The sequence below is a fragment of the Ictidomys tridecemlineatus genome, chromosome 9 (assembly GCF_052094955.1).
Source record: "Ictidomys tridecemlineatus isolate mIctTri1 chromosome 9, mIctTri1.hap1, whole genome shotgun sequence".
NCBI lineage: Eukaryota > Metazoa > Chordata > Mammalia > Rodentia > Sciuridae > Ictidomys > Ictidomys tridecemlineatus.
In genome coordinates this window covers 27,780,511-27,852,599 of record NC_135485.1, presented here as the reverse complement: position 1 = coordinate 27,852,599, position 72,089 = coordinate 27,780,511, and positions in this window count along the sequence as shown.

The following is a 72,089-nucleotide window of genomic DNA, read 5'->3' as shown; positions in this document are numbered from 1 at the left end:
TTACAGTTTATTGGGAAAAAAGAAATCATTTGGAGACATTCTGCTCAGTGAAGTCTTCAATGACAGTAAATCAGCTTGACTCCCTTGCCTAACTTGATAATTGAATCTGTCAAAATAAACAATTTGTCAAAACTTAAAATATTCATGTAAATGAAAATATTCAGTTAAAGATGAAGAGAGCAGGACAGCCACCCATTAACTTATGCTGCGGCTGTGCTGCATTCTTGTTTCATGATGTTTGAGTGTGTGTGAGATGCACATGTATTTACTATTTAGGCAGGAAGTCTCTGAGAACTCTTTGGAATATGACTTAGAAGTACAGTGCCTTGAAGTTGCAAGGATAAAAAGGACTTCATATTGGCTTTTTCCATATTTTTCCTGTCAGCTAGATGGTAAATGCTCCCTTTAACTCTATTGTTATTATTCCCAATTATCAATTCACATATGACCTCTATCTTGCTACCTATTGCAGTCTCTAACTAGATTCATTTTATATTAACAGTTGCATTTTCACAGTGAGACATGACATTTATTGGCTTCAAAACACTGAGTAAATCGAATGGACCTCTGATATGTGTAAAGAAATGTACAATAGAAGGAAGGCATGATCTGAATAAATAAGAAATTACAAAGGTCAGTCAGAATGATAGTCAGCATTGGTAAATAATAACAGAAGAATGCCCAGAAATACAATGAACAGAAATGAAGATGATAACAATTTCTAATCCAAATAAAAGTAGCAAGAAATATGCAATCTGGAGGTTTTCGAGGGGAAGAATTAGGAACAAAATCTTGATGTGGATCAAACTAATTTTTGAAATAAGTTAATGCAATTTAATACTAAATGAATGCAAGAGGAAGAATATTACTCTATTGTCAAGTTCATGAGAAATGACTGGGAAAAAAGTAGATTTTTATTGTCATAACAGTTATAATTCTGTTCTTTTGGTCCTTAAAAATATGAAGGATGAATAATGTTGGATAAACTCATCTATAAAACTAGGCAGCTATAATAAAGTATGCATGTAAAATGATCTGGAAAAGTAACCCCTCCCCCCAAATAAGATAGATTAAGAAAATTGTTTTAAAAAGGTGAACTCAAACATTTGCCCTATATTATAAACTTGAAAAGAAAATAAAGTTAAAAAGGGAGGGGCATTCAAAAGGATGTGCAGAGAAGGATACTAAATAAACATCAGGACTTAAAGGATTTAAGAGCAACCATAAACATCAAAGAGAAGTGCAATTATACAGCAATGTAAAAGAACATTAAGAACAAAAATCTTAGGTGAAGGATGCTTCCATGTTTTAAGCAAAATGTCAATGTTCACAAAACAGTGACATATTTGAATTTACAAATAAACTAGCTTGCTTTGTTTTGTTTAACCAAATGTCCAGTTTTCCACTGTCATCTCATTTGACCAGACATAGAGCTAGACTATATGGGTCTCTTGCTCCTCTCTAAGATGGTTTATTATATGGCTTCTGAGACCACAGCCCCTTTGCTTTTCTCCTTGCTTCCAGTTTGCTCCTTTCTGGTCCATCTTCCTCCATGCTGACCTGTGAATGACATGTTTCCCAGGTCTCAGGTTTGGTTCATACACTGGCTTCCTTGGTGGTCTCAGCCAGGCCAGTAGTTTTCAATACTGTCTAGATGCTGATCAACCCCAAGTTCAAATCTCCAGCCTGGACTTTTCACTTGAAGTCCAGACTCATATACCCACCTGCCCAGCATTTCTGCTTCGAATGCATCCCAAACAAACTTAAGATCCCCAAATGAACTCCTGATCTTCTTCTTTTCATGTCCTACACCCAGTTTTTCTCATCCTAATTAAAGATATTCTATCCTTTGAGTTGCTCAGGCCAAGACCACTTTTGCTTCACCTTTTTTTCTCATACTCCTTATTCAATCTGTCAAAAAGGTTGTTTGCTTCAAACTGAATCCATATTTGACCACTTTTAAGCACCTCTCCACCATTTCCACCCTGAACTGAGCTACCATCAGCTGCTACATGATTACTTCAACAGTAATTGAAATCTGATGGCACTGTTTCTCTGCTCAGGCCTCTTGCTACCTATGGCAGTAAGATGACTCCTGATGGTACTCAGTAAATGCTGAAGTTCTTACAGTCATTCTGCGCTGGGCTCTGTGCCATCTACCCCCCTCCCCCATTACCTTTTAACTCTTGCCTACTTCCCTTACCCCAGAAAGCCACATTTACCCCTTGCTCTTCCTAAAACACATCTCATGTTAGGATTTCTCTTTGGTCTACGTGCTGGCTCTGCTTAGAATGTTCTCTCTCAGGCCAACTCTTCAGACTCTCATCCTTTCCAATGCTGCAACTTCACAACAGCTCATATCCCTATCATTAAAAATTGCCCCTTATTTTGTTCTACATTTTCATTTGATTTATAGCAGTTATCATTTTAATATGCTACATAATTTTTACCTTTTATTTATTGGATATCTCCCCTACTAGGATATAAGATCCATGACATGATTTTTTTTAACTGTTTTTCACCCTAACATACTCATGCATTGAATTGCTCATTGAAATGTATTATTAACTTATCTTTGTGTAATCAATTTACAAGATTATGACCTTTGTCTACTTCATTTTTTGTACCATTTGGGATACCTCAACTCATCCCCCAAATAATATATGCATTCAGTATGGGTGCAGGGTTTATCAATGTTATTATTTAAGAGTTATTTGGTGCTAAGTTCTAATGAAAAGATAGCCATTTATGTATGCCATTAAATTTATAATTATATGTTAAGTATCAATAGATACCAAGCTCTGCAGCATGAGTAATGAAATAATATGAAAACATAGTCTCCCAAAATGTACTACTTTAGTGGGGGAAGGATAACATATTTGGGTTAAAAATATATTCTTCTTTTCTAAATCTCGAGAATTGCAGTAAATGAAATGTCTAGTTATTTGGTTTAACTCTTCTCTGGAATAAATAGGACCACAAATTGATTTAATTCAAACTTTAAGAAATTTGCTGGAGGCCAAACCAGCATGCTGAGTTAAACTAATAGGATTTCAGCACCAAGATCTAGTTACACTTTTTTTTTTTCCTAATGCAATTGGGGCCACAAAATGGCTTAAAGGAGATAAAATATTACCATTACATTAACATGTGACATTGCATAGTGCTGGAGCAAATTTTTAAAAAATATTACATGATATTTTAAACAAAGTGATAAAGTACACAATTTGTCTTTGGTTAGTACAACTGAAAATAAATCAATGGAAATGGAACACAGTGACCATGGATATTAGTCTATCTGCATTTTCACAAAGAAGTACAAAATGAAAATCTTGATTACAACAATGTATTTTCAAAATTTTTATCTAACACTATTAGTGGGTAACTTCTGTCTTAAAATACAGACAAAAGTTATTTTTCCTAATATTTGGATGTCAATATCTTATCCTTTTCAATTTTAGAATTGGGAGAATTTTGGCACTGGTCAGGAATTTATGTAATGTTCCATGCATATATTAGATGATTCAATTTAAACAGCAAGGTATGTCCCTATTAGCAAAATACTGCTCATTACTGTTTACCAATCTAAAGATTGACTTTATTTTGTTATGATGTTTTGAATTTGATAAGGACATAGATTTCTCTTGTGTGAGTGTGTGTTGCTGTGGATTGAACCCAGGGACTTGAACATGCTAGGCACACACTCTACAACAGAGCTACATTTTAATTTTTTATTTTGAACCAGGGCCTCACAAAGTTGCTCATACTGGTCTCACATTTATAATCCTCCCGCCTCAGCCTCCCAAGTAGCTGGGATTATCACAGGTGTGAGAGGAATATACCTTTCTTAAAGCTGACTTTAGAATGTCATTTTCTGAAGGTATTCTCTGATCCTACTAGCTGTGGTCAGGTACCTTTCAAAAGAGAATTTTATTTGGGGAAAAACATAGGGCGGAGAGGAGGCCTATATATTATGGTGACCCACTTTATACCTTGTCTACACCTGTACCTGTACCTCTATCTATACATATACCTATATCTATGTGCATCTATAGCTTAATCTGCATCTATTTGAATGATGCACAATTAAAAACTATAAACTTTTATGAGACATTTTTCCCATTAAAGGTAACATAATGACTTATTTTATGGGATATACGAATGTCAATGATTTTATTTTATTTATTTATTTTTTTGGTATTGGGGATTGAACTCAGGGGTGGTTAACATTGATCCACATCTTAAGTCCTTTTTAAATTTTTAAAATTGGAGACAGGGTCTTTCTACGTTGGTTAGGACCTTGCTGAGTGGCTGAGACTGGCTTTGATCCTGTGATCCTCTTGCTGCAGCCTCCCAAGTAGCTGGGATTACAGTTGTGTGCCTCTGTACCTGGCCCAAAGATATTTGATATTGTTTTTAGCATTTACACATTGGCATCTTTGGGGCACATTTAAGAAGCCATCAGGAACAGCTGTTTTATCTTTCAATCTTATTCTAGCTTTATAACAGAGTAGGCAGATGAAATCACTTGATATGAGATTTGACTGGAAAGCATCATGGGTGCTCAGAGAGTGTGTGAGAAGGCTCTAGAAACTTGAAGACAAGAGAACAAGAGGGAGGCTGAGGAACTACAAAGACTGCTCTTAACTATTTTATCATATTTCCAGAGTTCAAGTTTAAGACATCACAATATTCCTCTTGTTTTAATATATAGTCTTGATTTCAACCCTTTCCCCTTATAGAAATCCCTAGATACTTGGTTCATAATATATAACTATATATGGAATGGAAATTTTTCTAAGAAACAGATGTATTTTACTCATCTTTAAAAAGAAAATTACAAAACTTACCACTAAGTTTTCATCTGAACAATCATACATAGAAATAAGTTTTACTGTGATTTTTTTTTTTACCTAAGACAACTAGAAAGTGGAACATTTTACCTTCAGAGTTGTGTCATATCTGGGAAAAAGCTAGAAGGTAGGTAACCATGGTTATGGTTTGTTAAAACTATTACACTTGTGATTTATTGTTTATATTGTAATGAGTCTTAACATTTAAACTAAATTATAATAATGGTCATTTCTCTTGACAGATTATTTAAAACTATTTGCAAATAATTCTCTTGTTGTAGAAGAAAACCTATTTGTGATTAAAGAAGATGTTTCATAATCAACATTTTAACAATCACAATATTCTAATTGCTAGCAAAAATGTAAGATATGTATTGCTATCGACTGTCTCTGGTGTCTTGGTGCTTTGTAAAATGCAAATGACTAAATGTGGAAAATATGTGGCCCAGAAAGTACTTTTGTTTTTAAATGACAAAAAATGTATTCATACAGTTTATAAATATGGACAAAGGTAGAGCTATAGGTGTACATAAAGTTATTTCTATATCTCACTTATGCTAACTTTATAGTTATATAGACACAGGTCACTATTATCCTATAACATAACTAAGACAGATCATGCTTTACACATGATCTGAATATAACTGAATATATTTCAGATAACTTTTACCTTCCCTTATAAGTTGAAGTCTGAAACCTCAAAAATCTGTAGCTTATTTTGTCTAAATCTATTAATGTTCATTTATTTCTTCACCAACCATATGATGAGCTCCCACTTTTGCAAGACATTGTATCAGGTACCAGGCATCAATAAATAAAAGACTCCTCCATCCTTGTTTATTAGCTGGTAGAGGAAATGCACACCAGTAAACAATTAAAACACAATATGATACAAGCAAGGCAGGAAAACAAGTACTTTGCCCTGCCTGATTTTTACAAAGAGGCTCAAGTCTACCAAATGGTAGGTGCTTTTTGGTATAAAGTTGGTGTGTTAGTTGTGTTCCTCACTATTTTGGTCCAAGATTCACTCTTCCTCCAGCCAAAGAAAGAGAAAATGAAAACACAGTAGATGAGATCATTCTTCTTTTTCTGTATTTGTTCAGTAATTCATCTGCTGGGTCTGAAATCGGACTCTGAAGTCCAGCCTTCACACCCTGATAATATTCTCTCCACAGTTTCTGGACTGGAAGGCAACTATAGGGTAGGAAGCTGAAGTGTCAACAGGAAAGGGAATACTTCTGTTGTTTCCCATAATTTTGCAGAGTTAGCATTAAAGACATTAATATTTAATAAACCATATGGACAACTCCATCACAGTGAAATCTGCAGAACAACTGCATGGTACCGCTGCCTGGACACCCTTGCTAACACTTCAGCCAGACTGGATGGAGTTCACTCAATGAGCTATTTGCCCCTTGGCTATGGTGAAAGGGACTATGAAGCAGGGATAGGAGACCTCCCACAGATGTTTATGAAGAGTGCAATGTGCCTGCTATGTAACAGACATAGTATTAACTGCCAAACCTTCCTTCTTCAGGACCAAGGCAGTCCCTGAAATATTTATCTGTTTCACTAGAATCACAAGTGAAGTGAAAGGGAAGAAAAAATAGTTAAAACGAATTGATTTGCCTCTGCTACGGAGCTACTGTAGTAGGAAGTCAAATACAGGAAAGTATTCAGATTACTGCGTTTTTTATTTATCTTCTCAGTGATTAATACATTTTAATATTGGTAGTACAAAGTTAGCTCAAGTGAGTTATAACTATTTGGTAGCCAGAAATTCGGTGGTGTTATAGCATTGCCTTTATTTTTGACACATTTGATTTGCAAGTTTTGCAGTTAAATAGTTTCTTTTCTATAATCCTAACCCATATTGTCAAGTGAGTAAAACATTTCTAGATGAGTTTATGTAAAGGCACCCATTTCTTACATGTTCTGAGCAATTATCACACTAGAATATATTTTTCATCCTTATGATGGGTGGCAATTATGGAGCAGAGAATAAAGCTTTGTGCAATTTAAAATATAAGTGATAATTATCATATTTTAAATTTGGATTTCTTTGTTTAGTCTTCTACTATTAGCCCATACCTGATTAGGATCCATCCATCTAAAAATTTATTTTTAGTTGATGAATAATAATTGTGTATATCTATCTGTTGGGTACACTGTGATGCTGTGATATGTGCTCATACTTTAGAATGGTTATATCAAGCTAATTAGTTTATCACCTCATATACTTATCAATTTGTTGTAGAGAGAACATATAAAATAGAATCATTAAGCACTTTTAACATATGATGCATTATTATTAATAATTATCACCATTCTCTGAAATAAATTATTAAAACAACTACTATATGTTTCTCTGAAATAGATTACTAAAGTTTAGTCCTTCTGTCTTGTTGAAACTTTTTACTCTTTTTTTTAATTTTTGCAACTTGTCATTCTATATTTTTTTATTGGTTGTTCAAAACATTACAAAGCTCTTGACATATTTCAAATACATTAGATTCAAGTGGGTTATGAACCAACATGTCTCCTTTTCCAACCTGTCCCTCCACCAGCTCCTTTTTTTTTTTAAGAGAGAAAGAGAGAGAGAGTTTATTTTTTAATATTTATTTTTTAGTTTTCGGCAGACACAACATCTTTGTTTGTACGTGGTGCTGAGGATCGAACCCGGGCCGCACACATGCCAGGCGAGCACGCTACTGCTTGAGCTTCATCCCCAGCCCCCCCCCCAGCTTCTTTTAATGACTATTCTACTTCCTACTTCCATGAATATGACGTTTAGATCACACACATAAGTGAAATATTACAGTATTTATCTTTCTGTATTGTAATAGAGCATTGCATATCATTAGCCTGAGAAAAGATCAAAATTCAAAACTCAATGTACTGATACATATCATTTTTTTCACCACTCTAAAGTTGAAAAATCCTATGTGGAATGATTTCAAGTGGGCACCGTCTTTTTTATTCATGTTTACTGTCCAGTTTACTGCTATGAAGAAGAAAACAGGGAACAATAATGGGCTGTGGCTTCTTAGAAGATTGTTAGAGCTGGATTCTTTGGAACCAGGCATTTAAATTGATTCCTGGAGGTTAGAGACTGCAATTGTTGGACGTCAAGAGATTAGCATAGTTGCTGAAGGGAACAGCAAATTCCAAGGTGCCCTCAAAGGAAAGAGCTTGGTATATTCTAGAAACTAAAAAATTTAATATGAGTAATAACATTTTCAAGATCAGAATTCTGTGCAGAAATTGTGTGACAATTAGAAGGTAGATAGAACTATTTGTACTGGGTTTGTACGACATAAATCAGATGTTTATCTTTTATGTGGGCCCTCATGGATACAGTTGCTGCACATCTCAAGTTTTCTGTGATATCTTTGATCTAAGATATCTTTCCCAATGAACTGAAAACTATGTCCACACAGAAACCTGCATTGAATATTTATAGCAGCCTTATTTGTAATTTCCCCAAATTGGGAGCAACTAAGATATTCTTCACAGGTGAATGTATGGATAAATTCTGGTGCATTAAGACAATGGAATATCATTCAGCACTGAAAAGAAATATACTCTGAAGCCCTAAATAGCCAGAGGAAACTTAAATGCATATTACTAAGTGAAAGAGGTCAGTCTGAAAATGATGAATATTTTATGTTTCCAAGTATAAATATTCCAGAAAAGACAACAACACTGTGGGGACAGTAAAGAATGTGAGGGGTAACCAGTAGTTTGGGGAGAGGGAGAGATGAATAGGGGACTTTTATGGCAGTGAAACTATTCTGTATAATTATACAATAATGTTGCCATGTCAATATTCATTTATTGAAACCCACAGAATGTACAATACAAAGAGTGATCCCTAATGTAAACTTAGGACTTTGAGTGATAATGTTGTGTCAATGTATTTGGGGGAGGGTGTACTAAGGATTGCACTCTGTCACAGAGCCACATCCCCAGCCCTATTTTATGTTTCATTTAGATACAGGGTCTCACTGAATTGCTTAGCACCTCATGGTTGCGGAGACTGGCTTTGAACTTTCGATCCTCCTTGTCTCAGCCTCCCGAGCTGTTGGGATCACAGGCGTGTGCCACCATGCCTGGTGTGTCAATGTATTTTTATTTACTGAAGCAAATGTAGCACTCTGGTGTGGGATGTTGATAGTGGGAAGACTGTGTGGTACAGGAAAGGAGTGTGGGGTGTGTAGAAACCAAGTATTTTCTCCTCAATTTTGCTGTGAACCTAAAAGTGCTTCAAAAAGCCTATTTAAAAGATAAACTTTTCCCTGTTTCCTCATAATTATAACTTAGGTTTTTTTGCCACAAGTATTGATCTGGATAAGTGATTCCTAGGTCATAACTAAAGTAAATGGGATAAATTGCACTTAATGCAAAAGTTACCTAATGACGTTGTTTAGACAGTGCTATGGAACAAGTATGAAGTGTCCCCCAGACTCATGTTTGGAGGTCTTGGTCCCCAGTGCAACAGTGGCCACAGGTGGAGCTTTGAGGAAATGACTGGATCATGAGGTCTTTCTTCTTATTAGTGAGTTAATCTATTCATAGCTGACTAGACTGTGAGATGATGGAAATTGTGGGAAAGCTGGGAAAGTTGGTGGAAGTAGCTCACTGAATTCATGTCCTTGGGAACTATATCTTGTCCCTAGCCTCTTCCTTTCTCCTCTCTGCTTTCTGGCTGCCATGAGATGAGCAGCTTTCCTCCACCTTGCACCTCCACCATGATGTTCTGTCTCACCTTAGGCCTAAACAACGGAAGCAGCCAACATGGATTAAGACTTCTGAAACTGAAATTAAGCCTTTCCTCCTCCAACTTGTTTGTGTCAGGTATTTTGGTCACAGTGATGAAAAACCAACATAATCAGTCTATTTGTTAATTTCTGCACATTTCTTTAACTTTCCCAAATAAAATAGCTGATTAAACCTTGCCACTCACTATCGCTATTTACGTGCATCTTAGATACAAAGGTTAAGAAGGAAAACACAATTCTTTAAGCAAAACACAGTGTGTGCCTGAGTGTGGGAAGAATGCATTCTGGTCTGACCTTCACTTTGCCAAAACACAGGAATTATCTGTAAATTCTGTAAAAAGCATCAGTTGTTATTGACATTATGTGTTTCCAACGGCTGCTTTAGCCACTTGTAGTGATGGTAGAAGAGAAAGGTTGAGATCTGACAAATGAATACTATTTCTGAGTAGGTGAAACAATGTTGTTAAAACTTTCATTGGATAACTGTGACATCATTCGTAACTTGCCCACGGGAAACCTACTTGAGAGGTTTTGGTGCCAGAGAACTGCATGTTTAGAAACTGTGCCAGGGCACCCTGCCCACATTTCTTTATTATTTAATTCATCAAATACTTTAACAGAAGCGGAGTTGTGTTGGTAAATGTGCAACAACCATGTATCTGGAGATAAGGTACCAATTTGCAGCATTTTATATGCCTCCACCATGCTTTTCTCCATCTACTAGCATGATTCACCGAACATGCCATTGGGAAGCATGCACTTGACCTCCTGGAGCTGGTAAAATCTGTTTCAAGCACCCTGTTGGAAGAAAAGATGCATTTCCTCTGCTCCACAAATAACAAAGCAGGAATTCATTATGTTGGTTTGTGGAAGTTATATTTCCCCCCTTTGTAGCTATCCATTCCTCTTTCTCATGGGCTTAAAAATAAATCTTTTCAGAATCTTGTGAAGTGGTTCTTCCCAGGAAATCCGCATACTGCTTTCTTAGAGCTCCTCTTATTCCCCAAAGCAATAATCTATATCATTTTATATCTTCTGATGGGGCTAATGTGTAATGTAAATGTCAGGTGGCTAATTGGAGCCAGTAAAATTATGGCTGTGCTATACATGTAAAAATGAGTGGAAGTTAGATCACAAATGACTTGGAAGACAGGGAAGAATTCCCTGATACAACAGCAGTATCCACACGATCTAAGAATACCTCACAAATTCATTGAATTGAATGGGAAAACAAATCAATAACTTTTAAGGTGTCATGAATACTATGTGACTGAAAGAGTCACTAATGTTCATGTGAATAAATGTTGCAAGCAGCATGAATATTGAAGATTGCAGAAAAAGAAACCGATTTTTATGTTACTAGATTCTGAGGGTTTCATCTTCTTGCAAATGTGAAAGGATTTGAACAGTGGTCAGAGAATACAGTTAGGGATAAAGAAGGGCTGAAATCAGCCTTGTTAATTCTTTTGTGGAAAATTACATATTCCACAGAAAATGAGGCAGATTGTCTCCTTGCATTTTCTTGTTGGATAGTAAAACTTAGATGCTCTAAGCTGAGAGAAAGTAGAGAGAGAAATTATGGGGCCATAATATGGATAATAAATACCTGTTATTTAGGAAATCACTTCTCTCCACGATTTCCATTTGATTCTGTATGTGATAGCTCTAAGTTGTGATTTGCTGTGATTCTATGCTTGTAAGTCAGCCTTATTTAAAAATCATTTGAGCATTTTTACTTCACCCAAACACTCCTCATCCTTTTTCAGGAAACAGTTAAGTTTGCCTCAAAAAGCTATAAGGCATCTTGCATGTTTTCAGAACTGGTTATGTGTAATATGCATCTAATAGCAAAAAAATGTAGAATACAGTCATTTAAAAATGACATGATATAGTGTTCAGATGCAGAGAGAGAGAGAGAGAGAGAGAGAGAGAGAGAGAGAGAGAGAGAGAGAGAATACTATTTAAGCATATGGATAGAGATATCTAAGAAACCTAAAACATTTCAGTCTTTACAAATTATTTGAAAGTGTTACAGCAGAAATGTATGACTGTTTCAAGTATAATTTTCTAAAATGTTGATAACTTCCAAATATTGGCTTACTAATTCTATTTTGTAATGCTATAAAATGCTGTCAACAGGGCATTTTAACATTATCTTTTTTCCCCTCATGAAACACTAGTAAAACTATAAAAAAACGACAGAATCTTTGGAATTGAAAAATTTCATATAAAGACATCAGTTCTCCTCTAAGAATTTTTTAGTGTAATATTGAGGTTCATTTTGACATAATAAGGCCAGCATGGAATATAGTTGGCTCCATTTCAGCCTCCGTACTTCTCCTTTCCCATCTTGTCTCTCCCCCGTTCCCCTTCTTGTAATCTATTGGTCTTCCTTCTTTTTATTCATAGTTTTTCTTTTAAAATTGTGCTTTATAGATATACATAAGGGTGAAATTCACTGTGGCCTGTTTATATAGTTTGGTGAGTTTCATTCCATGGTTCCTCACTTTTCCCATCTTGTTTCCTACCCTACAGTCCCCCTTCCTCTGCTTCCCAAATTTTCCTTCTATTTTCACGTGACTGCTCCCACTTTTCCCACTTATTTTGGTCTAGCCTTTGCATGTGAGATATACCATTTGACCCTTGGCTTTCTGAGTCCGTTTTAAGAGGATGAGGATTTCCAAATGGTAAATAGCTAGTTTATTGAAAAGCTTAATGGATTATAAATTATGAAAAATATAAACTTCCTTGTGTGTATAAAATTTTGCATTTTTGGTAATTATCATACAAATGACTTATGTGGCTGGTTGGAAGGGAAAACTATAAGCAAATAAAAGTTTGATAAAACAAAATATTTCTCTCCTTTATAATTGGTCTCTCCATGTTAATCATTATGACAAATAGATTCATTATTTGGTTCAGGTGAACACATTTTCAACATGATTTCTTATTGACCTTATCTAGTCCACTTTCAGACACAAAGCTTATCTCTAATGAATATTTATGTCCTGCACAATCTCACAGGGTGAGGACGTCATTAGTGAGATCATGTAACTTTCTTTGGCTTCCAGGATAAATGTCAATAAAAGTAACAGCCTCATGAAATTGGTAGGCACATTAACGGCTTTTCTGGAGGAGACATAGAATAGGTCATTTGGAGAGTGCTTCAGTGATATGGTGGCCTGCAGACAACGGCTGCATAATTCAAAGAAAGTATGAAAGTTTGCGCCCCTCTAGGAGAACACATCAATATGCTATGGAAACTGAAGATTGATTCTGTTATAATAAAAGAAAACTAGAACAGGAGATAGGGCAGCAGGTACTTGTGACCCGGGGAAAAAAGTGGTAATGAAAACACAAAGGATGAGGGCAAAGAAGAGTGACCCTTATTTTCTATCAATTGCCACTGCTTTGAACCTGAACTCCTAATATTCTATTTCTGGAAGGTCAGTGCTATTGCTCTCCATCTGTAGCTGGTTTGCTATAAACCACACTTCCTTATACAGAGAGCAATGAAAATCCTTCAGCTCTTCAAGGTCTGAATGAAATAGAATTGTCTATTGGAAACAGCCTTCCTGACTCCTGTTTTATTCACCAGACCACTGCCTTAGGTTTCTGTAAATGTATTCTTGGGGACAAGGATTTGAACACAGGTCTTTGCTAAAGTACAACCGAGGAAATAAGATTGTGAAATAGGGAGAAAAAGACAAAGGACACTAATGTGCAGCATTTTCTTATGAACCACCGGGCTCTGTTCTGCTGTTGACTTTCTAGAAGGATGGGGAGATTGGGACTCTATCTCTTTTTTTCTCTTTCCCACTGGCTGAGTATGATTGGGAACATTAAGTGTAGGTTGGCAAATTTCAAATGTGCTAGAGAACTCTTGGGCAGAAAGAGAGGCAAAAAGAACAGGTCCTGATGCTGGGAAACTGTTGTCTGGATACAAACTCATCCAGAAGGGCCATGAAATTCCAGTCTTTTCTCCTCATAAACTTTAAGCACGACTAGAAGAGTAACATTATGTCATTTCTCCATCACTCGGATTTCAACTGACAGACACAATCATTGTTAGCCCCTTAATGACATTAATTTTAATAGCTCTGTGACACTTTTCTCTATTTTCTCCTCTGTGACATAAGAGATAATTGATAATACATAAACAGACTGCTACATAAAACGCAGAAAACTCAATTAAAATTGAATTTCTTATAAACAACAAGTAACTTTTAACATAAGTATGTTCCATGCAATATTTGAGACATACTAAAAGATATGTTATTTATATGGAATTAAAATTTAATGAGATATTCTGTATTTTTGTTTGCTAAATCTAAAAATTATATAAATAGTCACTATATAGAAAACAATGTTTGTTATATAACAAAATATATAAGAATAATATGAACAATATAGCTATAGTAGAATCATGGAAAATATATTAATTTTAATAGCTTTGTGATACAGGGTACACTCTCTTTGTTTTCATATTTCAGCATTATTATCTGTAAAATGTATATAAAAATGAACATTGAGAGTTCATTGTAATTGCTAAAAGTATATGACTTTTAACATAACGTAAGTGTACAGTGGACACCTGACTAGTGAATGTATAACTTGTGGTTATCATTGAATCTACTCTATAAGGAATTTTCATTTAAGGAGTGGAAGGCTTGGGAGAAACAGTGTGATAGTGGCTGTTAAAGGTTTTAGGACAGCATTCACCCCACCATCCTGAAAAAGGAAAAGATTATGTAAAACATTTCTTTTCATTCTCAGTAGAAACAGACCATCTTCAATCAGTAGTTCAAGTGTACACTTGTGCACATTTTCTTCTGGTAGTTGGGAAAAGAGTTGAAATACAGAATAATTTTTCTATCTTACTTTCTTGGTCAAATATAGTTAGTTGCCCTTCCACAATTTAACTCAACATTCAATTTTCTTTCTAGTTAGATTATTTTAATTAAAAACAATAGTTTATTTTTAGTGGTTTTGATAAAATACACAGGCATGGATTAATAAAAAAAACTTTAGCATTGCTTTTGGTTTAAATTTTATAAGAATATGGATTACTAGATCAAGTCCTACATTATCTATGTTTATAACCACATGCTTTGCTATTTTTTCAGAAGAGTTCCTAATTTTCATAGTACTGTTCACACTTTGCTACAGTCTGGGACAGTGCATGGGATTTTTTGCTCTCCTGTATTTTGCCTGAACTTCTATGCCTGTGTCTTTCTTAACCATGTCACCAGAGTGCTCTCCATGCATAAGCAATATCTAGAATTTATATCAGAGACTTCACCTAGCTCTGAAACGATGTGCAACAAAAGCAGCAGTAGAACTTGGTGATAGCAGGCATACATCAGATAGCAGATATGCCCACCTGGATCAGATGCTGACATGAAATCCATCATGTTTAATTTTGATGTTAAGACACACATACACAACACACACACACACACACACACACACACACACACACACACACACACAAATGCCAGCATTGCAAAAAGAAGTAAGAAGTAAACTAGATATCTGGTTTCAGCTCTCACATGTAAAGAACACAGAAAGTCATCATTATTATTGTTACAAGAAAAAATATCTATGCATGTTTTAAATTAATGAAGAATTTCTTATACACTTAGAGAATTGAGGTTATAGGACAAAGTGGCACACATGTATCTGAAGAGACAGGTGCATCTAGAGTCAGAGGCAAGATCTGCTTACCTGGAAGAGAAGTTTCTACTGGTAGGAAAACTAAAATTGTCAGAGATTGAGTATAAAAGAATGAAATGAGATGCTCTTGGGAGCATTAGTCATGGGTTGGGGGAGGGTGGCAGACAGTTGTGAGCTTTACCTTCTAGAAATCCAGCAGGCACTTGTGGTGAAGATGCCAGATCCAACTTCTCAGGGCTCTGTCGGGGGGAAGGGCAGAGAAACTCTTATGAACTTTATCTAGAGTCTTTTTCCTAAGAAAAACCTACTCTTTGGAAAAAGGCTATGCCAGAGCCTTATCTCATCTGGAGCAGAGACGTTTCTGTAACTGTAGCCTCTCCAACTTTCTGATCTCACTTGAGAAGGGTAGTGCCAATGGAGTTTTGGAGATTCAGGAAATATAGTAGACAAAAAAGAGAGTTGATGGCAGGGAGGAGAAATTATACCATTATAGAAACTCTTGTAAAGGTTACAGTCTGAGAGCCAGGTCCATTAAATGACTGAGATTCAATTGGAAGATTGTTGAATGTTCCCCAGTCCTTACACTTTACTAAGTAACAACAACAGAGCTCCATTGCGACCATGTTATGTATCACACACAGAGTTACAAGACCCAGATTCTCTATGAGGAGAACCTACAAAGGCCAAAGTCTTGAAGGGAGACAGGACTTTTACTCTTGATACCTCTAGCTATAGCAAATGTTAAAAATAACATTTTAACATAAAATTTTAACATAAAAACTCCTAACAAGTTGACATAAATCCTAAAAATAAGGATTTATCTCAGTTCCTACAACTTGATGACATATCTGGTTTTAAACAAAAAAGTTACAAGATATGTCAAAAGGCAGGAAAAATACAGTTAGAGACAAAATGATAATCAGAACCAAACTCAGATATCACATAGATGTAGAAATTACCAGAGAGGAAACTTGAAATAACCACAATTAATATATCAAGCATTTTAATAGAAAAAGTATTTGACATGATATATCCACATTTACTTATATTCTTCTACACAAGAGTAAAAATATATGCTTCTCTTTCACCCTGCACAAAAGCCAACTCAAAGTGGATCAAAGACCTAGAAATTGGAAAAGAAAGTTGGCAACCGCTGGAAGAAAACAAAGGGTCAAAACTCCAACATATAGGTACAGACATTGACTTCTACAATGAGATTCCTTAAGCTCAGGAGATAAAGCCAAGATTAATAAATGGGATGATATGAAATTTAAAAGCTTCTGTGGGAAAAGGAAACAATTAAAAGCAATGTAAGTACTTGAAGAAATTCCACTTTCATTATTTGACTCAATATTGTTAAGATATTATTTCTTTACAGATTGACCTATTGATCCAATATAATCTGAATCAAAATCCTATTAAGCTATTTGTAGATATCAACAGACTGATTTAAAAATTCATGTACAAAGCCAAAAGACCTAGAATTGCCAACATGTGAAGATAATGAAGTTATAGTAAATAGCTTTTATACTATAGTGCTACGGAAATCAACACAACTAACAGTACTAAAACAATTGAAAATGCATTTGCAAAATAAGCAGTAAGACTTTACATCTTTCACAAAATTAACATGAAATAGATTATAGACTCATGAAAAGCATAAAACTATTAAAATTCCAGAAAGATATATATAGTACATAGTATAGTTTACCTAGGATTCTGAGATGATTTTTTAGATACAATAGTAGGAATACAATCCACAAAAGAAAAAAAACTCTGTAAGAGGGATTTTTTTAAATTAAAAATTTAAAAGATATTCTAAAAAAATTAAACCAAAAATTAGGCAAAAATATTTACTAAATATATACTAGATGAAGGACTTGTAAACAAAGTATATGAAAAACTTTTAAATTTCAAAAATAAGAAAAATGCCACAGTCTGCCTGGGCACAATTCAGGAGCCACTTGTCAAAAAGAAACTAACTTTATTTTTAGAACTACAAACGCCAAACAAAACAGCACCTCAGGGAAAAAACCCTCAGAGCCCAACTGCCACCACCTGCTTCCACAAGCCTCTCCTCACACCAACCTCCCAACCTCCCACAATCCTCCTGCTCTTGAGGCCGATTGGCTGGGTCGCGTGGGCGGAGCCAAAGAAGTCCCCCAATGAGCAGCTCCGCGGAGGAGCCAATCAGCTAGATGTTGCTGGGGCCGCTGTGAGCCAATCATCAGCTGGCAGTCTGAAGGGCAGGAAAACAGCCCAATGAACATCACCGCAGAGGAGCCAATCAGCTAGATGTTGCTGGGGCCACTGTGAGCCAATCATCAGCTGGCAGTCTGAAGCTTGCTGGCAGCTGGAAGTTTGCTGGGGCCCCTTTGGCTGTGGCTCTCAACATCTCCCCCTCTCTGTTTAAACAACAAGCATGTGGCTTAGGGACCGTGCCTGCCTTAGGTTGTCCAATACTACATATGGTCCTTACCCGTCTTCGGATGAGCTGACCTCAGGGCGTCAGCCTCCTGTCTTAGGTTGGTACCATTGTAATTGGATCTTACCCGTCATTGACTACCGGTCCAGTATACAGCCACACCTGTGGAGAGGTCTGGGGGGGGGGTGAGGTTCTTTGCCTCACCTCTGTTGGCCCCCAAATTTTAGCTGAATGATCATGACAAGCAGAAGGGAGGAAGATATACCAAGTCAATTGACGGCTCCTTTTGGGAAAATTGTACCACCGATGATATCATCAGCAAAAATACCCCAACACTACCACAAGTCGCTGCACCAACAGATAGTTCACAATGCATACAAGTGACACATAGTTCTGTAAGCAGTTCAGTGCAAGTTCTGTAAGCAGTTCAGTGATGGCTATTGCAGAAACTGTAGATTAGTTTTATCTTTGTCTTCACCGGCACAGGGATGAAGATAGGAATTCTGGCAATAATGGCTAAAGAAAAAATTAGGTAACATTCCAGAAGGCACTAAAAGAAAACAATTTTCTTAACAATTTATATTATCTTCATTGGCACTGATAATGAAGATAGGAATTCTGGCAATAATGGCTCCAGAAGGCACTAAAAGGAAACAATTTTCTTAACAATTTACATTATATTGAAGAGAATTATTAAATATAATGAAAACGAAAGGTGAGAGTAAACAAACAGATCTGTTAACCTCCTTTTTTGTTTACATATTAAAACAATTCTTAACAGTTATTTACCCAATTTAAATTAAACCATTTAAATCATGTGAATAAAAAAAAAATATTTGGATCCATCTTTTCATGAGCGCTCATCATATATGATATATGGAAATACGTACATTGGACATACGTACATTCAAACATATAACACAAAACACAAGTGTGCACACATAATATAATACATACAACACATAACATAATAGTAAAGGCCTTATAACTTTTTACAGGTAAAATCTCTATTGCAATGTTTAAAAACTCTATAGTCAAAAAAAAAATAGAACTGATCAGCAAAACATTAACCTAGGTCTGTATGAGCTCAAAAAAAAAATAAAATAGAACTTCATGATATGGGAAAGGGCAATAATAAAATAGATATTGAAAAAAGCATCCTGGTTCTGTCGCAGATGTAAGGATAGCCAAATTGGAGTTTTGGATATCAGCTATTATAGATTTGAGCTAAATCATCTTCTTTTTGGTCTGTAGAAATCGCTTTAGTTAATCTCTCTGGAATCCAAATCGGCTGCTGTTCTCCCTGTGGAAACACAAAAACAGACCCCCGACTCCAGACAATCACTGGGTCAGGATTTTAGTTAATCTCTCCGGAATCCAAATCAGCTGCTGTTCTCCCTGTGGAAACACACAAACAGGCCCCCGACTCCAGACAATCACTGGGTCAGAACCTTGGTTAATCTCTCTGGAATCCAAATCGGCTGCTGTTCTTCCTGTGGAAACACACAAACAGACCCCCGACTCCAGACAATTACTGGGTCAGGACCTTTCCATTGTCCTGTTAGAATATCTTTCCAAAGTACCTTGGGCTTATGTACATTTTTTGGACACATATGCCTTTCTGCAGCACTAAGTCCTGATGAATCCAAATTTAAAAAGTTTAGAGTAAAAAGGGTTATTTTAAGTTTATCTTTGGGGAATATATACCCCTTCCCAATTCCATCTTTTTGCTTTAATAAGTACATTTTAATAGTTTGATGAGCTCTTTCAACTATGCCTTGTCCCTGTGGATTGTATGGGATTCCTGTTATATGAGTAATGCCAAATGATGAGCAAAATTGTTTAAAAGAAGTAGACGTATAACCAGGGGCATTATCTGTTTTTAACTGTTTTGGAATGCCCACAGTGGCAAAATTTTGTAAGCAATGAGCTATAACATCTTTAGTTTTTTCGCCGGCATGAAGGGAGCCCATCAAAAATCCAGAAGAAGTATCAACTGTAACATGCAAATATTTTAATTTTCCAAATTCTGGCAAGTGTGTGACGTCCATCTGCCAAATATGGTTAGGCATCAATCCTCTAGGATTGACTCCAAGATTAACTTGTGGTAAAAAGGTCACACAATTTTGACATTGTTTTATTATTTGTCTAGCTTGTTCCTTAGTTATTTTAAAATGCTTTTGTAAAGTATTAGCATTGACATGGAATCTTTTATGAAAATTTATAGCTTCTTCTAGTGTAGAGAAAATATGTATGTCATGTGTAGTTTTATCTGCTAAATCATTGCCCAAACTAAGGGCTCCAGGCAATCCTGTATGTGCTCTGATATGTCCTATAAAGAATGGATCTTTTCTGTCCCAGATTAAACTTTGTATAGTGGAAAACAAAGAGAAAACAGTAGAAGAAGGGGAAATCCTACCAGCATCTTCAAGGGATACTATAGCATTAACTATATACTGGCTATCAGAAAATAAATTAAATACAGAATCTTTAAACATCACAAAAGTTTGTAATACTGCATTAAGCTCTACCTTTTGAGCTGATTGTTTGGGTACTAAAAATGTAAAAGTTTGATCAGGTGTAACTATTGCTGCTGTACCATTATTTGACCCATCAGTGAATATATTTGGAGCATTCATGATAGGTGTTTTTCTTGTCATTTTTGGAAAAATTACAGGATGCAATGACCAAAAAGACAATAAAGGATTAGATGGTAAGTGGTTATCAAATGAAACATTAGATTTGCACATTATTATTGCCCAAGTATTTAACTCATTAGCTAATTCATCAATTTGATTCATAGTATATGGAGTAATAATTTTATGGGGAGAAATTCCAAACACTGCCTTTGCTGTTTTTATTCCTTTGAGTATTAATTGTCCTACAGCCTCAGGATACCTAGTAAGAATAGTGTTAGGAGAATAAGATAAATGTATCCATAATAATGGACCTTCTTGCCAAAATACTCCTGTAGGAATATTTTTTGTTGGTAGTACAATAAATAATAAAGGCAAACTTATATCAATTCTATCCAAATGCATATTTTCCATATATGTTTCAATGATTTTTAATGCCTTTCTTGCTTCAGGCGTTAACATTCGGGGTGAATTTGGATCTGATGGACCTTTTAGGATATCAAATAAAGGTCCCAATTCTCCTGTTGGAATACCTAGATAAGGCCTTATCCAATTTATATCTCCTAATAACTTTTGAAAGTCATTAAGTGATTTGAGTTGATCTATTTGTATTTGAATTTTTGGTGGACAGACCATGGTTGAGGATAATAGAACTCCTAAATAATTAATTGGAAAATTTAATTGTACTTTATCTATTGCTATCTCTAGATTATAATTTTTTAATAAGTTTGTAAGTGTGGCATACTAGATGAAGGACTTGTAAACAAAGTATATGAAAAACTTTTAAATTTCAAAAATAAGAAATAGTAATGCAACTTAAAAAATGGTAAAAGATCTGAACACAATCCAACAGTTGTGTTCTTAGGCATTTACCTAACTTATTTGAAATCTTATGTCCACACAAAACCTGTAAATAAATGCTTATTGAGGATTTGTTCATAGCTATCAAACTGAAAGCTACCAAGGTCTTTTTCAACAAGTGAATGGGATACTGTTCAGCAATGAAATGAAATGAGCTATTCAGTTGTATTAATTTTCTTTGACTGCTATAACAAAATACCATAGGCTGGGTACTTTAAATGACAGAAATTTATTTTTTCACAGTCCTGGAAGCTGGGAGTTCAATGAGATGTCAGTAGATTTGGTTTGTCCCAAGACTTCTCTCCTTGGTTTACAGATGTGGTCTCCCATGTCCTTTTTTCTGTGCTCACATATCTATGATATCTCTTAAAGTTCTTAAAACTATTAGTGATATTTGACAAGGGTTCCATTCCTAGTACCCCCACTTAACCTTAATTACCTATTTACAGGCATTATGTTCAAATATATTGGGGGTTAAAGATCCAGCATATGAACACTGGAAGGACTCAGTTCTGTCCCTGATGCCAGCCTAGCATTTGCCTGAATGAATCTTAAATGCATATTGCTAGGGGAAAGAAGCCAGTCTCAGGCAGCTACACATTGTATGATACCATGTATTTTCCAAAGCCCATAGAACTTTGTAAAAAAAGAGTTAACTTTCTTGTATATACATTTAAAATCATTGGAAGAACAGAATCCTAGGAGAAAAGCAGATTGTAACAAAATAACATTATTCAATCTAAGTGTCTGCAACAGTCTCACTGAAAGAAGTAGAGGAAAGAATGACAACCTAAGTAACTTTGGAAGTAAGTGGAGTCCATGACTAAGAGCAAAGAGAACTTGATGTAAAGATGTTGAAAAAATTCCTTTTTGGGGCTGAGGATGTAGCTGAGTCATAGATTGCCTTCCTAGTATACACAGGGCCCAGAGTTTGATCTCCAGCACTTGAAAAATACTCTTTCTCATGGTGTACAAGATAGCATTTTTGAAGCAACAATACAAATGTACTGAGATTTAACAAATAACTACATATATATCAGAGAATGAGAACCAGATTGATCACTGTTGAGATTGGAAATTATAGATAATTAAGGAAAACAAAAGCTAGAATGGTCTACATAACAATGGATTAGAATTGTAAACATCAGCATGAACACATTTAGTCTAATATACATATACAAAAGAATAGATATTGAAATATATAGAGAGATATGTATATGTATGGGTCAATATATGCAGATATTTCTTTTCTCTGTCAGCTGAGAGGGTCTAGAAGCAATGCTATTCCAGTAGCAATGAGAACATCTAGTCCCAGATCTTGATTTTCAGTGCCATTTTTTTACAATAAAAGGAATCTGGGATCCTTGGAGAAATGACATTCTAAGACTGAGGCAAGGAATATACCAGATGAGCCTTGAGCTGAAAAAGAAAAAGAAAAGATATAAGTATGGAAATTATCAAATAACAACCAAAACAAAACACAATGGTACACTTATGTTGTAGGTAAGCAAGACTCAACTAAATTAGTTCCTGATGGCCAATAGTGGAACAACTTAAAATAAGTATTGGATGATATTACAAAATAAATATCCTTAAGCTTATAAAGGTACAAATCAATGATTGAATAAATAAATAAACAAACAGGAAGTATAGACAAAACTTTCATGCAGAAGAATTCCAAATAATTTATTGTAGCTACTCTGATTTCAGAGTGACTTTTCACTCATTAACAGTGAGCTACATATAGTGACTTCCTTTCAAAGATTCAGTAGAAACATGAGAAAAGGAGAAACTTTACAGTGGAAAAATTTGACACACACTATTTAAATAAGTGGTCAGAATGAAAATCAACAACGTTAAATTACATTGGTAGCAGTTACTGTTGATATGATGTGATGAGATTGTGATTTACTTCTATATTCTTCCTTCCCCCCACCCAAATATCAGTATATTCCTGATAAAAATATCATATAGTCCCCAAATGCCTGACCAAAAGTCCTCAAGTCTATCAATATTATTTAAAAAGAGAGATTTTGATAAAACATTATAGCCAAAAAGAGCATAGGTAGACATGACTCCTAAATACAATGTGGTATCCTGGAATTCAAAAAGGGTATTAACAGAAGTATTGAGGAAATTGAATACAGTATGGACTTCAGGTAATAATAAAATACCAAGACTGGTATTACTTGTATTACTGGTATTATTTATTACTTGTAACAAACATATCATGTTAATGTATTATATTAGTAGTAGGGGAAACTGCTCTGGGTTTTATGGAAAATCTGTACCATTATTGTCACTATAGTTTTGTAAAAGTCTTAAATTGTTCTAAAATACAAACATTTATTTAAGTAAAGTTAACAATAGATGAGAAAATGAAACAAATAAGGAGATGATATACATGACTAAAATTCAGGAGAGAAAATAAGTTTCAGTGTTAGAATTTCACATAAAAACAGTTACAGCAGGTACAGATATAAAATATACAGAAATAACATTTAAAAAACAAAACTTAAAAAGTAAAATAATCAAGGATAAGGAATCACTAAAAAGAAACAAGCATTAAAAAAAGGACCAGTAAGTACTTTTAGAAATGCTAAAAAATGATTACTAAATTAAGAACTTTAGATTTGTATGTCATAACATATAAGATGAAGCTGAAGAAAGAAATCCTGAACAGGAAAACATAATTTAAGAAGTTATCCAGAATTCCTCTCAGAGAAACAAGGTAATAAAAAAATAAGGAGAGATACAGATGAGAATGAGATAAGTATGGAGTAGAGCTACCCTGATTTCTAGAAGCACAGAAGAGCTGGGAAGATATTTAAGGAAGTAATAGTTTATGTAAAATATTTTTATCATCTCTTAAAGGAATAAATTAGGTCCATCCAGGAATGGAAATGATCAGCATCAAACATCATTTGATTCTAAATGAATCTACGCCTGCCATGTGCTTCTTTTTAAAACATGACACAGAGGCCTGAATACTCCTGGAGTCACCTGACTGAAAGAGATGTGAGAAAATGAATGTTTGGTATCCAGGACAATGACATGTCTTTGAGCAAGAAATATATTGCATTCCTGCTATGTGACATGATAATTGTCTTTCAGAAAACTAAAAAGAAAACAAACAAACAAACATGGTTTTAGATCTCTGAATTGACTCTATTGGACAAACTACAATGTCTTTTAAAATACTGAGTGACAGCTGGATGAAGTGGAGCATGATTGTAATCCCAGGAGGGGGCCGAGGCAGGAGGATCTGGAGTTCAAAGCCAGTCTCAGCAATTTAGTAGGGCTCTATCTCTAAATAAAATGCCAAAAAGAGCTGGGGATGTGGCTCAGTAGTTAAGTGCCCCTGGGTTAAATCCCTGATACTACCCACCACCACCACCACCCCCCAAAAATGAGAGCAAGATGAAGTATTCTTTTGTGTATGATCCCTGGAAATTGCTCCAAAATGTCAATTTGATGTTTCTCCACAGTGAGCGATTTACTGGCAAGAAAGGGTTGAGATTCCCTCTCTTATATTCTCAGAGTGTGATACTTCAAGAATTAATTATTTAAGTATGGACTGGCCATCAATCATCCTCAGCGTCCAGTATTCAGAGAGAGAATACATGATTCTTGATAAGAATTGTAAATCACCTTGACAGTATTTTTCCTTGATATGATGTGATAAAAATGTCAGTTTATCTCCATGGTCTTCCCTCCAAAACATTAACCTCAACGTACTCATAAAATCACCAACTAGACCTTCAGAAACAACTCAGTTATTCAGTTTCTGAAGTGACAGGATGAATTTTCAAGGTGAGAAAAGAAATTAAGGTGAGCAGATACGTTTTTTCCTAAGTGTCCTCATCTTTTAAAAAGCAGAAGCTTGCTGGGTCCTACGGTGCATCCATGTAATCCCAGGCTCAGGAGGCTAAGGCAGGAGGATTACACACTCAAAGTCAGCCTCCACAACTTAGTGACATTCTGATTCAAAACAAACAAACAAAAAAAGAAAGGGCTGGAGATATGTCTCAGTGGTTAAGTACCCCTGGGATCAATATCCAGTACCAAAATAAAAAGAAGCTTATAGAATACTGGATTTTTTTTAAAGTAAAAGTGGAGTCAATTATATGATTTCAACATTTCTAATAAATATTGATGATAGAATGACTGTTTTTTATAGAAAATCATTGAAATTATTTTCCCTTGGCATAATATGATGTAATAAGCATTAAATGCTCCAATTATTCTTTCTGAAGTCTGAACAAAAAATAAACAAAGAAGATGGAAAAGGAAAAGTCCCCAAAAGCATCTAGGATATAATCAATTCCTTCACAGTTTAAAATTACAAAAGTTTCCTCAAATTTCCCAACAGGAAACTTCTGTAGGACCAGACACTTGGAGCACTGTGAAAGGCTTCAGGAAAGCAAATGTGGTTGGGTTTTGATTGTGCGGAGGTGACTTTTAACTCTTAATATTATAAAGTATAAACATGATCATGTCTTATTCCTTCAGAATAGGCTGAAGTCTAATTTTACATGGAGAGTTTGAAAGAAAGCATATTTAAAGGCTAAGGCTGGGTTGTGTTGTGCCTTTACATAAAAAAAAAAATGTTTAATGAGACTGTGTTTTGTGCTGCCCTGGACATACATGTGTAATTAAGATGTTGTTCTACCCTCAAGGAACTCATGATCTGTTGGAATAAATCAGTTCATTAACAAGTGACTATTATATCTGAGATGACTAATGAAATGCAAATGATATCCTGTGGTGTGGGTCCCTCAACTGGGTGTGTGTAGGTGACCTTGGGAAAGTAATGGCAGGGCCATCACTAAAAGGGTAGGTGGCAAGTGTCTATGCATCAAGAGGGAGGAAATTTCAGATTACTTGACCTCTAGGGGTCCTTTCTGGCCTTGTATGTCTAAGCACATTGATATAATTAATTCATTTTGCTGTTCCCCAGAGTCCTACTCTTTAATAAGAAATGCGGAAAAAAAGTTGAAACAATTAACATCTAGAGAACTCAAAACCCAAATTAGCAACAGACTATTAATACATGTATATGCTTCATTTAGTCAAATGGAATTTCCAATAAAATAAATACTGTCTCTTAAAATATTAGCACTTTTAAGTATATTTCCTGTGATGTATTTTTAAGATGACTTGATTCCTTGCCTACTTCAACAGAAAATAAATCAAGGCAATTTTCACTTTTGTGGCTGTCCCAGGATGTTCAACTGTCAGTTTACTAGTGCTCATCCAGATTTGGTACCTTCTCCTCATTTGTAAACCATGATGTGGCTCCATTACAGAGGCTTCATTTGGTTAGCAGCCTTTAAAAGCCTTCTAACATGCTTTCTAGTTTGCTGTTTGTGATCTGTTGTGGAGCTGCAACACTGGGAAAACCATTCCTTTTGTTTTTAATTTTTCTGAGGTACTAGTTATTGTATCAAAACGTGTTCTATCACTGAGCTACAACCCCAACCCTTTCTATTTTTAGACAAGATCTTGCTAAGTTGTTGATGCTGGCCTAGAACTTGAATCCCTCTTACCTCAGCCTCCTAAGTGACTGGGATTACAAGTATGGGCCACTGTGTCCAGCTTTTAACTTTTGAAACTATGTAAAAAAGATCTAATATGTGAAAGTCACAGTTTTGGTGGCTGGAAGTCCAAAATCAAGTTCTGGTGAGGTTGGTTTCTAGTGAGGACTCATCATTGGCTGAAGATGGTCATGGCTAGTACTTCCATCATGATGTGATATCCTTACATGGTGTGATGGAGAGTAAGTGTGGAATAAAGGGGAGGGAGGGGTGATGAGAAGGTGGAGGGGGAGATGGTGATAACAAGGTTCTCAGAAATCTCTTCTTATAAGGACACAAATCCTATTGAACCAGTCTCTACCCTTATGTCTTCACTTAACCTTAATCACTTCAATAAAAGCCCTATCAATTTTTTGGTGGGGGAGATACTTCGCTATTCCATAACAGCCTCATATTAATCCCTCAGTCCTGAGACTCAGGCACCATCATTTATATATTAAGATGAAACTCAGAAAGGTAAGAGGCCAGGAATTCAACCAGCCTCAAATTTGTCTCATGTCTTGTCCGTGAATAATACTTAGCCTTCCAACTGCCTTTAGCTTCAATTTAGACTGCTTATCACTTGCCTCCTCAATCTAATCTCTCATCACATTAGACATTCTAACTCTAAAATCTCTCTCAGGTTAAGCCTGCCTATAGTTATGACTGTCACCTTCTCAAGGACCACCCTCTTTTCTGTGTGAAGGGTTTAGTGCTGAGTGTTATTCCAGGCTTCTGGTTTATCCTCCAGAGAGCCAGATGTTCCGGAAGTTTCAACTTTAGAGTGAGAGGTTGTGCCAACTCTGAATAGACTTCTTGCAACTTCAGAGCTCCGTTTACCTTTTCTTTATATGCATTTCCTTGGCATGTGATTCCATTTATTTAAAACTGCAGGTTTCAAACAGTACTATAAAATTTCATGGTACAAATTTAATAGGATTATTTCTTTCTTTTAAAAAACAAACAAACAAATCTTCTTTTCTCCTTTACATAGTTTATGTGTGTTTGAAAATGGGTTGGGCAAACGTTTAGGAATGGGAGGAAGAACTGACATAACTAATGATTATTTTCTTCAATTATATGTGGAAGCAAAATTACCAAAAAAGTGTGGGAGAATGCCTCCACAGGATAGGTTCTGTGTTTCTGAAATCTTGAGTGTTCCCAGGATGCTTTCTATAGGAGCTTTAGGTGACTTTGGACTTGAACTTAGGCAGTGTGGTAATCAGCAGCACCTCTTACAGATAGATAGGGTATGTAACCATGGGCTGTTTTCATTTCCCCCTTTCACTCCTCTGTCCTGCAAAGAGATGCTGGGTGTGACTTTGGCAGAGGTGCCTCTAACTCCATGGGCTCCTGATTAACCACCAGCAAAGTCTCAACTCGCCACCGGTTCCAGCTTGGGATACAATTCTTTACTTGAAGTCCGCCTGGTCCAAAGGGGCATGACAGTAATTAGAGGGGAGAGTTACACACTTTGTTTCAGCTCATGAGTGCAGTGAAGTCATGTTAGTCAAACAAACAGTGCAATGAAAGGCGGATTGGAGCTGGACTGGATAATATGGCTTGGCTGTGGGTAGAACACAGCCTGCCAATTCATTTTTTCCTTGCTCTGAAAATGCTGCAATGAAATTTTCTTTTCCACGTTTGTAGCTTCTAATTAGCTTTGAAACGAGTCTATGGCTCAGTTTAAAGCCTGCCGTATCTCTTCAGTGATTCCTTTGGGACTGGTTGTTCATTTGAAAAAAAAGAAGGAACATTTTGCATTTTTATAGTTCTGTGCACTGGACCATGGAGGGGCAGCAGATGTTGCCTGTGTTCTTCCACCCACGCATCCAAATGTGAATAGTCTTGGTGCTCCTGGCAAACTTCTACCTCATATAGCATTATTCTTCCAGCGTTGACAGAGACTTCATCCTAGCAAATGTTCATGAAGAGCAAATTCAGAGTAATGCTTAATGGTGAAATGTGCTTTAGAGTTGAAGGGGCTCTCAATTCGGAATTGTATAACCCCTGAGCTGCCTGTGAGTTGTGTGAATTTGGGTACATTTTAAATAAATTTTTAGGCTTCAATTTTCTTATATGTAAACTGAGGATAATCCTCTCCACATAATAAAACTGTGCTTGATTCAGGCTTAGCACTGAACTATTAAATTTGAATTTGATTAGAGTCATTTTGCAATTAACAGCTTTCTCTCAACAGTTCTTTTTATTTGGGGACATTTTCGGGGGGCACTGAATTTTATCATCTCACTGATATTCTAATTTCTGTATTTTCTTTAATCCTTTAATATAGGCTATTTCTTATGTATCCATCTTAACATGTTTTATAATGGATATTTAAACGTTTCTAATATACCATAGTAGGTGTTGTGGGTAAAACAAAATTAAATTAAATATAGGTCCTGTCTCTCAAAATACGATGTTCCTGAAATATATGCCAGGAATCAATTTGCAATGCTTCATTTAATCTTTGCAACATCCATTTCAGGAGAAGCACTGAGCTATTGTTTCTTCAAGGCCACAACAGAAACTACTTAGTAGGGAAGAAAAGTTAATCCTTGTCTGATTTTTCTAACACTGGACCCTTGGTCTTAACCACTGCCCCTTCATTTTTCTCTCTTGTATTTTATGGAATATTTTATATTTAATAGTTTGGATGGAATCTGAATCTATTTTCCATCATGACCTATCTTAACACCCTTTACTAATCCACATTTTCCCATTAGATTGTTGTATAATTTGTCTTTAACCAACTGTAATTCATGAAGACAGTTTCAACTTTTAAAAGTCATTTCTTAAATTTCTTTTCCTACCAGAATTTTCTAACACTGGACATTTCCACCAGAAAAAAGAATCAAGATACTTTTCGATTTTTTTTCCCTTTTATTAGACTGTTCTGTCTCATTAAAATGTTTAGACTTTTCAACTTTTCCTTTTCTCACCACTTGGGTGACTTTCCTAGTCCCCGGGCATTGTCTCTACAGTTTCACACTTTGACCACTGGTTGTTTGCTGTTTTTCTTGATATCACCCGCTGCCGATTCACTGAAACAGCTTGTGCAGGACGTTTGGAAATGTCTCATCTGCTACTTTGAACATAGCACATAAGTCTTCTCAATTTACAATGTACTTTTAAGGTCTTCTTGTGTAGTTTCTTAATTTACATATTTTCAGTATTTGGACCTTAAAAATGGAGTTGACTTTTTAAAATACTCTTCGGTCTTTGTTATGTTCCCATTATTGATCTATTTTCTATTTTATTATTACTTTATTTTGTCTCCTTTCTATTTTATTATTATTCTCCTTTTGTTTTTCATTCTGAATCATTTCCTTCCTACCTTAGATATCAACCCTAATGGGTTTATCACAGGTCTTTGTATATCTCTTTATGTGCATGTAATGTTATTTTATGTATTTAGATAATTTGCAGGGATGTATTGTGTTATAGTTCTTTTTCCCTTTCAATCATTAAAGTTAATATAATCTGATTTATAATTTCTAATGATTGCTCATCTTAGGAGTATTACAAGGTAGATTTCATTGTTGCTTTAGTGTGGATTACCCTTAATACTAGCAATGTTGTTCATCTCTAAATATTTCTTTGTTCCTTGGAGTCTTCCCTTTACTAATACATATTTTTAAAATTACTTATAGTGTTGTTTTTTCATCTTTATTTCTAGGAATTCTTTATGTAATATGCTTGTGATATTTTTTGATATAGTAATTAATGTGATTTACAGAAAATAGTTAAGCAGATGACAGAGTCCTACATATTCCCCGGCTCTGTACAGTTTCCCTTGTTATTAATGTCTTCCATTATTGTGTAACGTTTGTCAGATGGTCACCATTACAATATTAAACAGAATCACTTACCTTCCCTAAAATATTTTATACTGACCCATAAAACACTGCATAATCATTGATCCTTTTATTATTTCTGTAGTTTTGCCTTTTTCTAGAATGTCAACCAGATTTTGTTAACCCTTTGGTGAGTCCACCAATGAACTAACAAACTCTTAGTTGTTCCCAGTTCTGGGAGGTTATGAAAAAGACTGAAATAAATATTTGTGTATAGATTTTTATGTAGACATAGTTTCCAAATTGATTATAGAAATACCTAGAAGTATGATTGCTGGATCATATGTTAAGATTACATTTACCTCTTTAAGCAATTGCCAGACAGTCTTCCAAGGTAGCTGTACCAATTTTGTATTCCTACTAGCAATGAATGAGAGTTCAGTTGTTCCATATGATCATCAATATTTGGAAGGGCCAGTATTTTGAGTTATAGCCATTCTAATAAGTGTACATTATTATCTCATTTTAATTTGAAATTTCTTGATATATGATGTTGTTTATCTCTTCATATGATTATTTAACATTTGTATATCTTCTTTTGTGAGATGTCTGTTCATTTTTTTTTACCATTTTTTCAGTTGTTTGCTTGTTTTCTTATTGTTGAATATTAATAGTATTAGTGTATCTGGATACAAATACTATATAAAATAGTATGTGTCCTGGAATTATTTTATGAACATGTGGCTTCTATTGTCATTCACTTAAGAGAGTCTTTTGTAGAGCAAATATTTTAATTTTATTAAGTTCAATTTATCAATTTTTTCCAATGGCTCACACTTTGGATATTGTATTTAAAACTTATTAACAAAAACAAGGACATCTAGATTTTCTTTTATTTTGTTTTCTAGAAATCATATAAGATTTCATTTTACATTTAAGTCTATGATCCATTTTGAGTTAATTTTTGTGAAACATGATAAATCCATGTCTAGATCCATTTCTTTTTTTCTCTCTCTTTTCCGTATGAATATAAAATTTTTCCAGTATCACTTTTTTCAAAGCATTTAATTTTTCTACATTTTTTTACTCCTTTGTCAGAGACCATTTGACTATATTATTGTGAATCTATTCTATTCCATTGATTATTTTGTCTACTATTTTGCCAATACCATGTACTATAGCTTTATAGAAAGTTAAGTTCTATGGTGTTTATTTTCTAATGTTTTTCTTCTCTAGTATTGTGCTGAAGATTGTGAGACTTTTGTCTTCCCATATAAACTTTGAATAAATTTGTTAACATCTACAAAGTAATTTTCTGAGATTTTTATTAAGATTGCATTAAATCTAAAGAACAAGTCAAGAAGAACTGACATCTTAATGCTGTTGAGATTTCCTATCCATGAACATGTATATCTTTACATTTATTTAGATTTATAGTTTTTTTGTCAGAGTTTTGTACATGTTCTTATCTGTACATATTTTGTTAGGTTTATACCTAAAATTTATACCTATATTATTTTTGATGTTAATGTTATGGTATAATGTTTTAATTTTGAATTTTAGTTATTCATTACTAGTATATAGGAATGCAATTGACTTTTTAATATAAAATCTGTATCTTCCAACCATGTTATAATTGCCCATTAGTACCATAGGGGTTTTATTTTATTGTTGTTCTTGTGATTCTTTGTGATTTTCTGTATATATAATGAATCATCTGTGAACAAAGACAGTTTTCTTTCTTTCCAATCTCTGTATATTTTATTTCCTTTTCATGTCATATTGCATTAGCTAGAACTTCTAGTACAATGCTGAATAGCAGTAGAAAAGAGAACATTCTTGGTTTATTCATAATCATGGTGGGGAAATCATCTAGTTTTTGACCATAAAATGTGATATTTCCTAAAGTCATTTTCTTAGGTGCCTTTTACCTAGGTTATGAAATGTCCTTCCATACCATGTTTGCCAGAGTTTGTTTATTTTATCATGAAAAGTGTGAATTATACATCAATCATGTGATCATGTAGTATTTTTTCTTTAGCTTATCACTGTAATGGATCATATTAATTTATTATCTTATGTTTAATTGGCTTTGCATACCTGGAATTAATTCCATGTATTTTGTGGGCTATAATTCTTTTATATTTTTTGGATTAGATTTGATACTATTTAGCTAAGTATTTTTGCATTTTATATTCATGAGAGACATTGGCCATGAATTTTGTATTCTTGTAATGTCTTTATCTGATAGTAGGGTAGTTAAGGTCTTGCAGAATGTGTTAATAAATATTCCCTTTGCTTCCACATTCTAGAATTGACTGTAGAGAACTTGTATGGCTTTTTCTCTTAAATGTATGTTATGTTAGAATTAAGTAGTATTATCATCTGGGTATGATGCTTTCAGTTTAGTGGGAGATTATTAATTATTGGACAATTTATTTAGTAGATATAGAACAATTCACATTATCTTATTTTTCTTGACTGTTTTTAATTTATCTTTCATGGGAGTGATCCATTTTTATGTAAATTATCAATTCATGATATGAAATGACCATTTTTTATTATCCTTTCAATGTTCATAGATTCAAAATAATAATAACTCCCATTTTATTCCCAATACTAACTCATATCTTTTCACTATCTTCTTGGTTAGCTTTGCTGGAGGTTCATCAATATTATTACCATTTTCAAAGAACCAGACTTTGGCATAATTGATTTTTCTATTGTTTTTTTTTCAATTTCATTGATTTCTGCTATGACTTTTTGTTATTTCTTTTCTATTGTTTGCTTCAAGCTTTTTATGTCTTTTATTTCTCCAATTTCTTAAAGTAGAAGTTTACATTATTAATTTTAGACTATTTTTTCTTTCATAATATATGCATTCAAAGTAAAATTCAGCCAAAGGAAAAGAAATCAGCCAAAGAATGATACCTTCATCTCATTTAACTAACCTAAATGAATTCAGTAAAACAATTGTTTTCTTAAAAATTGTGTCATTTCTGACCCTAATGTTATTGCATATCTATTTTCATGCTAAAATATTCCATCTGCTACATGGATAATTCTGAGATTTCAGAGTTTGGGTCTTATTTTTATAGTATTCTGACATCTGAATTGCTGCCCTATAGCTTTAGAACAATACTTTGGATTTCAGTCATGGTATAGTATAAGTGTGAGATTCACTGACTTATTTTTCTATTTTTGATTTATGAACCATAGCTTACCAATATAGAATTTTATAATGACTGATTTTATTTATTAAATATTCTCACTAAACTTTTAATGTAATTAAATAACAGTATAATTTGTAGTTAATAACTCTCTCTTTGTACAGAAATCCTAATTTTGTGTGAATGCAATTCAGATTGCTAATCCGTGGTTTAATATATGAATCTAAGTGATCTAATATTTTATCAACTACTGTGTTTATAACTACATGCTTCAAATTAGTGAGCTTCTTTTTCATTAGAGGCTCATACATATGTATATGTGTGTATTGTCACTGTGTTTATTTGTGTAAGTATATGTGTTTGTAATTTTAATTTACTACATAATATAAATGTAAGCCATTTGCCTCTTATAGAAATGTTTTATCCATTTATTGCCAATGATGTGCATCTTTCAACTAAGACTCTAGTGATGATGCAGCATTTAATTGAAATGTACTACTTAAAAAAATTAGTGAATATTCATTAAATATTTTTATCCTAAGCTGAGACTCTTTAGGAATCAATTCTCTACTTCATTCCAGGAATGAAAAGATATTTACTTTGGGGAAAGAGTCTATTTTGTGTGATAATTTTTTAATGATTCTTTTCTAAGATGAGTTCCAGTTTTGATTTAATGGGCAAATCACAGGAACAGAAACAAGCAATATCTTCCCCTTTTCTCCCAGGCTTCATCTGTTGCTTATGGAGTTACCATGATGAGAGTAAATCAGAAAATGGAACATATTGATAAGGCTAATGGAAAAAAAACCAAAACACTAAAATCATCCTCTGAAACAGAGAGGCTTCAGTTTTAGAAGGTTTGTAGGAAATGTTAATGCTGTCCTGAGAATGAAAAGCAGCTGCTTTCTGCCAGGTTTTAAGTAGATGTGTGACCAAAGTTCTCTTCTTTGGGGAAGTTGCTTCCAATAAGAGACAAGGTTAGCAGCATCTTAAATATGTTCGCTCACAGGTTAACTAGAAGATCAAAACTGATATCCCATTAGGAAATGTAAGCTGGCCCAGGAAATCCCTGAAAACTTTCTTGTCTAATTGTTTTGGTCAAATACCTGAGTACTTCCTATCCATTTACATTTACCAAGGATAGATTTTGTCAATAACCATTAGAAATAACTTTTTAAATCTACCTAGTACTCAGTGGCTGAAAGGGTGGGCATGAACAGTTTATTTCCCAAAGCATAAAAGGAATATTATATTAAAAGTCCATTATAAATGCGAAAGCATCCTGTTGTGCTTTGGACATAGGGTGTCCTCCTAAATATCTTGTGTCAATGTAGGAATATGCAGAAGTGAAATGATTAGATATGAGGGTGTTAGCTAATCAGATCATCCTAGTGTGACTAACTGGGTGGTAACTTGAGGCAGGTGGCACAGGCCTGGAAGAAATTAGGTCACTGGGGTTGTGCTCTTGGGCATGGTGTTTTGTCCCCCTGGCCCCTCCGTCTCTGTCTCTTTCTGTCTCTCACTTCCCCTTTATGTCTCTGTCACTCTGTCTCTCTCTCTCTGTCTCTCTGTCTCTCTCTCTCTCTCTCTGTCTCTCTGTCTCTCTCTCTGCTTCCTGGTTGCTATGAGCAGAGCTTCTCTCCTTCACTCCATTCTTTTGTTCTGCCTGATCTGGGGCCCAGAGCCGTGGAGTCAGCCAACCACACACTGACTCTGTAACCAGGAGCCAAAATAAACTTTTGCTCCTGTAAGTTGCTCTCGTTGGGTATTTTGGTCCCAGTGATGAAATGCTAACACAAATCCTTAGGTGTGAGTGAAAAAAAAAAAGTTTTTACCCTTTCTTTGGTAATATTAAGTGGATGCAGTGTGACCTTGTGTTGATGATTGATATTCTGGAATTTCTTTATTCTCTGACCTTCCACAATTTGTTCTGTGGTTTTCTTTGTCTTTCTCTTCTCCCTAGAGTCTCAACTCCATCGGGTTTTTTTTGGATACCAAGGATAGAATTCAGAGGCATTTGACCACTGAGCCACCTCCCCAGCCCTATTTTGTATTTTAGTTGGAGACTGGTTCTCACTGAGTTGCTTAGCATTTCGCTTTTGGAGATTCTTCTCAGGTAAATGGTTAATTCACTCACCTGTTCAATATTGAGGTCTTTGGGAGAAAATTGCGTAAATCCCAATCTCATTGGTATGTCCAGCTGATAATCTCATTAAGAAACGTCCCCAAAGGGTCAAAGGGGTGAATATACAAGAGATTGAAATAGGTGACTCTACTAGTTCTCTTAGTTTTTCATACATTGTGCATGTCAAGCCCTGCAAGAGGGTCCATTGTTTAATTAATATTTAAGGGCAAGGGAGGGGAGTTAGGATGGCTCATATTATAAGATCTAGGAAACTTTGGGAAGATCCCCAGAGCCAGAAAGACTTTGCTAAAAAAATAATGCAAAATAAAAACAGCTTGTTAATCAAGCAGTTAAAAATGCCAAGAGGTGTTTAGTAAATCGTATCAATTAAACTTTGAAGAGTCCTTCTTTTTCTTTTCATTGAGCAATCATGTCACTTGATCACATCTGCACCAACTTGGTTTTACTACTTAGGATAACAGGCAATGAAAACTAAGGCCATCACTGAGACCACAATGTATGCACCCCAGCTTGGGGCTGGTTCTAAGCAGGTGGATATCGTTTCTACAGGTTCTCACTAACCAAGGGAGGAGTTGGCTCTAACTCTAGCAGAGACAAGCTAATTGTCAATCAAAAAACATTAATTTTCCTCATTAGTACGCAGCCAGCCCTTGGTAAAGTGGGTCATGTGGTAGTGATCTAACCAGCAAAGTGTAGGTGAAGGTTATGTTGTCATACCCACACGTGGCCTATCCAAAGCTCTTATCATTTTCTTTATTCACTTTCTTCCTCCTCCTTGCTGGAATATGGACTCCCACAACAGAAAATTCTAGAATATCTTCTAAGCTTGGTCCCTGAATTGCTACACGAAACAGAACATGTTGTAATAAATTGCTCTTCCTGTAAAGTAAAATAAAATATTAGGTCACTGAGATTTTTTTTTGTATGAATCTTATGTTTACCTTAATGAATATAATTGGAATCACTGCTTTGTTCTTTTATTATCTTTCCTTTGTGAGCCTATTAAATAATACATATTGCATGTCTGTCTTCTATATGTCATGGACATGCTAATTATTGTATCATTATGGCAAAATTGAAATATAATTTTTGTCTTTCTATAGTCTAAAAATATTATTTGTTTTCAGGCTAGGTATATATTAACTGAGGTGCTTTTTTTTTTTTTTTTGTGAGACCTGCATAATACAGAGCTCTTCTTCTTCTTTCCTTTTTTCCCCTGTTCCGGAGGCTGTCTATCTTGACACAATATTCACCAGACATAAATAAAGCTATCGCTAACCCAGGATCATGGAGTTATAAAAAGCTGTGTGTTCCATTCTTATTCAGGTTCACTTAGCTTCCTTCTCTTTTTACAAACATACAACAATGGAGACCTACATTTCTAGTGAGATAGTGCCAGAAAAATATTATGTGTGATTTTGAACACAAAGGACTCTCCCTTTTTTATGGAAAAAAGAAGCTGTGATGGATGATGATAGATATGGAGAGGAGGGTACATTTTGTAGTCAAAAGGTTTATCTCTTTCCCATTCTTGATAGGAATTTTGCATTCAGTTGATGGAACACTTAGAACCGGGCTTCTGATATTAGCTTGATGATGAATGTACATGAATGTGCATAGCATTTTATCTAAGAAGCAGGTAATATTTTAGGGAATGAAAAACTAAAGATTAAAAAGCTAGGCAAACATTTTAAGGACTAATTCTTCTTGTCTCAAGCCAATGACCTGCTTTCCTGACCATGATAATTGAAGTCTCCAATAGAATTAATCACTTGCAATTAGAGGAACTCAATTTTTTTAGTCCAGTGACTCTTAGATTCAGAAGGGAGGTAGGGAGCTATTTGAGAATCTGATGAAAGCCAAAAATCTTCCACTGAGAAAAATACACAAACACTCCACATTTTATATATGATTCAGGGAATTCTTTACTGCCAAGCTCAACAAGGTGATAAAGGTTCTCTGCTTTTGTGCAAATAGGTTTGAAAATACTGTCTTTCAAATAAGTCTAAGACCTTCCAGAAATCTATGGGTCATTTCAAATCACCAATGATGGAAGGGACAATAGAAAATTACACAGTAAGAATCACTAATTCAGTGCTTCTCAAACTTTCACACGCATGAAATGCATCTAGATGATTAGAAGAAAGGGCAGATTGCGAAGCTGCAATTCCAGAGATTTTAATTGAGTCATTTTGAAGGAAAAACTGGAATCTGCATTTAAAATCATTAACCTTCGTGGCACTTGTGTACATTGCAAGAGGATCACGTTTTTGAGAAACCCTTTCTAACCCCTGCTTGGAAGTTTTTCAAACCCTCGCCCATCAGCACAACCACCTCTCCATAGACCATTGTGCAGCTTGCCTGTAAGTCTTTCTATTGAACCTAGAGCTCACTGTGGCTGAGCATCTTATTTCCTTCTTTAATCTTCCACATTTAGTGAGATATGAAGTGTCAGTAGTATGAATAGCTAACTTTTCCAGGTGGCCAAATTTAATTCACTGTTATTAATAATTGCAGAAGAAATCATTCCTTATTGCCCTGATAAGTTTCTTAGTATGATAATTTTCATTGTAATCAATGTTTGAAAATAATAGATGGCATCCATTCAAGGGCAAGGTAGTAGAACAAAACCTTTAGGGGCACAATTTGCAATGTGAATGTGATCTTCACTCACTTACTGCTTCCTCTGTCACCCAAATGTTTCTCTGGGGAAGGAAATGAGAAAAAGAAAAAAGAAAAAAATCACAGTATTTTAAACCTATATTATAGTGAGAAAATGTACATAGAAAAATAAGAAAAGTTTTCATTGCACCTTCAAATATAAAGTAAAATTTGCCAATAAAAGTGTCTTTACAATCAGTCCATCCCAGTGGCTAACCTTGGGTCCAAGAGAGTGTGCATATGTCCTGATGCCTATCTTTTGAATAATACCCATAACTAATGATAGTACTTTATTAGTAATGATTATATTAATTATTATTAACATATTAATATAGTACTACATTTGTTGTTAATAGCATATATTATCTTATTAATAGTAATTGCATTATTAACTTTCCACTTATTTCATTTATTATATTCTCAAGGAGATTTATAGAATAGGCATATATAACTAAAAATCAAGAATATAAACTTATTTTTAAAAACTCTATGTAGTTGAAACCACAGAGTTTTCTTATTTGACACAGAACTTCTTCACAATTCCAGATTCCACCTAATGAACTATGTCATCTGCTGTGACCAGCATGGCTGAATCCAAAAACCCGGCAAGGGGCACCGGGGGATTAAGAAACACACACATACACACACACACACACACACACACACACAGGCGTGCGCACACACAGATACTGAGAGAAAGCTGGAGTCAGAAGGAACACTGCACTCTGATGGAGAAAAAGTCTGATGAGCTGGCCCAGCAAGTTTATTGATATAGTCTCATAATCAAGAACTTAAGAGACTACAGAGACATTGTTCTTTTGCACTAGAAAGTTAGAGGGCTAGAAACATTCTTATAGCTATTTCACTGTTGCAATGTTTGGGGCTTCTTGTGGCACCCAGGAAGACCATAGTTCAAAATTTCTACTAAAGGGCAAGCTTGAAGGGTACAGCACTGATGAAACATGGTAGTTATCTTGTTATGCTCAGAATCTCCTATCCCTTAGAGCTGGTATCTGAAATCTAGTTCAAGGCTAGCACAGATTCTCCTTTTGAGCAGGGTGTCACCATGTAACTGTGCCATCTCAATCGATATCCTTGACTCTGTCACAGGACAGTTTAAAAATCCATAATTCAGTCCCTGCTCCTGACACTCATCAAAGAATTTTGGTCTAATATAACTTCCATCAAACATCAGATAGTCCCCTGATTGTTTAAATGTGCATGATTTCAGAATCAAGCCTAGTATTCTTTTTGGAAAAAAAAATATATATATATATATATTTGTTCTTTTTAGTTATACATTACAACAGAGTATAATTGGACTTATTTTTACAAACATGGATTACATATTATTTTGATCAGGATCCCAAACTTGTGGTTGTACATGATGTAGAAATTCACTGTGGTGTATTCATATATGTTCATAGGAAAGTTATGTTAGAATCATTCCACTGTCTTTCCTATTCCTGTTCCCTCCTTCCCTTAATTCCCCTTTTTCTAATATACAAACTACTTTTCTTCCCCTGTTATATGTTAGCATCCACATATCAGAGAGAATATTCAACCTTCCATTTTGGGGGTTGACTTATTTCACTTGGTATAATAGTCTCTAGATCCATCTATCTTCTGATGTTATAAAGTCATTCTTTTTATGGCTGGGTAATATTTCCTTGTGTATATATACCACATTTTCTTTATCCATTCACCTGTTGAAGAGCACCTAAGTTGGTTACAGAGCATAGCTATTGTGAATTGAGCTGCTATAAACATTGATGTGGCTGTGTCACTGCAGTATGCTGATTTTTAAGTCCTTTGGATACATATCAAAGAATGTAATAACTAGGTTAAATGATGATTCTATTCCAAGTTTTCTGAAGAGTCTCCATACTGCTTTCCAGAGTGGTTATACTTATTTGTATTCCCACCAGCAAAGTATGAGTATACCCTTTTCTGCACATCCTCTCCAACATTTATTGTTACTTGTATTCTTGATCGTTGCTCTTCTTACTGGAGTGAGATGGAATCTCAGTGTAGTTTTGATTTGCATTTCTCTTATTGCTAGTGATTTTGAACAATTTTTCATATATTTGTTGACCATTTATATTTCTTCTCCTGTGAAGTGTCTGTTTAGTTTCTTTGACCATTTATTAATAGGGTTATAATTATTTTTTGGTGTGTTTTTTTTTCAATTCTTTGTATATCCTGGAGATTAATGCTCTATCTAAGGTGGTAAAGATTTTCTCCCATTCTGTAGGCTTTCTCTTTGTGCTCTGAGTGTTTTTTTGTTTGTTTGGTTTTTTTTTTTTTTTGCTGTGAAGAAGCTTTTTAGTTTGATAACATCTCATTTATTAATTCTTGATTTTACTTTTTGCACTTTAGGAACCTTGTTGAAGAAGTTGTTTCCTAACCCAATGTGATGGAGTGTTAGGACTATATTTTTTCAAGCAGATGTAGGATCTCTGGTCTAATGCCTAGGTCCTTGATCCACTTTGAGTTGAGCTTTGTGCAGAGTGAGAGTTGGGGTTAAATGTCATTTTGCTATTTATAGATTTCCAGTTTTCCCTGCACTATTTGTTGAACAGGCTATCTTTTCTCCAATGTATGTTTATGGTACCTTGATCCAGTATAAGATAACTATTTTTTATGTGGATTTGTCTCTGTGTTTTCTGTTCTGTTCCATTGGTTTTCATGTCTGTTTTTGTACCAAACCATTGCTATTTTTGTTAATATAGCTCTGAGTATAATTTAACATCTAGTGTTGTGTTGCCTCCTGCTTCACTTTTTTTTTAAACTAAGAATTGCTTTGGCTATTCTGGGCCTATTTTTGGTGAAAGACCTCTGTAATGAAAACTACAGAACACTAAAGAAACAAATTGAAGAAGACCTTAGAAGATGGAAATATCTCCCATGTTCTTGGATAGACAGAATTAATGTCATCAAAATGGCCATACTACCAAAAGTACTATACATAATTTAGTGAAATTCCTATTAAAATTCCAATGACGTTCTTCATCAAAGTAGAAAATGCAATCATGAAATTCATTTGGAAGCTTTGTATTCTTTATTAAGTAAAATTTATGTTTTACATTTTGCTCTGTTCAAGAGGTTCAAAAGAATCAAACCTGATTAATGTTTAAGGGGAAAAGAAAAAGTTGTATCTTGTGAAAAACTAATAGTTTGCTAAACATGAGTGATATGAAACCTTTCGGAGTAAAAAAAAAAAAAAAAAAGCTCTTCTCAATAGTAGAAATACTGAACATGTTTCAGAGGCAAAGTCTGGGAAACCAATGTAGATAAAAGTTAGTGAAGATGACCATGTAAAGGGGATGCAGTATCAGAATCTCATTGTCAATGGCTGCTTTCCCACACCAATGGCAGAGCAGAGTTGAGTAGTTCTTATAGAGAGTAAATGAAGTGCCGAGCCTAAACTACTTAACATCTCATCTTTTAGAAAATAGTGTTTGCTGACCCCTTATTTAAAATTCTTTTTCATCTTCATGAAGATATAATGGATAAGTTAAAAATTGAATTTATTTGTGGTGTACAATTTTGATGTCTGTTTATATTGTGAAATGATCAAATCAATTTTATCCATCATCTCACATACTTATGGTTTTGTGGTGAGGACTTTAAGACACACTTTTTTTTTTGTTTTAGCAACTTTCAAGTACACAATACATTATAAAAATGCGTAAAACACTTTTAAAAATGCGCAAAGCATCCGAATAGACATTTCTCAAAGAGACATTCCCATGTCCCAGAGATATATGGAAAAAAAAAACACACCCAAAACTACAAATCATCATTCATCAGGAAAACTCAAATTAAAACCACAATGAGATGTTGCTTTACACCTGTTGGAATAGCCATTATCAAATAATCAATAGATGGCAAGCGTTAGAGAGGATGTGTGGGAAAGATTGTATACCATTGATGGGAATATAGGTTTTTGCAGTCTTTATGGAAAACTTGTCTGGCATTTCCTCAAAATTTTAAAAATAGAAGCACAATTTTATTCATCAATCCTAGCATTGTACATATATGCAAATGAAATGAGATCAGCACCTCCCAGAGACATTAGCACTCTCATGTTTATGGCAGCACCATTCACATATGCAAGGTATACAATAAGTCCGGGTCTACAGTTGAATGGAAATTCAATTTTTCAAACTACCACAATTAAAAATAAATCTCAAGTCAAATTATTTTAAACCTATACCTTTTAAAGTAAATATTACACATCTACTGAGAAATTTTATTACTGGGGATTTAACCCAAGGACACTTTACCATCAATACATCCCCACTCCCCCTTTTTTATTTTTTGAGACAGAGTCTTACTAAGTATCTTAGTGCCTCCTTAAATTGTTGAGACTGCCTCAAGCTTGTGGTCCTCTTGCCTCAGCCTCCCGAGTTGCTAGACTACCTACATTTTTTTCTAAGTATGTAACTTGATTAACATCTGCATATGTATTTTGGTGGAGTATTATTTTTTTTCCAGGAAACTGAATAAGGTATCACAACAGTCTCTTAAATCTGTGTTTTATGAGGGATTGATCATGTAGCTACCTAAAATCCCTATTACATCTGATGAAAAGCAGTTATTTGAATTTGGTGCATCTGTTTTTGAAACAAATTTAAAGTAGTGATTTTAGTTGTTCTATGCTTCATGATCCAAATAATGTAGCCCCCTTTACTAAATACAAAGAGATTTGTTTTGATGGAAAAGAGGAAGTTTCTAATCAAGCAGTGGTATTTGCAAAGAATTTGAAAGAGATATAAACAAATTTCATGCAAGAGATGGCAAACAGCCTAGGTGGCAGGGTAAACTCCTTGCTCCAGGACTTCTTATTAGGAAGGATACTTTATTTTGTTCCTTTTGTTTCCAGGGGAAATCCTCCCCAGTAGAGAACACATTGGGTGAGCATTCCTATTCTTCCTCATTTAGGGGTCCTCTCCATGGGAGGTGGATGATGGATCTGATTATAGGCAAGGGAAAGGTTCTCTGTTCAATGGAGCTGCCCTTTTGCTTCTCACTGGTTCCATTTTCAAGTTGCATATGTGCAGACTGGGTGAGTCTACTACTGTCTCCCAGGCATTAAGACATGGAAGCTTCCTAGGAGGGAAAGGTAGGGATGCACACAGGAGTCAATTTCGACTCCTGGTTTAAATTGCAGTCTCCAGTTACTTTTGTAAGCAAAAAGCTTACGTTCTGATGCCTATTTGAATCTACTCTTTATTACTCAGCTAATTTTGAATTCAAAGAGGAGGGCAATTAACTAGCTTCTCAAAACCTACATACCTGTTAGGAGGGCTATGAGTTAAAATAGAATGATGGATGGTTAGTTGTATGCTGACCTGTATAGATTTATTTGGGCCTCAGTTCCTTGTTTGTGAGGCTGAGGAAGGGGAAAATCTGGCTCTAATTATCTCAGAGTGGACAATCCGACTCTATTATGGTTTAGATATGCAGTATTCCCCAAAAGCTTGTGCGTGAGACAATGCAAGATGGGCTAGAGGTGAAATTATTGGATTACTAACAAAATATGTATGCAGATGTTAATCAAGTCAGAGGTAAAATTAATGGATTAAACCAATCAGTGAATTAATCCCCTGTTGGGGATTAACTGAGCAGTAACTAGGCGGTAGGGTATGGCTGGAGGAGGTGGGGCACGGGGGTGTGTACTTGGGTATACATTTTGTCTCTGAAGAGCAGAGCTAACTACCCACCCTTCTCTCTTGGATGCCATGTTCCAAGATGCTTCCTCTGCTACACAATTTTGCCATAATGTTCTGCTTCATCTCATCATCAAGAAATGGAGGTGGCTAAGGACTGTGACTTCTGAAACTGAGCTCCAAAATGAACTTTTCCTCCTCTATAATTGTTCTTGTGAGTTGTTTTTTTTTTTTCAGTCACAGAAGCAAAAAAAGTTGACTAAAACAGACTCCATAGTCTTACCTTCATGGTACAACCAAGATTTCAATGACATTCTGAGTCTGAAATAATGATAACAACTAGTAAGAACATTAAACAGGAATTAAGACTCTGTATTTAGGCACAAAAAATAAACCACCAACCAACAAAAAACCATTAGCTCAGAGATAGAACTGAGTATGAGAAAAGTTTATATGAAAATAAAAACAATGTCAGTATAAGTAAAATAATATTATAATAATGTTGTAAAGGCTGACTAACCCTTAGGCAGACTTAATAAAAGTAAAATGACTGATAAATAGAAGTAATAATTCTGCTATACTTTATGCTATTCAGACAGCATTAGACAATTGGGAAATATTTTTAAGAATTATACATACCTTGAGTGTTCTTAGTAGAGATGGTCAAGATGAAGGACTAAATAATATGTGTCATCAGTGAATGGATGAAGTATCTTATTCTGGACAAGAAACGACACAATGACAGGCAGACTAATTCTTTTAATATTTGAAGTACTGTCATGAAAAAAAGATGGAACACTATTTTTTTTCTAGACTCAAAGACATAAAAAGGATATTTCAAACCATAACATTGTACTAAAGTGTTTAAAAAAAATGTAATCATTGCTTTTTGGAGGTATGAGATCCTGCCCTATGGGTGGACACAGCAGAGGTTGAACTGACTCCCAGTTGAATTACTGGATGGGCTGATCACTTGAGACAGAACAATGATTCTGTAAGTAAAAGCTCTGGAGGACTGACACTGACCGTGCCATCACACAGATGGTGACATCATCAGCCACTCTCTCTGGGCTTTAGTTGTTGCTTTTCTAGAATGGGAAAAAAATAACATATGCCAATGGCTCTCAAGGTTATGGCGAAAAGGAAATGAAATTGATATTAGAGTACTTTGAGAAGAACTATGTAGTGGCATTCTACAAATATATTTAGAGTGGAGACAAAAGGAGCAAACGTTAAAATGATTAGTGAAAAGGGAGATAGAAAACAATTTGTTAAATTCTAATGTGAAAATTTCCTATGGAATCCTTTAGAATGTAGATTCTGTTTCACACATGGTTTTGGATATTATATGGCCACCTAAGTAGCTCTCAGCCCACTCAATCTGTTAGGGATTTTATTCAGGCCAAGCTCTCAATGGAGCAATTAAGAAAATGTATGATTTTAGAACAGGCTGACAGTAAGGAAGTTGCAAACTCACCCACCAACTATACACACACACACACACACACACACACAAAGAATGGCTATAATATAATTACTATATCTTTATTAGCTGTTGGCTATGGTAACATGTGAAACAACAGTTCATGACATCTAAGTGTCAACTCTTTGTGCAATAAATTGGATAATTAAGAATACAAGTGAGTTTTAAAATGCATTATATATATATATGTGTGTGTGTGTGTGTGTGTGTGTGTGTGTGTATACACAGAGACATTGCTTATTTCTTGGTTGGCTAGAGCAGTGAGAGGAAACCTCTGAGGGGTGTGTGTGTGTATGTGTGTGTGTGTGTGTGTGTCAGAGAAAGAGGGAGAGGGAACTAAGTCCTCATGAAACATTTAATCATTTAATATGGTTCTTGGAAATTAGTAAGCATGTAAGAGATGGTAGCTATCAATGTTATTGTTTTATATAGATACTATAAATTCCTCCCATCCATCTGCTCTTCTTTCTCTGAAATCTCTTCTTAAACCCAGTCTTCCAATCTGGTGTCAACGTGCATACAATACCCATATAACATAGTGGCAAATTGTATACTGTCTGTTGTTTGTCTCAGAAACAATTCCATAGCTTTTTGACAAATTTTAATTTCAAGAGATTTGATTGACCTTTGCAGATTAAATTTCTCTTTTATGATGTTTTACAGATACATTGAATTAGTGCTTCACCGTGCTCATTTATGAGCTAAGAAGATGAATAGCATTTTTTTAAGAAAGATAATATTCTGGGAGGAGGGGAATTCAGAAACAAAGGATAACAGAGATGAGATAATTCTTTTAAAATGAACACAATATGATTTAATTACAACTCGAATGGATGCAGGTTACAATAAAGCCACAGAGTGGTAAGGCTTGGCAATGTTTCTTTTCTTTACTAAGAATAGGTGCTGTTCCCTGTATGAACTAATGTCTGGTAGCAAAATCAAACCTGATTCAAAAGCTGATTTGGTGACACGCAGACCTCTCTCTTAGTTTCCAATGACTCACAGTTCCCCTGGGAACCATCTGGATTATAATGAGACAAACTTATCAGATTAGAGAAGACATGTGTGTTTCAGGTGGGCATGTTCTACAGTTTTTTTTTTTTCTCACATAGGACTAATGCTGCTGTGGCTTTGAAAGCTGTTTGTGCAATTTCTTCAGATTTGTCCACATTTTTCTTGTAACATTACAGAGCACTGTATTTACTTAAGTTCAAAATAAATGGCACTAAATTAGCTTTTAGTGAAACTTCTGCTACTTGCTGTAGAAACTTGGGCAGCTCTTTAAATATCTTCCTGTGTTATTTTTTCATATTTAAAGAAGAAAAACTATATTTGTATAGACATAGGTCAGTATGGCTCCTTCTTCTGAAGGAGAGTTAGAAATACTCTTCTAATTTTTGGTTCATTTTTATTTCTGGCATAGTTCTTGGTATATATTAATAGATGGTGTTTTCATTAGTAATAGTGATAATAAAAGTAGCTATCATTAAATGTCTATGCTGTGTTGAATATGATCATATCAAATGAATCAATAATAAATGTATGACAGAGTGAATGCATTAAGAAAGCTTTATCTGAATTCTATCAGTTAACCCTCTCAAAATAAAACAACACAGATCTATCCTCAACAGACAGGGTCATTATACTCATTTTATGGATGAGAGAAATGAGGCTGACTGGGAGAAGAATACTGGCCCAGAAAAACACAGCTAATACACTATGGCATTGGAATTAGGTCCTAGATTTGTCTTCTTAGGTAAAATTCAGCCCAGAAAGGATACAAGAAAGCAAACACAGACAAGAACTGGAAGCCAGCAGCAGTCCTGGTACAACAGGCATGGAGCACAGGGACATTTTCCCTCTCTCCCCAGACAAATCTCCTCTCTTGAAATTTCCCTTAATGAGCATCACAATGGCTGATGTAAGTCCAGATAATAATCAATCCATAGCCCATGTCACTGGTATCTGCCAAAATGATCTGTGGCAGAACTTAACTTCTTCAAACAATAATTGCAAATTAGAGCAGGTAAATTTAATTCCTTCCAATATTAGGAGTATTACTACTTTAATACCTCTCTGTGCTAAGGGATCAGCTGTCTGTGATCTGCAAAGAGACCCCTGAATATAAACCAACATGTGGAATGATGGAGGTGAAACCGAGAGTATTGAATCTAGAAAATCCATGCACAAATGATGCTGGTTAAGACAGACTTTACAAAAACACTTGTTTTATATTTTGTGTAGTGTGTGTGTGTGTGTGTGTGTGTGTGTGTGTGTGTGTGTGAGAGAGAGAGAGAGAGAGAGAGAGAGAGAGAGAGAGAGAGAGAAACTTTAAATACAAAATCAAGATATAAATTTGGATATCTAATGCTAGTGATGCCTTGCTACCCAGAGGAAGATTAATCTCAGAACTTTGTGATGACAAGAGAGTGGAGAATGAGTGTACTCCCATCTGGAAACAAAGACACCATGATACATTTGGTTATTCTAAAATGGTTATTAAAAAAACATTAGTTTGTTAAATTTCAGTTCATTTATTCTACTCAAAAGATCCATGAATTAGGTAAATATTTTTTAAAGCAGATTGTTCAAGGATGATTCAAATATTTCATTATATAGGACTCACGCTATATTTTTAATTCACAAGGTACTGCCAAGCATGGAAACTTCAGCCTTCTGTATTTTGGAACAAGTTTCCTAATTTCTCCTTTGCACGTGTAGACCATATACTTATGAATGCTGATCAAAAGCCCTTTATTTTGATTGACACCTCCTTTCTTTCCTGTATTTTTAAATCGTTTGCCTCCCTGGTCTACCTCTCCCAAATAAGCCATTTGATGTGGGGTTCACAGTTGTCGTTTGTTCACAGATGTATTCAAAGTGCCTATGATAGTGCCTGGGACATAGTATGCTCTTAATAAGTATTGAAGAAGTAAATTAATTCCAATGTTTGCCTTTATACCTCAAATACTCGTGTTAAATTATGGACCCTATTCTTCATCTCATATTCTTCTCGTCCATTGTGTTTTTCTTCCCCAGGCATTTCTTATTTTCTCTAGAACATTTTCTCTTTTCTAGCATAGTGCTTGGCTTAGCTACTTTGGTTTTTCCTTGTGTTACCTTGTAGTTTTATGTCTCAGCCTGTAAAGAGCTGCTGGGCTGTGTCAGACTGCACAATGACTGGGGGTGTTGCTGCTTCTTGTTAATCTGTACCCCTTGTTTCTTGTGAGTTTATGATAGTTGACCCTTTGGACCCTGAGTTAACCATGGGGCTCCATTCTGATCTGTTAGTGGAAAATTCACTTGAAAGTTGCTAACAGTGTTTTGACTCTGGGGTTCGAAAGTAGCATTTAATCTTTAGGACACGTAACATTTATGTAGAAAACATTCATCAAAACTCCTCAGTTTTAAAAGATTCTTTATAAAGAGCCTCTTATCTATTATTTTTTGTAGAATAGTATGAAACTATAATTATAAAAAATAAGGAAAGCATCTTGTTGAGTAATATCAATTGAGTGACCCTTTTGCCTACCTGTGTGTTTATAGCAATAGATAAAATATGGATCTTAACTAAATTCTTTGGGAAAATAATTCTTTGTGCTTCAGTAGTTTGCTCAAAATTGATTGTCGGGCTATGTCTTCCCAGGAAGGATGTGTGTGCTTCCCAGTGCAAAAAAGTGGGGAAAGAAATACACAAGGTTTGAGCAGATTCCCTGTTCTGCAATGCTGGTGTCCAGACCATGGCCTCACATCTGCCTAAATAATTACATCCCTTGGTTCAACACACTCTTAAAAGTCACAGCTGTTATTATTTGGATCAGGAAAGTCTCCCAAAGGCTCATTTATTAAAGGCCTTATCCAAGTACAGCAGTATTCAGAGGTGAGACCCCTGGGAAGTGATGGAATCGTAAGGGCTCTGACCTCATCAGTGAATCACTCTATTGATAGATTCATAATTATATGGCATTATTGGCAGATGGCAGGTGATGGTGACTGAAGGGGTGGGGACGAGTTAAAGGAAGTGGGTCATTAGAAGTATGTCACAGAAGTTCATATCTTGTCCCTAGTTACTTTGTCTTCCCACCCCACACCACTCCTCTTTCTGCTTCCTGGCTGCCATCTTTACTCTGCCCCATCTTTCTGCCATGATGTTCTGCCTCACTGCAGACCCAAAACCAACAGAGCTGGCTGACCATAGTCTGAAACCTCGGAAACCAAGAGCTGGAATAAATCTTTCTACATTTAAGATGTTTTATCAGATAGTTTAATCACAATGACGAAAATACAACTAACACACCAGTTGGGGCCAGGGAAGACAGAGTACAATTGTGTGCTAATGAGGGCATACCATGAAGGAAATTAATGAGTCCATTGCCAAATGTGGGGTTGAAGTGAGGTGAACCTTACACTGGAAGAAGCAAACTTTTATTCTTAGAGTTTAAAACTGTGTGAGATCAGGATTTTTAAGTCCAGAAATATCTTGGAAGTCCTTGTGTTGAGTGGGGTCATCATGGAGAAGCTAATTTCATATGGCATAGGTGAGTAATCTATTCTGTCAAGCTTTCATTATCCCCTTGGCTTCAGTAAAGAGATTCCTGAAGGGCAAAAGTCCACCTATGTGTAGTGTGTGTTCTTTTTAAAGCAAGGGATATTTTACTAGCAGAGAACTAGTTATGAGAGGATCATTGCAGAAATCTAGTCTTCCAATTCTAGGAACACAATGGATATTGAGATAATGTATGCAGCCTCAATTGTTTCTCTCTCACTTCTGTGTCTTTTCTTTCTCTTGCATGTATTCTTTTTTCCCTTTCCTTTCTTTCTTGCTATTTATTTAAAAAAACTTCTATTCTAATTTGTTATATATGACAGCAGAATGCATTACAATTCATATTAAACATATAGAGCACAGTTCTTCATGTCTCTGATTGTATACAAAGTGTATTTACACCATTTGTGTCTTCATGCATGTACTTAGTATAATGATGGCCATTTCATTCTACCAGCTTTTTTACACCCCTTGCCCCCTCCTACCCCTTCCTTCCCCTTTGTCCTATCTTGAGTTTGTCTATTCTTCCCATGCTTCCCCTCCCAACCCCACTATGAATCAGCCTCCTTATATCAGAGAAAACATTTGGCATTTAGTTTTTTGGGATTGGCTAACTTCACTTAGCATTATCTTCTCTAAATCCATCCATTTACTTGCAAATGTCATGATTTTATCCGATTTTATTGCTGAGTAATATTCCATTCTGTATATTTACCACATTTTCTTTATCCATTCATCTACTGACGGGCATGGAGATTGGTTCCACAGTTTAACTATTGTGAATTGTGCTGCTATGAACATTGATGTGGCTGCATCTCTGTAGTATGCTGTTAAGGCCTTTGGGATAGTCCAAGGTGTGGAACAGCTGGGTCAAATGGTGGTTCCATTCCAAGTTTTCCAAGGAATCTTTTTTTACCATTTTCCTCTCATGGTTTTCCTTTCCTTTCTCTTCCTCTTGCTTGTTTCCTTCCTTCCATTAAATATTTATTGAGTGCCAATTCTGTGCTGGGAATTAGATGGTACTGAATATATAAAAATGCATTGACAATTCCTTACTCCACGGAGCATACAGTTAGAAGAATAGACACAGGATATGTGAGTAAATAAATTAATGTGTAAGGTTTGATATGAAAAATTCCTTAATAGAAGGAAAATATGTTGGTATAAAAAATGAGAAGTGTGCCTACTTTGTATAAAATATTAAAAAACTTCAGTCATGACCTGTTTTTAAGGTTAAAGTTCATGTTTTGGGATCTAGTAGTGTAGCTCCATATAGAATATTATGTATCATCTACAGTCACAATCCAAGCTCTTCAAACCTCAAAATATACAATTAGGATAATATAAAGAGTATTTTATGAAATTATTTGGAAAATTATATGAAATAATGAATCTGAAGCTTTTAGTTTACTGTCTATATAATAAATATAATATAATAAATGTTTGATAATATTGACAATGATAAAATAATTATAAATAGATAGAAGGGGATATCATATGGTTTCCAAATTGTTACTATATATATATATATATATATATATATATATATATATATAAATTTTTACAAAATTGAAATTCTTTTAAGTATATCTTGGATTATTCTAGGGGATTCTAGTCTTTATTAATCATTTATTCATGTGCTGCCCAGAATTATTAGTAACATTGATATGTTTTGCTTCTCTCATGAAATTATGATTTCTTTGATGGTATTGATGATGAAATTCATGCTTTATCAACCTCCATAGCACTTGTGAGATATAAATGTTTGTTCTTTAAGCAAGTGTGTTTGAAGTAATTTCCAATAAAATAACAGAAATGCATATTTTAAGAGTTTTAATGAAGTACCAGATAAAAAAATGCATCCAGCCAGGCATAGTAGCACATTCCTGTAATCCCAGCAGTTTGGGAGGCTGACACAGGAGGATTGTGAGTTCAAAGCCAGCCTCAGCAACTTTAGTAAGGCCCTAAGCAACTTAGAGAGCCCCTGTTTCTAAATAAAATATAAAAAAAAGGTCTGTGGATATGAGTCACTGGTTGAGCACCGCTGGGTTCAAACCCTGGTACAAAGAAAAATTGTAACCAAAAGTTCTCATAAATAAAAATGACTCTATTTTGTCTGATAGGAATATGTCATTTTGTGCTATTGTACACTCTCTACATAAATGGGTAGGAAAAGAGAATTTTCAGACTGGAGGATCCTTCACTGAATCCTCAAAGCACATTATAGTTGGCTAGCTAGTCTGTCTTCAGCTATGACTGCTTTGCTAAATCTTCTAAACCCCACAGAAGTACAAATTGCAAAGAGGTTATTGCTGATCACTCTTCTTATTTAGGAGAACTCCTGAAATCCACATGAATGGTAGAATACTTATTAATACAATGCTCAGACTCTGATAGTCATTAATATTTTGACCAACTTTGTTGCTGGGTCAATGATTAATTTTAATCTTTGATTAATTAAACTGATGAATGCAAGAATCATCTCCCAAGTTTGGCAGTAAAGGATGCTTTGTAATAATTAATGTGCAATAATGGCTTATTTCATTAATGATTAAAGCTTCTTAAAAATTTGACTGTTGAATTATGGATTAATTGGCATCTAACCTTGAGTTACACAGAATCAAATAAAATACATTAACTATGCAGCCATGATGTGATTTACAAAACCAAGTCATCATTATTGACTATTTCCTTATTTATGATATAGAATCCAGAATACTAGGCCAGCGCAATGAAAATGCAAAATTTTAAGAATAGCTGTATGTAGATTTCTGGCTATTTATCAGTATTTTCTTCCCTTGCCTATATCATTTTTGTAGGACTTAATATTTTTTGCTATTATTTTAATCACTACTTGCTGCATCTTCTCATTAATTGGTTTTCAAGCAATTAATTCCTCCATAAATAGAAGGTATTGACCAAATTAGTGAAAGGCCATTTCCAGAATTAGACTGTGGTAATTAATTTCCTGGTTTCTATGTTAATAAGTTGTCGTGTATTGTTTGGCAGGCATTGATTAGTGTCTACATCAGACATGCAAATTAACACAGGCCTATTGGTCTCCCTGTTGGAAAATGTAAAGCTGGGCTTTGAAATGAAAGACAGGGGTAAAATCAGAGCCGACCACCCTGTTGAGGAACACTTTTTTCTTACTCCCAGAGATATATAATCTTGAACGACTGTCAAAACCCTTTCTAGGTCACCAAAAATTGAGTTTAGAATGTCTTCTCAGCTGCCCTGTATTCAATTAAATATGGTCACATTTCTACTTTAATTGCAAGATACATAATATTAAATAAACATGGGAGAATTTTTATGGCTTAAATTTTCTTTAATCTACTATGAAATATCTATTGCTTTTACAATATAATATGATAGTAAGATCCAAATTACATTTTATAAAACATAAGATATGAATTTCTTTTTAGGTTGTTCCTACTAACACAGGCACTGTTGTATAATGAATTTTTTTTTCAGCCATTATTTTTCCAAATCACGATATGCAAGGTTTTTTCAATTCCTTCAATGTGTTTTATATTTCATGATTTTAGCTAATCCCTTTTTATGCATGAAATATTTCAAAGAGATGGTAAAATACAGAGAGTAAAAAGAATAACAGACAATAATGTATATCCCTTCTAGATTTAATTTGTATTCAGGTTAAAATTTCTATCCTATACAGTTTTTGAATTAACAGTGGCAATATTCAACTAAAATGTTATTTTCCTAGTCTCCCTTAAGTTCAAAGCAGCCAAGTTATCAAATTCTCATCAGTGATATCAAAGAAGAAACTGTTGTTTGAGACATTTAGACCATGTGTTTCCTCTGAATTCTCCTATTTCTTGTAATATTTTCATGAGGGTTGGGGTGATACAGCATCCTTCTTTTACCACCGGTGATTTTGAGAATGGAATAATGATGATTTTGATGTAATGATGAGCAAAGAGCTATTCTTAGTCAAAAATATACCAGGGGAAAGAAGAGAAACCATTTCATCCATTATTTCCATCAGCAAGTATATTGAGAGAACCTTTACTAGGTATTAAAGATACAAATATGAACCAAATCCATTTCTAGCCCTCAAAAAGCTCTAATGAGGAAAGAGAGATTTTTTTTTTTTAAAAAATCCTTTAAAAATGATGCTTGAAATAACTGTGGTAAGAGTTAAATGGTGATATGTATATTAAGTCATTGAGCTTTGTAGCTATATATATCTTCAATGTCCTTGTCTTTCTCTTACGTCTGAACACATGGTTGGTCAAACCAATCTTGTTAAACCCAGTCCTTTCCTTTCCTTTCCTTTCCTTTCCTTTCCTTTCCTTTCCTTTCCTTTCCTTTCCTTTCCTTTCCTTTCCTTTCCTTTCCTTTCCTTTCCTTTCCTTTCCTTTCCTTTCCTTTCCTTTCCTTTCCTTTCCTTTCCTTTCCTTTCCTTTCCTTTCCTTTCCTTTCCTTTCCTTTCCTTTCCTTTCCTTTCCTTTCCTTTCCTTTCCTTTCCTTTCCTTTCCTTTCCTTTCCTTTCCTTTCCTTTCCTTTCCTTTCCTTTCCTTTCTTTCTTTTCTTGCAGGATCTTGCTATCCAGGCCAGTCTAGAACTTGATCTTCCTGTTTCCACCTCCCCAATAGCTAGGATCATAGGCATGCTATAATCACCCAAGGCACTAATCTGGCTCTTACTGCCTATCCTCTGAAGGTGACCATGGATGTAAATCATACACAAATTTATTCCATAGTCCATTCGCTTTTCTGTTCTCTTAGAAGCTTGTGTTACTTTTTGTCTCATTTCTCATTTCTAATATCTCCACCACATTCCTTCTTCAAAATTTCCAGCTACCCATGATTTTCATGGTTAACTGATGAACTTCCTTGCTCTTCCATTGAGAAAATAGAAGTAACTGGAGAATAACTTAACAAGTTCTCACCATCACATTTAATACTCATCTGCATATATCCATATGTTACTACCTTCTCTCCTGTTGCTATGGGTTAATTTTCTCTGTCATACCTAGGGGTTAACCACTCCACTTATATACTATTTCCTTTCCCCTCTTGAAAATTATTGACATAGCTCCATGAGTTTTCTCCTTTCTTACAAATCAGTATTTTTCTTTCTTTCTTTCTTTCTTTCTTTCTTTCTTTCTTTCTTTCTTTCTTTCTTTCTTTTCTTTCTTTCTTTCTTTCTTTCTTTCTTTCTTTTATTGGATCATCCTTATAAGCAAACAAATTCCAGAGGTGTGTTCTTGAAGTGATAAACAAAAGCCAGAATAGATCCCAAGAGCAGTGAGCATGAGAAAGACTCAGAATGATATAGATTAGTCCACAAAAGGCAAAGTAGAAATCTCAGAAAATGTCCACAGATACAAATGGTGATCAAGGACCAAATTGTCTTCTTGACACAATGTACATCTTATCCAATTTGCATACCGTTTTAGTCAGTTTTTTTTTTCACTGCTATGACTAAAGTATCTGACCAGAACAATTTTAAAGGAGGAAAAGTTTATTTGAGGGCTCATGGTTTCAGATGTCTGAGTCCATAGAAGGCCGGCTGAATTCATCAGGGCTCAAGGTGAGGCAGAGCATCATGGCAGGAGAGGGTGGCAGAGGGAAGCAGCTCACATCATGGTGATCAGGAAACAGAGAGAGAGAGAGAGAGAGAGAGAGAGACTCCACTCTCCAGATACAAATACATACCACAAAGCCATGCCCCATAGCATACTACTTCAGTTAATCCCATCAGGGATTAATCCACTCATTAGGCTAACAATTTCTCCTCCAAGCTCTCTTGCATTGTCTCACATGTGAGTTTTTGGGGGACACCTTATCTAAACCATAACACATACAATTCTGGGATAGGAGGTGAGGGAGGTAATACCTTGAGAAAAGATTGAGAATCTTGACTTGATTCCAATTCCTTGTTTTCATCAACAGAATGGAAAGCTAAGACATGGTAATTACATGCAAATAAAACCACATCATCTTTATGAGCAAGGGAATGAACCCCTGAATTTGTAATTCAGATACTAGATACACTAAAAATATCACTTTCAAAATTCATCTGTTTTTTAGTATAAGATTTGGGGTTTTGACTGAAAATCATATAAACTTAAAATTTTAACATGAAAACGATTTATCAAACCACTCAAAAAATACAAGAAAAAAACACCCCGCACATCATTTATATATTTGATAATATGTAGTTTAACAACAAAGTGTTAAAGTCCTAGGGTACATTAGTCTTGGGAGGAAACACTAATCAGCAGCAGACGTAATGGGCCTCAGCAAATACCAGGGAAAGCAGAATTTTATTGTAGTGGAGTTTAAGATGCAAATCAATTTGGATTCTTTCAATTCCCATTTTAATTGAAATTAAATGCGTTTCTCTAAGGATGATTTGCCAACTAACTAGAAGTTGCACATTCAAAACTTCTACTGTTCTTACCTAATCTTAATTAAAAAAGAAAAAACAAAAACCAACTTCTCTTCTTTGCTTGACATAACCTTGAATAGAATGCAAAGATGTTGTTTACCTGTGTATCGCTTCCCTCCTTGTTCAAGACCAGTGATTATGTCTTTCTGTTCCCTTGTGTCCAGGCTAACCAGAAACAAGCCTAATTGCATGCTTTCCTTCACCACTTGACTAGTTTTCACAGCTTGATGTGCCATCAATCTCAAGATTCTTCTAAATTTAGTGAGTGAGTTTGACCATAACTTGGCATTGATGAGTTCTCTTTGCTTTAGTTTCTGGAAACATGATTACTGAAGCAAATAAAGTATTATCCTGCTTGCTTCTAAAAAAAGACAGGAAATAAGTGGAAAGTACATTGGCTATTTTACTTCTTCAAAAATACTCTCTCTTGGGCAAATCACTGTGCTGTCTACTAATGAGTTTGAGTCTAATCTGACATTGATGTTCTTTATGCATCATTTAATTGTTTCATGTTTAATTGCATTACAACAAAGCCAACATCTGTGGCAATGAAGATACAGAGGATATTTTGTAAACTCTGAAAAGTAGAATAGTCAGTGAACAGACTTCCCCATGAAAAAAATTTCCATGAAGTAGACTAATCATCTTGAATGTATTAAAAAGATTAAGGCTATCATAATAAAACAAAAGCCAGAAAATTAGTAAAATACAGAATTGAAGAGCTAATAAGAGTTCTTACTTGACAGCATAAACCATTCTTTTCCTTTGTTTTAGAATAAGAAGAAAGGGTTTTGGTTTTATATTAATTTGGGATCATATATTAGATACCCTCTTAATAAGATGCCACAAATTTTCAGATAATAAAACAAGTACCTCACTGATATTTGTTCTTGGATATTACAGTAGTTTAATTTCTTTCTCATGAAACAATGAATTCATTTTTGATGACCTATATATGGTGATTCTAAGGCTAATGTGTGCATTTTCACCCTGTTGAATATTTTTTATTAAAATATATGGAGAAGAACAATCTGGCATATAGTAGAGATAAATGCATATTTGATGAGTGAGAAAAAATAAATTTATAAATTGTTTAAGAGACTCGAAAAACTAGCCATGGCAGCAGACACCTGTAAGCTAAGTATTCAGGAAGCTGAGACTGGAGTTTGCCAAGTTTTAAGGCCAGCCTTGGCATCTTAGCAAGACCCGCGGCAACTTAGCAAGACCCTGTCTGAAAATAAAGAAAAATAAAAAGGACTAAGGATGTAGCTCAGTGATAAAGCACCCTGGATTCATTCTACAGTATCAAAAAGGAGGTAACTAGCATAGGGTATGCTAGGAGTACCTTTAGACAAAGGTACTGAATTTGAAAAGGAAGTAGGAAAGCCTATGAATCAAGTTTTTATTACAAGGACAAGAGGTATTATTGAAATTCTTCCTAAATACCTACCCCATAGGGAAAAGACTTGAGGGTAAAGAAGTGATTGGTTTGATGCTTTTAACATAATGTTAGCGTCTATGTGGGCCTAGATAATGTAATCTCATATAAACATACTTCCATTAGTGGCTCCTATAATTGATTACTGTGTTTGTAACATCTAAATTTCTATAAAGTCTATAAAGACACCAAATTACTTTGAAGTATTTTCTGTTGGTGCATAGGAACACTGAATTATTTCTGTTAGAGAAAGCCATGAACCACATGAGTTCTTACAATTCTTACAATTCCATCATTTTTTTAATTAAACCAATAAGTCATTAGGATTGTGTTACTGGCCAGCCACTGTGGCAGGTAAGCTAGATAGATGTACCTTACAATCTAGAGCAAAAAACAGAGATGGAATAGAATTAAAAGCATGCTAAATATTTAGTAATTTTTGATACAACATGAGTAGTTAACCTAATGTGGGCATTTGTATGAATCCCCTGAAGATGTAATAATTAAGATGAGATTTGAAAAATGTGGACATAGCTAGGCAAGGGAGAAAGAGGAGAAATATAGGAGTTCAGGCAGAAACAAGACCAAGTCAAAGACCCTGAGGCAAATAAGAACAAGTCATGTCTAAGAGACAGAAAAAAAGTCTAGCCTGGCTGGTACAAAGACAGCAAAGGGCAAGTGGGAGGAAATATAACAGGTAGAGCCTTCGCAGTCCCACAACAGTCTGTTGAATGGAAATCACACAGCTCGGAGAATTGCATGATTCCTTCAAAATGTGCAGAGTGGTATATCATGATAGATACCAACCACCAATCAAACCTATTCTCTTTCTTACTTTCATATTCTGGGAAGCCATTTGCTAAGTCTCTCCACCCCACACCCAACTAAATTATGTCATTGCTCTGGGCAATGGGGAATTTGGAAAGTCCCAGTGGAGAACATACCTTTTTATATAAAAATCAAAGCAAAATCAGGAGCTATCATTTTTACCCCATTTGTCTTTCCCTCCTGGTTGTTTTCTGGCCTGGAGATGCAGCAACCATCTTACAACATGAGAATAACTTCCTGCATGTTAATGAGGATGATTCAAACAACAAGAAGAGCCTGGAACTAGGTATGGAGTCTATCAGACTATCCATTATTATTTTCCCATTAGTGTCATTGGCAGCTCCTACAACTGTGCACTGGATGCATTGTGTGGCCATATGCAGATAACTTGCCTTGGTTTTCCTTTTTTTTTTTTTTTTTTTGTACTGGAGATTGAACCCAGGGGTGCTTACACACTGAGCTACTTCCCCAGCCCTTTAATTTGACACAGGTTCTTGCTAAATTGCTAAGGGCCTGCCTAAATTGCTGAGCCTGCCCTTGAACTTGAGATCTTCCTGCCTCAGCCTCCTGAGTCAATGGGATTCTAGATACACACCACCATGAATGGCCTTGTCTGGGTTCTTGGTGATAGGTGTCACGAAGCTGTTTTACCAGAACTGGACTGTTAATCCCCATACTTATTTTGATGGGAGAAAAATTAAGCCACCAAACTAGAACTTTCTAGTAACGCCTCTTGATTACTATCTCCTATCTCAATGGATGGTTATGACTATTAACCACCCATTGTTTACTTCTAATTTTCAACATTATATTTTGCTTATTTATGGGTCACATATCTTTGCTGAAAGGCTGCATATTCCCTCTGCAAAAAAAAAAAAAAAGAAACTTTGACAGACTGTTCTTTCTCTCTTCGTGAATATATAATTTCTGTGCTGGAATACCACTTTCTCCCCCAGGCGATGTCCTTCCAAACAGCCAAATGTCATCTTCTCAGAAAGTCCTTCCCTGTTGCCTCCAGGCAAAATAAGTCAGCTATTTCCAGGGCTCCTATAAAACCTTGAGCATTGATCACTTACACATCTTCTTAAAATTCTTTGTTTATATCTTCCTCTTCTGCCAGAGCTTGTGAGCATCACAAGGGCACTATTCTTATGTTTATTTTCCATTTCCAGTGCCTGGAATTTTTTGCTGTTAACCTCCTATGTTAATACTAGAAAATGTTTGCTATTCTCCAAATTATACTTAAATGTTGTTTTAACGAACACTTATATAGTGCTTTTTATACTTCAGGCACTATTTTAAATGCCTTGCAGATACCATATACTTTAATGAATTTAATAGTCATAACCACCCATTGAGACAGGTGCTATTCTTATCCCTGTTTTACAAACAGAAAACTCAGGCCCAGAGGGCTGAAATAACTTTCTCAAAGTCACCTATCTACTAAGTATGGAGCTTGGGTTAGAACCTAGACAACAATGTTTTGTTTGAAAAAGAATTTCAGTATCCGACTTTGGAGGAGAGCAGATTAGAAATAATCTAATTGCTTCACACATGCTGCAACTGACGTGTATGTGACGTGGTGATATTAAGTGTCAAAAAATTAATTTATGTCAGATACAAATATTGGTCCAGGTCTCCTATTTACAAGTCAATGCTATTTCATTGGGTTCCGAAATTGGCTTTGTATCAAATGCTCTGGGAAACTTTTATGATAATGTGGATTTCAGGATTTATTATCCAGATCATCTTATTTGGTTCCTGTAGATGTCTTAAAACTCTCCCAAGGTTTAGTTATGTAGACAGGTCTATAGTGTATGTGTATCAGTCTAGGCCAGGAAAATAGAACACTGCAACTCTCATGGGAATGAGATATTTAATTCAGTTGTTAGGATTTATGTGAACTGGACAAAACAATAACGGTATGAAAGAGTGTAACCTGAGAATCAAGAAACAGCCTTCAATGAATTGAAGAAAAACAGTGACTTCAGTCAGAAGCATCAGAGGATATGGAACAAACAGAACTCTTGAGGAAGTCTGGAAACTGCGGTGACTGTGTAACCTGAGAGCTTCTGTAGAGGTCTTTGAGTCTCTACATGTGCAGTCACAACCTTCTAAGAACAATGGTTTGGGTTTTAGTTACACTTTCCAAATTATGTAGAAGTTCTTTTCATTGACAAACTTTGTGACCCAGATTCATATAACCAGGTTAGAAGATCCTAGGAGTATAATTGTCACCTTTGGAAATGAGTATTGGAGGTGCCAAGTAAGGAAGGATGTGCCCAACATGATCCTTACCTCTTAGGTTCACATCTTTGTTTGGTTCCTCCCTGAGAGTGTGGGCAGGGCCTAGAACATGCTTCCAACTAATTAAATATGGCAAGGATGTATGTGATTAAGTTTCCATGCATATATGAGACTGTTGTGTCCGCCTCTTTTGATGGTTCTAAGGAAGCGAGCTGCTATGAATCCTATTGCTGTGAAGAAATGAATGTATCCAACAATCATGGAAGAGGGAAAGAGACTTGTTTCCCTAGTTGAAGCTTCAGATGAGATCCCACCCCTGGCCAACACTCTGATAGCACGTCATAAGATACATTGCTGCGGAGAGTCAAGGTAAGCTAGAAACAGACGTCTGACTCACGGAAATGGGAAGATAATAAATGTGTGCAGTTTAAAGCCAGTATCATTGGGTTTCTAATGTAACAGATGTCTTGTTAGAGAACCACCTAAAACTAGATTGTTCAAATTATAAAAACCTAAAATACGCAGCACTGGCTTTCGAAACAAGAAGTAGCCAGAAGGGATTTTAATAGGACAGGGAAAAATTGTATTTTTTTTTTTTAGGGAGTGAAATTGGTCCTGTTAACTTGGAAAATGGAATATAGAAGGAGTGATCTAATATATTTGGTTTAGGTGCTTTTGAGGCAATATTGAAAGTGTGAACTGATTGCAACTAACAGCATTTGTAAAGGTACTTAAAGAAAGAAAGAAGCTCAGGGGAGAAAGAAGTTCTTGGCAAACAGAATTTAGAGGGGATATCAATAATTCAGAAATTCAGTGTTTTAAATAACAATATTTCCCAACAAATCCAAAGTTTAAAAGACAAAGATGTGTCTGAAACAGCCTTTGTTAAGACCTGGAAAGGGATCAGGAAGATATATGTTCTTCTTTCAACTGGAAAAAAGAACTCCCAGAAAACTTCAAGGTGCGGTCCCATATAATGTCCAAGGGGACCAAAGTAAGTACATATGCTTACGTCAATAGAAAGAAACTTGTCTCAAAAACCACCGTGAGAGTAAATTTCGACACACAGAATCGACTTGTAACAAATACATAAAGAGCTGTATTTGACCAAGCTGTGTTAGCAAAAAAAAAGAGTTTACCAGCCTGCACTAACAAATAAAAACAAACAACAACTATAAAAACAGATACATATCTGGGATGCAAAAAGGCCTCTTTTTCCCAGTAAAAAGCATTTGCTGTCCCATGTCTTCTTAGGAAACGATGAAGAAGGAAGGACTTGGTCAAGACCAGAGCCAAGGGCTGTGGGCAACAAAGACCAGGCAGACAATCCTAGTAACAGAAGGGGAATGTAAGGAAGGAAAAACCCTCACCCTGAGTAGAGAAAAAGTAAAACATTCCTTCAGGAGTATTTCAGAATTGTGGGAGAGCACTAACTGCTTTATGCCAGATAATATTCTGCTTCCTGAATGGAAAAGATATCAGAGTTATTCAGTCTTTGTGCCACCATGATGTATTAGAAGTGTGGAAACTCATGTTTATATGTCCAACATTTTGGTCTACAATAAACCCTGTATACCATAGTAGTACCGTGTGATTATATAGGCTATTGACATCATAGATATCTTAGTTTGTGAGTAGGGTTTCTATTATTCCTTTGGATCTACATATAATACATTAAGCATCAGGGTTATTGGTTATTGCAATAAAGGCACAGTCCGTAATAACCATGAACTGGAAAATAGTCAAAGAATTTAGATAAGCACAGTGTCAGGTGGCTTAGATTCAGTGAACTATAGTTATTATATATTGTTACTATATAAAGTCTGATGCCATGATTGAATGCAACATTTGAGTGTCCTTATCTGGGAGTGCTATTTGGCATCAGAAAGAACTAAAAGACAAAGGAACAAAGAACTATAAAGTAGAAAATTTTACAGGGAATGTACCTTTAATAACACTTGGAACAACTTAAAAGGGTTCTCAACTCCATATACCTTGGGATATGTAGAAGAACACAGGATCAATTTTTCTCTGATTTCTGTTGTTAATATTGTTAGTACACTTCCTGAACAGAGGAAAAAAAAAAAAACCTCTATCTCTTCTTGTCATGTTGACAGCTTTTGCTACATAAATAGATAGTTATGTAGGCAGATACCAAGGTGTGAACTTCCCCCATGCATTTTAATTGGATGTTAGACTTGGGAGAGTGGGATTGAGTATGTAAATGGTAAGGATACGCATCAAATAAAGTCCAGATACCTACTTTAAGTCAGTAAAGTGGGCACTGTATAGTTAAAAGTGGGACCAGATTGTTGTGTGTCAGTAAGTAGCTCATAGGTCCCAGAAACAGGGAGGTATTTTGTGACCTATAGGAAAACCACATCTCTGCATTGCTTTTTTTCTCTACAATTGTAACTGAGAAAGATGGCTTTGGAACACAAACTTTGTACATAAGGTTATCTGCAGCCCAGAGACAAAGCTCATTCATGTGTTTTTCCTTAGAAGAACTTTTTCTTCCCTTTTTGGTACTTGTAAAATATTAATTCACTGTTACATTCATTTACAAATATTTACTTATTGCTTGCAATCCTATGGGCTCTGAGGTCACAAAGTAAAAAGTATAGAAATGGTTAGTGCTATCCTGAAGCATGTATATGAAAAATCAGTAAGTTAATGCAACTAGAAATACATGAAAGGATTATGAATTGTGCTATTGTATAGAAGTAAAAGGCTGAGACACAGGTCACAAAGGTCCTCCATAAAAAAGTGAAACTTAAGCCAAAACCCAAAGGAGGATAAAGGAGCTGCCCATTGCCAATGCATTTCAGCAGAAAGAGAAGCCTGTGCAAAGAACCTAAAAGAGTAAAGGAAAGCATGGTATCTTAAAGCAGAACAAAGAGGATGACTGGTGGGACTCAAGAAGAAAAGTGGTATGAGATAGCCTTAGGGTGATAGGTAGGGAGGGGCCAGGTCAAACAACGCCTCATAGGTGAGAGGAGTTTTTATTCAATGGCCCTTAAAAGGTTGGATAGTGACAAGATTCATTTATTTTTTTATTATGTGTTTTTCAATTTGTTCTTATTGCACATAAAAGTAGAATATATTTTGACATGTTATACATATGTGGAGTGTAACTTCTCATTCTTCTGGTTGTACATGATATAGAATTACATTGGTTGTGTTCATAGGATAGTAATGTCCAATTCATTCTACTGTCTTTCCTGTTCCTATCCCCTCTCTCTTCCCTTTATTCCGCTTTGTCTAATCCAAAGTACTTCTGTTCTTCCCACCCCTCCCCCATTATTATAAGTTAGCATCCGCATATCAGAGAATACATTCAGCCTTTGGTTATTTTTGTTAACATATCTTTAGTCCATGTGTGAATACTGAATTGACAAGAATGGAAGTAGAGAGACCAGTCAGAATGCTGCAGAAATTTTTTTTCAGAAGAAGAGGATCGTGATCAGATTAATATAGATAAAATGGAATAGGAAAGCCTTGCTGGAGGCTAGGTATGTTTTTAAGGTAGATATTATGGGATACATTGATGGATTATTTCTCAAAGGAAAGAGGGTGAAAAAGATAAAGGAAGAATCAATGATGCTTTATGGGTTTCTGGTTTGAAAAATTTACTAGAATGGAAAATAATGATGACTGGAGATCAAGAGTTTCATTTTAAGGTGTCTGCAAAGCCCTTAAGTCCTGATGTCAAATAGTAGTGTGTACCTCTTGGCACTGGGAGAGGACTAGACTGGAGATGCAAATGTAGTAGATATTAGCATAAATATCTATTCACAGTTAAGGGCTTGTGGAGGTAGCAATGGATAGTAGATAACAGAGAAAGAAGGGCCATGATCCACTCCCGAGGATGTAAATATTACATCTTGAGTTGCAGGATGAGAGACCAGCCAATGGAAGATGATATGGCTACAGGAGGAGAGACATATGTGATCACACGAACTGACTCCTTTAGTGAGAGCGAACTCATGAGCAGGAAGTTGCTTGCATTTACAGAGCAGAGAGAGGAAAATGTGAAAGCAAATAGCTTTCTAACGCCTTAGCTTTGCATCCCAAGTGCCCAAGAGTCTTGCTATACCATTTCCCTCCATGTCTACGTACAAAATATTCCATTCCCAAGCCTTTCTCTTCCAATCCTCTAAGCCATTTATCAACCTGGAAGGCATGGCCTTTTGTACATTAAACATAAAATTTATGGACCACATTAGGACTCTTTTGAGAGAGAAAAGGGAGTTAAAAATAATTAAAACAGGCATGAACCTGGAGTGTTCTGGGCAAAGACATGACCTTGGGCAACAGGGAAATCGAGTATTTGTTGTTTTCAGTGACCTCTTCATTTATCTTTGCACAGCCCAATTCTTTTCTTAATCCTGTCCAAACTCTAAAGGTTTCATTCTTCTCTTCTGGATCATGGCAAGCTATTTTAGCACTCCTACTGTGCCAATTATCTCTGTGCATTGCCCATTTTTCTTAAGTTTCCACCTTCCTTCCTAATGAAAAAAACCTAATGTACCTACTAAAAAATCAAATAGCTTATACCTAAATCCATGTTAATCAGTGATTGCTAATTAGATAATGTATTTCCTTCTTCTAGGGCAACAGAATCTGCATTAGAAGGAGCACATTCAGACACAGTGGATTTAACCCCAGAGATGAATCACTGGGAAACATGCAGATAATTCTGAGTATTCTGGATTTATGATCCTTTGTTTATGCTGCAGAATTTGTTGTCTATTGAATGTCTTTGTGACTTTAGTCCTGAATTACTTAAAACTTAGGTACAGCATTGCAGGTGTCAAGTTTATTCTACAAAAAAAGTGAGTCTTTAAACACATTGAAATCAAATTATATTCTTTCAAAGAAACTATACTTCTCCCCTATTTAAGAATGTATTTTTATAATTCTTTTTCCATTAGAAAACAACTACTGGCAGTAATATCCATTACCGAAACACACATCTAACTTTCTGCAACAGGAAGGAGAGATAATTGCTTGGCCTTTTTGTATTTTATTTCACCTTGTGCTTCTCATGGTTGACTGTTGTCTATCATTCCTTTTCCTCATGTTGATTCCAAAGCTAAGGTTAAAATCATTATTTTTTTTTTCTGGAAGCAACTTAAACAATTTAATTCTCTTTCTTTGTCTTTTTGGAAGTACCCAGAACCCTGTCCTGAGAGACCATTTTTTTTTTCTTACCTTTTGATTTTTACTTATTTTTTTTCTTCTTGAAACATCTGAAACTTGATTTCTTTTATTGTCAATTTATTCTGTACTCATGCTTTTTTCCTCCCACTCAAAGGTGAAGCACTCTTAAAGTTCAGGAAAGAAAGAGGATCCAATTAGGTCTCTACAGTTAAAAATCTTTAAGCTCCAATGATGAGGGCTAAGATTTGGGATGAAGCTTTGAATGTGAGCTTGTGCATTATGTGTATGACATAAAATGTTATTTTCTAACAATTCTGTAGATCACATGGAAAATCATTAGACAAATCACTTGCATTTGGTCCTTGTCACTAACTTTCTGGAGTAGAGTTAGTTTAAAAATAATTAATGTGTAGAAAAAAAAACAGCAGAAATGATTAGAGAGATTATAAAATAGGTCAGGAGGAAATCTCTAATGACTCCCTTTGTTACTGGGGCCCATTCTGACGCTCATTGCTTTTGAAACACCTGTCCTTGTTTGGGCTGAGAAAATATATTAAGGTACTGTCAGCTGTCCTCTAGTTTCTTCCCCACTGCTTGTCTTTGATCTAGTGACAGTCACTGGGACCATGCCAAATAGGGATGTATGATCGAAAGAAAGTTCACAAATCAAAAAACCCAACTCTGGAATTTTTTAATAAGTATGGTAAAAACTCAGCTTAAGTCTTGACCTAGTACTGAATAGCACATTATAGAAACAGAACTGCATAATTTGGGAAAGTAGAAGAAGATAGAATTTTGAGAAGTATATCTTTCCATTGGAGAGAGTCGCAGAAATTCTATGGTTACACTTTTGAAGAGGAAATTTCAAACTGGCCAAAAAGTTCTACGTGAATGTGGTTAGGGAACACGTTGCCCAGTCAGCAAGCCCTCCTGCCATTAAAAATCTACAGATGACATGCGTGCTTATGGAAACAGAATTAAGATAAGAACATTTAATGGTAGATGTAGACGTGAACCAAGAACTCAAAAAAAAAAAAAAATGAATTACAAGCTCTAGATGTGGAAAAGTAAATCCTCCCTCTCAGCTCTACATTTCTGGTACAAGATTAAGTTTTGAGGTCATAAAAAGAAATAGACCTTTTAACACTGTATTTTTGGCACTTTCTTTCTGTAGCAGAAGACTATAGATTTCAAATTCTCAAAGAATCTTCATGATATAGACAATATTTGAAGTCTATTTGAACCTTAAAGATGTACATACTTAGAAAAATCCTTCAGGGACTAGATTCTTAGGGTATAGAAGATGTCATATTTCAGTATGACTCTCCAAGTGCCGTATTAAGACTAGTTCCTACTATTTTATTTCTGAATGGTTTTGCCAACTGAATAATATTGGCAGTGGAACAATTAACTTTAGATAAGAAAACATGAATATCTGTATACAACTGACTTTGAGAATCCTATCAACCAGAGCTTCTACAGTTTCTCTGTATCCCCCCAAGCTTAAGTCTATGTATCCCCACAAGCCATCCTCTTTCTTGGCTTTCATGGATAATGGAAAGACCACTGCCAAATTTGCTTTTGTCTGTTCTTTATTGTATTAATGTGTGGTCATTGACTGGGATACATGAAAAAAATATGGTAATGATATTAAACCATATTTTGCCTGCAAACAAATATTTTTTTTCTGGAAAACTGATTAAAAGTAATTCAGTGCCTTCTCCCCGACTCCCACTCTCACACATTGTGATGGCCCTTTAGTCATTTGAGTTCTCCTAGTCAGGAACTTTTAATGAAGGGAAAACTCTGCATTTCCTTTTCATCCTGCCACATGTTATGGTACAGATACTCTTGTTTTATAAATGTTTATTAAAACTGTCAGTTACTAGAGATTGAAAATGGCATTTCTATTCTTTCCTCCTCAGTGACTCACAGAAACTTATCCTTTGACTCATCCATACACTAAAATGTTTTAACACATTTAAAAAAAATGTTCTAGAAATAAAAATGTAGGCTATTTGTATTCTTCCCAAAATTAGCCCAAGAAGTAGGTTCAATCAAGTGACATACCCTGTATCCATGCTCTTCAGATGGTGGAAGGAGAGCGAGGGCAGATCCCAGGCCTCTTCTTGCCTCTGCTGGATACACACTAGGATGATGGACATTAGTCTGAAAGCCGAAGGTATTTCATTAGCCTTTAGCCTTACTGGAAGCAGGGATTGAATAAAAAGTAATATTTGTTTGTGTCAACTTTTACTTTGGAAAGTATTTCAGTTTTTTCTCCTTCTGTGGCAAACTCTTCCATGCCCACTAACTTCAATTATTTTCTATAAGGAAACAAATCCTAAATTTTGTTTCCAAATGATCAACTCTTTTTGAGCTTCAGACCAGTGCACCCAACTGCCTTCCTGATAGTCACACATAATTTAAATCCTCTTTCCAAAATGCAAGTTAAAATCATATCACTCTCTTGCTTTAAGTCATTCATTGACTTCTGATTTTATATTTTAGATAAAATTTGATATTTTATTGAACTATAAGACTCTACAATATATGATACCTGTTTAGTTCTGGACTTACCTTTTATCACTTTTCCCTTTGCCGCAAAGACTGTAGATATTTGAATTTCTTAACATAAAATCAAGACTGTTTCTCATTTACCTTTAGAGCTAAGTTGAGAGAAGTGTACTTTTTCATTAATACAATATGTCTGCCAGGGATAAATCCCACGTACAGTGCTGACATTTCCCACATGATTATCTCTCCCATAAGGAAGAGAATCACTCTGAAAGGACAAACCCCCAGTGTAGAAGAGTCAGCTTGCCTGAATCAGCCCATGGAGGACAGTCACCTGGGAGAGCCACCTGAAACTCTGCACAGCAGGCGGAAGGAAATTTGCATTATGTTAAGCTATTGAGACTTAGTGTTACTTACTGGAGTATTTAAGATTCTTTTTTAAAATTTTTTTCTAACTTTTAAAAATTCTAACTTGTTATATATGACAGCAGAATGCATTACCATTCATTTCACACATATAAAGTACAATTTTTCATATCTCTGGTCATATACAAATTATATTCACATGATTCGTGTCCTCATACATGTTCTTAGGGTAATGATGTCCATCTCATTCCACCATCTTTTTAAACTCTATGCCTCCTCCCTTTCCCTCCCATCCCTTTGAACTATTTAGAGTTCAACTAAACCTCCCATGCTCCCCTTCCCAACCTCAATATGAATCAGCCTTTCTTACATCAAAGAAAACATTTGTCATTTAGTTTTTTGGGATTGGCTAACTTCACTTAGCCTTATCTTCTCCAACTCCATCCACTTACCTGCTAATTCCACGATTCTATTCTCTTTTAATGCTGAATAATATTCCATTGTGTATATATTACGTTTTCTTTATCCATTAATGTACTGGAGGGTATTGAGGTTGGTTACACAGTCTAGCTATTGTGAATTGTCCTGCTGTAAACATTGAGGTGGGTATTTTTAAATCTTCTAGACCAAGAAGATTTAAATCTTTTAGACCAAGGAGTGGGATAACTTGGTCAAATGGTGGTTCCATTCCCAGCTTTCCAAGGAATCGACATACTGCCTTCCAGATTGGTTCCACCAATTTTCAGTCCCACCAGCAATGTATGAATGTGCCTTTTTCTCCACATCCTCGCCAACACTTATTGTTGTTTGTACTCTTATTAGCTACCATTCTGACTAGAATGAGATGAAATCTTAGAGTAGTTTTGATATTCTTTTCTCTAATTGCTAGAGATGTGGAACACTTTTTCATATATTTGTTGATTGATTGTATATCATCTTCTGTGAGGTATCTGTTCAGTTCTTTGGCCCATTTATTGATTGGGTTATTGGGGTTAATTTTTAAGCTTTTTGAGTTTTTTTATCTACCAAAATGATTAGACCTCTGTCTGATGTGCAAGTGATAAAAATTTGCTCCTAAGATGTAGGCTCTCCATTCACCTCACTGATTGTTTCTTTTGATGAGAAGAAGCTTTTTGGTTTGAATCCATCCCATTTATTGACTTTTGATTTTAATTCTTGCCTGTAGGAGTCTTATTAAAGAAATTGGGGCCTAATCTGACATGATGGAGATTTGGATCTACTTTTTCTTCTATTAGATGCAGCATCTCTCGTTTAAACCCTAGGTCCTTTACCCACTTTGAGTTGAGTTTTGTGCTTGGTGAGAGATAGGGACTTAATTTCATTTTGTTTCATGTGGATTTCCAGTTTTCCCAGCACCATTTGTTGAAGATGTGATCTTTTCTTCAATGTACATTTTTGACGACTTTTTCTAATATATAGTTATCTTATGATAACTATAATTATGTGGGCTAGTCTCTGTGTCCACTATTTTGTACCATTGGTCTATAAGTCTATTTGGGTGCCAGTACCATGCTTTTATTTGTTAATATTGCTCTGTGGCATAGTTTTTAAGGTCTGGTATTGTGATGCCACCTGCTTCACTCTTCTTGCTAATAATTGCTTTAGGTATTCTGGGTCTCTTATTTTTCCAGATAAATTTCATGACTGTTTTTTTTTTCTATTTCTATGGGATTTTTAATTGGAATTGCAGTAAGTTTGTATTGTGCTTTTAGTAGTATGGTCATTTTGACAATATTAACTCTATTTAAAAACAAGGGAGATCTTTCCATCTTCTAAGGTCTTCTTTTATTTCTTTCTTTAGCATTCTGTAGTTTTCATTTAAGAGGTCTTTCACTTCTTTTGTTAGGTTGATCCCCAAGTATTTTGTATTTTTTGAGGCATTGTAAATGGGGTAGTTTTCCTCATTTCCCTTTCAGAGGATTTATCACTGATATACAGAAATGCCTTTAATTTATGGGTGTTGATTTGGTACCCTGCTAATTTGCTGAAGTTATTTACTAGTTCTAGATGTTTCCTGGTGGAATTTTTTGGATCTTCTAGGTATAGAGTCATATCGTCAGCAAATAGTGCTAATTTGAGTTCTCTTTTCCTAGCCATCTACCTTAAATTTCTTTCATCTGTCTAATTGCTTGACCATTGTTTCAAGAACTATGTTAAATAGAAGTGGTGAAAGAGGGCATCCCTGTCTTGTTCCAGTTTTTAGAGAGAATGTTTTCAGTTTTGTTCCATTTAGAATGATGTTGGCGTGGGGCTTAACATAGATAGCTTTTATGATGTTGAGATATGTTCCTGTTATCCCTAGTTTTTCTAGTGTTTTGAACATGAAGGGGTCCTATATTTTGTGGAAAGCTATTTCTGCATCTATTGAGATGATCATATGACTCTTATATTTAAATATATTGATGTGATGAATTACATTTATTGATTTCTGTATGTCGAACCATTCTTGCATTCCTAGGATGATCCCCACTTGATCGTGTTGCATGATCTTTTTTATATATTCAATTTGCTAATATTTTATTGAGAATTTTTGCATCTATGTTTATTGGAGATATTTCTCTGAGAAGTTTTCTTTCTTTGATGTCTCTTTGCCTGGTTTTAAAATCAGGGTGATATTGGCCTCATAGAATGAATTTGGAGGTGTTCTCTCTTTTTCTATTTCATGAAATAGTTTGAAGAGTATAAGTATTAGTTCTTTTATAGGTCTTATAGAACTCAGCTATGTATCCATCTGGTCTTGGGCTTTTTGTTGGTAGGCTTTTGATGGTGTCTTCTACTTCATAACTTGAAATTGACCTGT